This window comes from Echiichthys vipera (assembly GCF_963691815.1).
Source record: "Echiichthys vipera genome assembly, chromosome: 6".
Taxonomy (NCBI): Eukaryota; Metazoa; Chordata; class Actinopteri; order Perciformes; family Trachinidae; genus Echiichthys; species Echiichthys vipera.
Genome location: NC_139831.1, coordinates 7,198,698 through 7,270,786, shown reverse-complemented (window position 1 = coordinate 7,270,786; position 72,089 = coordinate 7,198,698). Strand labels below are relative to the sequence as shown.

General features: G+C 39.2%; 2 protein-coding genes across 3 annotated transcripts; one reads left to right on the top strand and one right to left on the bottom strand.

Annotated features, from left to right (window-relative positions):
• Window positions 1–42,135: 42,135 nt before the first annotated feature.
• aga (aspartylglucosaminidase) lies at window positions 42,136–54,204 on the top strand. 2 transcript variants are annotated; one of them, XM_083915140.1, is made up of 9 exons: window positions 42,136–42,432; window positions 45,324–45,477; window positions 46,732–46,844; window positions 48,053–48,165; window positions 49,371–49,479; window positions 50,415–50,490; window positions 50,935–51,042; window positions 52,292–52,425; window positions 53,980–54,204. In XM_083915140.1, exons 1-9 carry the CDS (start codon window positions 42,324–42,326, stop codon window positions 54,078–54,080), a joined length of 1,017 nt encoding a protein of 338 aa, XP_083771266.1. In that variant the 5' UTR covers window positions 42,136–42,323; the 3' UTR covers window positions 54,081–54,204. The 2 variants fall into 2 exon arrangements, with proteins under 2 accessions (XP_083771266.1, XP_083771267.1); XM_083915141.1 differs by lacking the exon at window positions 42,136–42,432 and adding an exon at window positions 43,188–43,226.
• A 120-nt stretch (window positions 54,205–54,324) lies between these two features.
• Window positions 54,325–64,101, bottom strand: neil3 (nei-like DNA glycosylase 3; the record flags this gene model as incomplete). Its single annotated transcript, XM_083915139.1, has 10 exons — window positions 54,325–54,623; window positions 54,807–54,978; window positions 55,288–55,702; window positions 57,230–57,393; window positions 59,425–59,591; window positions 59,887–59,961; window positions 60,870–61,083; window positions 61,459–61,593; window positions 63,764–63,873; window positions 63,997–64,101. 10 exons carry the CDS (start codon window positions 64,099–64,101, stop codon window positions 54,441–54,443), a joined length of 1,740 nt encoding a protein of 579 aa, XP_083771265.1. The 3' UTR covers window positions 54,325–54,440.
• Between the last annotated feature and the right edge of the window lie 7,988 nt (window positions 64,102–72,089).

Here is a 72,089-nt window from a genome sequence, read left to right as displayed (position 1 = left end):
ATGCAGTGATGAAGTTATCACTGAGGACAGCTTTTCTCCAAGCAAAATCAGCCCTGGCCTTCGATGCTTGATTCTTCTATTATACCCGGAGCACATCAAAAACTTGCCTCCATCAAATGGCATTATCTGCATGAAAGGCAACTGCCCAACAATCTATCTCCAACTCTGCCATTCAATCTTCAGTCAAGGGCATGCAAAAAGGAGAGGAAAGAAAGAAAGGACACAAAAAAGGAGAGGAATTCTCATAAGGGCTGCTGTAGCCAAAACCCCTCCCTCTTTCCTCTACTTCAGTCAAACTACTTTTTTCCTGTCTTCTATAATATTCTTGGGGGTTTTCAGAGAGACTGTACATGGAAGTTAGTTACTAAGCAACATATTCACACATTTCATCCACACGAAGGTTCTTTTAAGTATGGTAGCCTACACTACAGGGTTAATGATAGATTAACGGTCCTTCACTTTCTTGAACCACGAAAAATAGCTCATTCTGTTTTTTAAAAAAGCAATCTTGTTACAACTCTTCTTTAATATGCATCCTTAAACAGATTTTTTTTCCCGAGACCTTCAGCAAGGCTTCCGTTCCCCTCAGTCACACTCTCTCTCTGTGTGCCCATGCAGTCAACTGTGCCCTCTATTGGAGGCCAGCCACTTTCAACATCCAGATTCAAAGTCTATAGCATGGTGTGGTGGGTGTGCGTACAGTAAACAACTGTGTTTTACATGATGAAAAAAGCATTAAAGGAATTTCAAACTAGATCTTAAATGAGATGGAGATTTCTTTGTACCAAGCAAATAGCCCACAGACCAGTTAGATGGATCATAATTGCTAAACAGAATACACTTTCATCAGTATCAACATGAGGTGCTTGATTAATGCATCCTGTAGTGCCACTCATTTTTTAGACTTTTTAGATAAAAGCAAGTAACGGTTGCTAAAATAAATGAAGGAACATACTACATTGTTATTTGCTGCATTCGCTCCCTGGGCTACCTATGGCTTGCAGGTATATAGTGACTGAATATACTAAACATGAACCAGAAACTTCACCATTGAAGCCCAAGAGCATAGCATACATTAAAGAATAAAAGCCCCATATCTCTCTTCAGCTCCGTATGTTTTACACATGTTCAGTATCAGCAGAGAAAACAGATGGGCCACACCACGGGGACACGGAGACCTGTGGACATTATAAAAAAGGCAACATTGACAAATTATGCATACACTTCCTTACTCTTCATGTGTATGCAGGAATTTGTCCCCAAGGGGTCAGACAGCGAGTCTGTTGCATTCAAAACAGTGTCTTGTCTTGTTTGATGTCTGTTAAAAAAGCAACAGTAACAATAGATGCACGCTCTGTGTATGTGCAGAGCATTATATTCACACTGTAAAGGCTATTGCCTTTTGTTAGTCTAGTATTGTGTACGGAAAACTAAACGGACATGTATAAAGGGATTGGACAGAACTTCCCTTTTCATGTGGAAATGAATCCCTTCCAATGGGACAAAACAGCTTTCACCCTCGGTTATACAGGGAGGATTTTAGGGAAGCACCTTTTTTCCTTTGCATCTCAGGGAAAGGGAAAAGGGGGAAAAAAAGCAAACATTTAATAACCAAAAGGAAAGTTTATGTGAGGCAACATCAACTATTTATATAAAATAGGAATATTTCAAATGGAAAAGGAAGTTTTGGCTTTTGCAAAAGAGTCTCGGATTTATTCAGAGGGCCGAAGTCTTTCACAGTCGTCTACAGTAAAAAAGGACGGAGATGGATGCCTCTCTGCCAAGCTTTCAAATCTCAGAGGACACTTTGAAATGAGGTGGGAGGGCCATGGTTTTCTTCAGAGGCCATTCTCTGAACATTTCTATTGATTGTAGTGGGTCGCTATAGCACTACCAAGTCAAAAGAGGAAACTAGAAAACCATAGAAACCAAACAGCCTGAGAGAAATTTTCAGGACAATTAAAAGGTAATTAAAGATCTCCCACCAAGCGGATCAACATTTTAACCTGCCATTATCTCTATAATGTGGGATTACCTTGAACATTATGGACATTTCCTGCACACGTCAGCTCTTTTTTATACTTGATCACAACCTTGGACTTGTGGATTTGGTTTTGGAGTTTTTCTTGAAAGAAAAATAAATATGTCACAACGGTGATAATACAACCTGTGACTTCTCAATATGTGGCTAAAAAGCACTTACGGCTAAATGAAACACCTTTTGAAAAATCAAACTCAGCTGAGCATTGTTCAAAATGTTTCTGATGGATAGACAGCCTCAAAGGGAAGAAAGGTGGTAAATCAATGCTACTGGTGGGAAACCTCAATAACTGCATTGAGTTATAAGCAGTAAGTAAAGGAGGCAGTACCCAAAGATAAAATACACCTTTTTCTGACTATAAAAAGTATGAGTAGCAGAGTAGGCAGGGGCAGATGTATTTACTTGATAGAGTAATATGTCACTTCAAATCTATGAATCTATACGGTAGAGCTGGCAGGGTCAAAACACATTGGAAACTCTGCAGTAAGCACCATTTAACTTTGTTAACATGACATTTTTGCTATTTGAGAGATATTTGACAAATCCTCAGGGTCACATCACACGTTATGAGTTGGTGAAGAATCTCAAGAATAAAAAACTGTCATAATATTGTATCTACAGTGTAGGCTACCCTTACTCTAAAGGTTAGCTCGGTAAAAGTGATACATTTCTCTCTAAAGCAATCATTTATTTACAGAAAACAGGCAAATGATTTGATTTGTGTTTCTGCTTAATTGCACCAAATGTGCATGACATTCCTCAGATATGACTTATTTAATCATGTGTGGATGTAGACTGGCCCATTGCTTATTGTACACATAAGGAGGTTCAAAACTATTTTCGCAAAACCCACTCTCTTGGTGTCTTGAGCTATGTTTCCATGACCTGCGATCAATTTTCAACACTTAAAAGTATATAGCAAACGCAGAATCGTGTTGTAGCAAATAGCACCTTGGAAAAACACGAACAGAAAACCTTGAACTTTGATAAAGTAAGTGCTGTGCTTTGTAAAAGGAGTGCATACAACTGGTAGACAGTAAGGAAAGAAAACACCAGCATGTCATAAAATCAATAACTAACTTCCTACAAGTCACAAGTTCACGGGTTTGTGTTTAAAAGCTTGAGATGGATAGAGATGGTCAGTCAGTATGAGGACTGAAGTGTTTACCTGGTCAACTGCCACAGAGACACGTCAATGCGTAAACAACACAGACACTGATAAGGAGAAGACACTGAACAGCCACTGTCTGTCAAGGAAGTTATTGTTATTCTACGCCTTGACTACAATCAGTACCATTCAGTTAATCAAGTTGGCTTTCTGTTAGAGACCCTCTTGTCTGTGTCTGTCCAGGTAGAGTGGTTATGTCACTGCCCCCCTAAATATCCAATCCGTTTTTTTATTTATTTAAAAAAAAAAAAGGACTACAAACACGACAGACATGAAGACTGCACATGAACTGAAAATATATATTTGATATATTTGTTCTCCAATAAAGAATTACAGGAGAGACACAAATAGATTAAAAAAATCTATGGACTGGAGACCAAGTGGCCACAATGCTGAAATCAAGCCGATCATTGATATTGATATTTGGAATGAAGATAACACAGGCATACATTTTGTCCACAACTTACATGTTTGGTGTGTTAGTGAATTTACTGTTCAATCAGATGAATGCATGGTGAAAAACAAGCTGCTTTGTTAGCAATCTTACTAATTCTGTCATGCTCAAATGCTACGCCAGTTACAGAAAATGAGCCGAATAAAGTTGCTTTTCATCTGGCGAGAGAAGAGTGCATCTATGCTGTGACAAGAGTGGGTGGATACAGCCATACTTTTTACTCATTTAGCGGCTTGCTAATGGAGTCCAGAGCAGTGCTCAGCCCACAGTAAACACACTGGGCACTGGCATTACATTTAAGTACATCACGTCCAGCCAACTTAATAGAGAACAATGAGGGTAAAACAGCATCACCGATCGGTTTGGACGGAATAGTCTGAGGTCGAGCTCAGAGTCACAGAGTCCGTCAGCGCGTCAGTGTGTCGTTAACGAGCCGGTTTGTAACCTAGGATACCGACACTTGACCCTTTCAACTGACTCCAGCAGTTTAGATAATAGACACTCAACTGTCCTGCAGTTATTACAGACGCTTAAACTAACCACAGATAGTTGCTTCGTTCATGGAGTCGTGGAGGTGCATTGCTGCAGAATGTGTCTCTTGATGCACGTAATGAGCAGTAGACTGAACCATCACTATGTCCCACCAAACTGTACTTTTCCAGGGATTAAAATATTAAAGCAGTTTTACTATAACTACATCAGCCTGTAGCAATAATCATACACCACACCTTACACTGCATCTGCTTGCTACATGCATTTCTTGATTTCCTACACAAAACTCTCAAAGTTTTCAAACTTTCAAAACATAGTGTGGTCTCCCATCTCAGTGAACATCATGTTCTGCCTGTTCCTGTACCGCAAGTGAGATCCTTGCATGCGCTTAGTATATCTTCCACTCTCAATTGCTGAATTGTACCTTAGGCTGTGACAAACCCATCTTAGCTGAGTCCAAGTCAATTTCAAGACAAAAGACCAAAACCCGAGCCCTATTCAATGCTGATATAGGCAATACGCTGTGCACTTGTCTATCCGGTTGCAGCATAATGCTTGGAGTCACACTATAATGAAAAATTACATTTTGGCATTTCTACCTGCCATAGAGCCATTGGACATTTTTTGTCAAAAATGATAAGCATGTTTTTTCATGTGTTTGAACATCAAAATTAGACTTATTATCAATTGTCCTTAATCTTAATTGTAAACCAGGAGGAATACCTAAAAATACCATTACACACCAGTGCTCAATACTGCAAGAGTTTGTTTTACTAAGTTTGAGGTTGATCTTGGTTTTTTTAAAGCTCATGCATTTTTTTTTCTCATTGATTTAAATCACACATTTGTTCATCACAGCTCATTTTCAGACTGTTAAACAGTTTATGTATTTAGGGGGAAAAAATTAGAGTTGTTGCTTAATTTAATATTAGAAATGGCACCACAGTGTATTTTTTTTAGTATTGCATACCGATAATAAAGAGCACCATCTATCACCATCCCAGGTGTGTTCAACATCCTGCCTACTACTTACTATAATACTGACATTTGATTCTTTTAAAGCAATTATGACCTTTCTTGCATGTCTCACACATAGGTCTCACAGCGCTTCCCTCCAAAGTCTCACCCTCTTCCCCCTGCCTGATCTCCGACGCTCCCTCCTCCCCCGACACTGCAGTGTGAGAAAGAAATGCTGCGTTCCAGTGCCATGGGAAGACCGAAGTTTCGGGCCTCCAACGAGGCAAAGTGCACTGGAATGCTTGTCAAAGTGGAACCTCCTAATGTCGAATAGAAGGGACATGGACCCCAAATTCGCTAGTAGGAGGTTTTCCAGTGCACTTTTCCCAGTTTAAGGTCAGAAACTTCAGATTTCCAATGGCACAGGAACGCAGCATGAGCAGCGCAAGTGAAACTGAGCAACGATGAAAAGCAGGAAGATCGGCAAATCATTTTATTCAGACAGAATAAAATGATTGGTCAGACTTTTATCGGAAATATATGAGAATTGAATATTAATGAGTTTCAACACCTTTTGGATTTCTTTCACATTTTAGTGTGCAATTAAGATTACAAAAGTGAAAAGTGCAAAAATGCCAGAAAGTTAAAAATTGCTTTAAGTGTTGTTGCTTCTCTTCTGAGTCTGTGCCCTCCTACAACCAATTCAAAGGGTAGTAGACACACGCACCTGATTTCAGCAAGAACTATCTCACATTAAGGAGGCAAGATGCTCTAAAAATAATTGCATATAGCCACACCTCTGTCTCATAGAGATGTGCTGAAATTGTTCTCGGAAAATGTTGGATAACAAGGCCTTTTGGAACCAGAGGCTGTCTATTAAATTGGCTGAGTTTAAAAAAACGCACTCCCACAGAAAATACACCTCTGCTTTGTTTTCCATCTGGGTAGAAGCAACTTCCCTTTGTTTGGTTTGTTATATTGATGATAAATTGGGCGAAAAGCCAGAATTCATAGTGTGTTTTCAGGAGTAAAACTTCAATTTGCTGTATCTAACCTGACCAAAAGCTTATGATTATTACATATTATAGACTTCCCCCTCATGTTAGGGACTGTGTGAAAATGACTACACCACTATAATCACTTTTTTATACAAAAAAAAACCCTTTTTCTCTTTGAGGGAGAGAAAAGCTGAATCACCTTTCCCTTCTCAAACTAAAATTGGTGCAATTCCTTTTGTAATTATTGACCAAAAGTGTGCAGGGGATATAAGATGGCGTACTTATATTCAAACATTAATACGTTTATCAATAATTACTTTTTACACAGGCACCAAATTGCACATTTGGACACTGACAAATGACATGCTCATGAGAGATAAAGTTCGGTCACTAAAAAAGCTCCTCTACCCCCAAAATACTATAGAATACCCAGTAGAATACCCTCCTTTCTGAAAAATACCCCCGAAATACAGTAGAATATATGTATATAAATGTATAACCCTCTGCCTTTCCTGCCCCCCCCAACCCTCCACCCTATAATAATTGTACAGTCCCTTAGTCAGCTTAAGACAGACTTACCTATGCGGCTGAATCCAAATGTCCACCTTCAGAAATTGCCGACCAAGTCCTCGCGGACTTCACTCAGATGTACTCTGACGTGTTCACTGTCATCACGTCTGCAAGGGCGAGATACTGCCAAGCCGCAGATAGACTGACCTGAAATATGCTTCACTTGTTGCTGTGGAAACGTTTGAGCAACAACTACAATCATGTACTGTAAATGGTGATTGCTGCAGGATTTACCTGTTGTTTTTTTTATAAATTTGGCCTTATACCCCACAGATTTTACAGGGCAGGCTGCAATAATAAACTGCATCTTGATGACCTCTATTGGCCTTTTCTTCTACATATTTCTGTACCAGGATGTGGTTGAATATGATTTCTGGCCTGCATGACTCAAGTAATACAGTAATTGTTTTACATGTTCATGATAAGTGTGCTTTGTTTTTTGAACCAGCGATTTGAAAAAACTACACGTCGCGTCCGTATTGTAATGAATAGTTAAGTCTGGAGAAGTCTGTACCCCGAATGGACTCACTCTCACTGGAAATCTGCAGAAAGTCTTCTTGAGGTCCCCTGTGGACTGGATGAATTGTAAATGTAGACAGCCTTAAGCAATTGCAGACTTCCCGGTAACCCGCCTGCAAAGTTTGCGAGTCTGCAAGTACAGCAGAGTCTGAAAATTTGGATTCAGCGTGTGAGATTCTGTGGAACATGTTTTGCTGATGATACAACAAACAGTCGAGTACCATTACAACGCTACAACCTTGGGCAGTTGGTATTGGTTTAAAGTATGTCTGCTGGTATTTTTCTCTGTCTGTGACTTTGTGCTGTGGTTGTGGCGACTTCACATGAGATCATGGTTTTTGATATTTGAGATGTCTGGTGTGTACTGTACATTTTTAACATCCAACAAAACCCTTAGTGGATGAGTAAATCATTACATACAATCATACACAGAACAAAATCCTTCACATAGTTAGTATTGCAGGAAATTAAGGTGGGATTTGGACAGTACAAACAAGACCACCTTGTAATAAAACCTTGCTTTACCCTGCCAAATTCCTTAGGCTGTGCAAGTAAAAGTGATTCTGATCTAATGTTAGCTAAGTACACCATTATGCACTCCCTGGCTGGTTATTGCACTTAGTGCAATAAGCAATAACATTCACTCCAAGAGGACTTGGTTAAACGTAGGCAACTTTTGTGTGCTAAAAGTGCCAGGGTAAGAAAACAGCACTGTGTTTATCAAAGCCTGAGTGAACGCTACTGTACTCCAACACAGAGCTAATGAAGAGATATGTCCTCCATTACGGGGCCATATTCCTGCTGCAGCGATTAGAAAACTCTCCAGAGGGGCTCTATCACAGGCTTTCATTGAGTCTGGACCTTTGCAAATCTTCATATCCTGCACAATTTTCATAAATTGAAGTCTAATGAGCGCAGTTGACATAACCGTGATTTATTGTCTCAGAGGGTTACCAATTTCACCACTGCACTGCAAATTATGAATGTCAAGGGTTTAATCATATTCATATATATCCTCAACAAGGGGAATATGATGTGTCACGTGAGTAAATTGGCTTAAATGTCTCTCTTTTTTTATTGTAGGTGGGTTATGGTAATACTTGCAAACATGCAGAGTACTAACAAGCTCCCTGAGGTGGCCTGATATTGTCGAAGGCGAGCACAGAGCAATATCTTTCCAGGGATCTCTTTGGGACATACTTCAGTGTGTTGTGGCATGCTGCTATATTAAGATGGCTCCGTCTTCAAAGACATAATTACCATGACGACATTGTTAATGTTATGTGTGTAATTTGTAGTTTAGTACTGACGTAATTTGGTGATTTATTTTTTATTTATACTGTAGGTTGAACAGTTTATATTTTACTTTATAGTTTATACTTTACTTTACACTTTATAATTTTATTTTAACTTCGAAACAGGGAGATTAAATCACAAGTCCCACTTTTGCAGTAAAAAAAAGTAGTAAGCTGCTCGCGTCATACATTTTATCACATCACAAATGATTTCTATACATAATTCCATTGCCTCTGTGTACATTAGAGCTGTTGTAATTTCAAATTTGCAGCAGTGAGATTGGGAGAGTGATTTTAAGATTGAACACCTCTTTTACAAGCTGAAGTCAACATGGACCTCTTCATTGATAGCCTTACATCTTGCTCCCAGTCTATGACCACTCTACAACAGTGACCGGTCAATTTTTCAATTAGCTTCGCCTCTCACCTTAGGAACTATCAAGGGGGTCTGCTGTTGAGCTCTGGATTGCGATGGATGGCGTACAACAGACCTACAGTGCTCGGCCATTGTGCGAGCAAAGCAAGCATTGATAACAGCCTGTAGAACTATTGACATGATAACATTTCAGTCTGCTGGGCCACAGTGGCACTCAGCTGCAATAAATTGAGATGAATGATCAGTCGATGACAATTTCCATAATCGTTATACCTTCCGTAATTCATCAAGGTAATGATACCCGTGTCCCTAATGTCACATTTATTCCATTTTGTGCACAGCGGCAGGCAGAGCGACCCCCCCCCCCACACACACACACTGCTTTTCCAAAAGGATTGATTAAACACCAACTGCTTTTCGCTCCTGCTTGTGAGTGGAAGAGCAATGTGTTATTTGACCAAAAATAACAATGAAGGGGATAGGAAATGCAATCTAATTCCACTCATTCAACTTCCTCTCTCTCCTCCAGTGACAGGCAAACAGGAGGCCATTAGAGTTCAGCGCTGGCATCATATCCAAACCAGAGGGAGAAGAGAGATCTCTCTGGAACACATCAAGATTCATCATTTCTACATTTTTCGTCTCCTTTTTTCTCTACACTCATTAATGACATAGTTCCCCCTTGACAATTATTCGTCATTATTCGGCAGACGATAGACGTGTGAACGAGTGCTGTGATTCAATTACAGACGCAGTCATTTAAGATTAATTTCCTGGCCCTCTGTGTGTAGCATGTCGCAGCAGACATGCATTTGCACACCTTGACAAAGATAACAACTCCATTCACAAAGGCGGTACACAAAGGTCTGATCGTTTTTTCAAAATACAATTTCTTTTCTGTTCAAAACTCCACTGCAACACTCTCTACTTCTTTCCGCTTTGAGGCTCTCACTTAAGAATCCTGCACGCAAATATCATAACAGCATCGTTTAATATCCTCTGTGTTGTGCAGCGGAGCTACAGTACAGTATGTGAGTCTGCCAGTAACAGTGAAGGAGTTCAAATGGTTTTCCAAGACAGTAAGAGTCTGAGCGGCAATAATAAACTCTGCACCACTGTCGTTCAGTTTTCATTAAGCCTTTATAGACTACAGGCGTGTTTACATCATCAAGGCTGACACGATAAAAACATGATAGAATTATCTGTGATTAATTGAGCAACCAAGAGATGTAAACATCTTTCTTTATATACTTTGATTTTTCGGGACTTCACAATTGTATGGGCACATTTCTTCGACAAGACCAGACAGAGCTTTCAAGGAGAGCAGTTTGTACTGTGGGTGTTTCTTTTTTATGTTGGTTGGACCGACGTTTCTATGCAGGAAAAAGTGTTTTCATAGCAACAGGTCAACTCCATCGGACAGCATTAACAGGGATAATGTGTCATCATTTAATATAATTACATATCTTAAATGAATGATTATGAGCAAACTGTGATTAAAAACAAGATCAGTGGTTAATGCAACAGTTCATTGCCTTTAAATGTAAGTTTGCATACATTCCCATATTATGATAGTGATTAAAACCGGACCGATGCTGGATTTTTTAGGCCGATACTGATATGGATATTTAGGGGTTTAAAAATCTGGTTATGATGTATTGACCCCTCCTCACTTTTTTGAACATAGACGTATGAGAAACATTCTTAATACTTATTAAATTCTTGCTTATTAAAGACTTGTACTGAGCAGGACATTTTAGAGTAGGGCTGGAAGTAATGATTATTTTTGTTGCTGATTAATCTGACGATTGTTTTCTCGATTACTCGATCAGTTGTTTGGTCTATAAAATACCAGAAAATGGTGACAAATGTCAGTGTCTTGACATCCCCAATCCTTGTTTTGTCCACAACTCAAAGATATTCAGTTTACCGTCATCGAGTATGAAAGAAAACAGAAAATATTCACATTTAAGAAGCTGTTGTCAGAGAAATTTCACTTTTTTTCTTCGAAAATGATCTCAATACAATTAATTGATTACCAAACGATTTATCGCTGCCGCTCTATTTTAGAGTTGAAAAGTAAACTTTTTAGTGCTCTCTGGTGGACAAACTATCTAATGGCATCACTGTTTCCAAATTACTTAAAACTCGCTGTACTTTCATTTCTCCCCTTTGGCTATCGTATACTGATATATCTGCAGCCAGCTACGACTGCCTGATCCAAAATAGCAGAGCATATCCATCAGTCAGTGTTTATTATTTATATCAGAAATGTTTCATACAAACGTTGCGATATTAATTTAATCCATAAATCCCAGGAGCATGTCCTGCATTTCACTCAAATAATACCTCAAATACATTACTCAAATACTCAAATCATTAAGAATGACCGATGTCTGGATTATACTGTTTTTTTATACAGTATGTTTTGTAGATGTTGTGACTATGTAGCAGTTGTACAGCATTTTGTATGGATCACACAGACCATCTATGCCATTCATCACCTGAAAACGCAACTCCACATCAGAGCCCGCATACAGCATACAAAAATGGCTGGCTCTTCTGTAGGATTATAATGTTTCCTTTTTATTTTTAAGCCCAAGCAGACTGTTATTTTGCCCCGTCTGTACACAGTCTGTATATGTACAGTATAACACTGTGTTCCTCCATTACCTCAAGTGGCTCGCCTTCAAAAAGTATAAAAGCTCCTCCTAACGTCATAGCTATTTTTCTTGTGGTTTTCCTTCTTGATTTAAATATAATCCATAGATCTTCATTATCACCACTCCTGTACCACATGGATTTACACTCTAGATGTGTGAGTTCCCCACACACCTGAAAAATGCAAACATGTCACAGAGGTATTAAATTATTTCTAAACCATATAGGAGCCTTTTGACTTTACACATGCTATTTTCAGTGATGCAAGTGTGCGCATGAAATAACTCCCCCTGAGGCTCAAACCTTCACATGAACACTTGATTGACATGTTATTGATTTATCTCTCCAAATCCCAAGACAAACTGTCAATACTAATGTCTCGGGAATGGCAAGTCAGGGTCAGATTTGGTAGTGATGGACACATTTTGGAAAGTGAGGTACAGTGCAGGAGTCATTTCGGAGCAGCGGATGAATCATCATTCCCATTAAAAATAGCAGTGCACCAGGAACTGAAGTTGAATACTAAGAAAAATAATTATCTCAACATCTTTCAAAGATGAGAAGAACTTTCACAGCAGCTTGGTTGAGCACTACAGAGGGCACAAGCAGCGGGGAGTGGATATAATTGAGCTGAAATTGGTCTCCCATGGCAATGATACTTTGTTCAATCTAATGCTCTGCAGTGATTGGTCGATCAACTCTCTCATTCCTTCTCTTCAAAATAGGTTGAAAAGAGGCCCGTCTATTAGGTTGCCTACCATCAAATCTTTGATAGAAGACATAATTTTGCCTTAAGGGATAACAAGATGTTTTTATCGGCTAGACACAGACAAGACCATAATGCTTTGAATTTTATCTGATAGCAATGTCTACAACAACTTCTTTACTGATTTTACAGAGTGAACTCTTTAAATGTTGGTCTAACATTTAGTAAAGGACCCATGTAGGGGAAGACCTTCTGTATATACCCTAAAAATGACGGCTGCGTTTCTGTTCTGTGCTCTGTCTTATACTGAAGCAAGTCTAATGTTCTTATGTGAGGCAGAAAATCAAACTTGTTTACGTTCTGACCTGAACCAGTGTTTGAAAAGAGTAATCGATTTTTCATGCATCTCTTTTGGATCAATATTAACACGTGGGAGAGCAGAAAGTGAAGCTTGCAGGGGTTCCACCGGTGTCTTCACAGATACAGACATTAAAAAGAGAGATGAGCCTTCTAAATAAAGGTTTGGATTTCTTTGTTTTTTTTTGTATTAAAGTAATGGCGTAGGTTTGGCCAACAAATGTGATGGTTAAACCCTGAGATAAGCCCCTCAACAGCCTTTCAGTATCATGTGTCCTGGCGTGGAGTTTGACTGAGCATTCATCAACACTGAAAGCATTTTGACATAACTGTATCCAATGCAATTAAAACATGAGCCACAAGCTATTTCCAGCCATTGTAGTAAGGTTAAATGTAGCCTAAGTGACATATGCTGTCATGTTGAGGTAAAATAGTGCCATCATCACTATAATACATTTTATAATCTGGATTTGAAAGATTAATACCCCCCACAGTGTCCATTAGGACCAATGCATTCTGGGGGTTACTCTCTGATGTGTTCATGTATTACACAAGGTGTTCTGATATAGAAAAATAATAATGAAATGTGGTCTTTGATGCATCTTCCAGCATAATCAGTATGTCAAGCCACCGTGGAGTGTATTATTGCGTTTATGGAAACTCTAAAACGAAATAAAAGGTCATTTGTGTTGATATCATATTACATGTTAGTGATGAAATGCAAAAATTGTGGTAGATCTAATTTAATTTAATTTACATTTGAGTTAATATCTGCTAAAACTACATTAAAGGGATAGTTTGGCTTTTTTTTAAGTGGGGTTTGGAAAAGGATTATCATTATAAAGGTACGGTATATTTATAATTTCTTCACCGCTTTACCTTGCCGTCAGACAGCCCTTTCCTTTCCATTTCCAGCCCTTTCCATTGGCACTACATTGTCTCAACGTATTCCTATGCCAAAGTACAACTGTTCTGAGCCCTGTAGTTTGCCACAGACCAGCTGTTTGGGTCAGAATTACTGTGGTTTATGAAATAAACAAATACAAGAGAATAACAATGTTCACTGTGGAGACAAGAGGATATTTTTATGAGCCAGAGTATACTTATGAAGAACTGAAGACTGAAGAGAGAGAGTGGGGAAATATAGCGTACATTGAAACTGAAATATATTCGTTTTTTAGGTATTCCTCTCTAGGTAGCTAAAATATGTTTAGAGTGCAGCCCTCGTCCACAGCTGTACATTGTTTAGCTTCTGTGTTTGTAATACACGGACTATTGATAAGTACCTTATACAACCTTACCCCAAAAATGGTCTAACTATCCCTTTAAGCAAATGTATTTTTGCTATTGTTATCTGCAATTTAATACACCATGCCCACTTATTTAGACAGTGGTTAACCTGCTGACTATATATGTTTGGGGTGTTCTTTAATGCGATTTTATTGAACACCTGCCAGCCAATCAGAAAAAATATCAAGCCAATAATAACTCTTAAAAACCTTTGTTGAACCTAATTTCGCCGGTTCGAGTCCCTGTGCGGACCATGAATGGAGTGTGGACTGGTGGCTGGAGAGGTGCCAGTTCATCTCCTGGGCACCCCCAACTGCTCGGGGCGCCGATCCGTTGGCAGCCCCCCTCGCTCTAACATCTCTCCATTAATTGCATGCATATAGGTCCTGTTTGTGCATGTGTGTGTATTTCGGGCCTGTGTGTGTGTAACATGTATAATAACAGAGAGTAAAAAAATTGAATTTCCCCTTAAGGGATTAATAAAGTCATTATTCTTCTTCTTCTTCGTCAGTTGACCAGTCACAATCATTTGTTTCAGTCAGTAAATTTACCAGATGTACAGTGCAGGTATAAAGCCTAACCTCATGCATACCAGGCATTCTCCCCTTTAGCTATTGCAAGGGCTCCCTTGCTACTGTACATCCAGGGCTTTGCACAACTGAAGACAATTGTCATTTGTTAAAAGCAATACAAACTATACAGACCTCTGTGCTATAATGACAACTTGTGCAGCCAGACCATATTGCAGCACTGTCAGCGCTGTAGAGATGGTCTGGAAATGCAAGACTAGTAATGCCCTACGTCTTCTTTGGACATGTTGATTTTGATCAAAGTATCGGCATATACTGTAGATACGGATAGTTAACCAGCAAGTTCATGAATAAATGAATGAATAGTTGCTTCTGCACGCCCTCGGGTCAATTAAGGAAAATTGTGTATGTCAGCTATAAATAATAAGGACAAATGTCTCTATTCTTTTCTTCAAATAATGCGTCAATTTGAGTGTGAAAACTAGTCAGTGGTGTGATCTTCTTTCGGTATCTTTAATAAGTTTTATTAAAGGGTCAAAAAAGGAGGGGAGAAAGATGGTGAATAAGGTCACACTCACACTGTCCATCCGTACCGTGCCCAAACACACTTCACAGCTAAAGTCTAGTTCGTTTGACCAGTGTGAGTGCAACCGAGGTGGGCTTTTGTAAAGCACGTTTGCACATGTACGAGCAGGAGCACGCTGCAGCATCTGCTGTTTACTGCAGATTTGGTCGATGAAAATATTCAAAAACAGTCGGACAAGACACACAAAACACTCCACTTATGTAAACAAAGCGATGCATCGGGATGATGTCAATCAATGCGCGTGACATGCTACGGCGTGATGACGTATAGGCAGGCAAAAAGCATCCGCGCCGAGGCCCAGGCAGTAACAGGTAACAGGCCTGGGCCGCGGGGGGAGAGGGAGGGGGGTCAAGTACCCTAAAGCACGGGGCACGGTACGGATGGACAGCATGAGTGCGCCCTAATGTGCAACAAATGGCTCTGACCCGAGCTGAACCAGGAATGTTTCAGTTCATGGTTTGCACCTTAAAGGGTCCTCCATTTTACCCTCTTATAAACAATGGGTACCCACGTTCCTGCAACAGCACCTGTTAACACTGTGTGCAAATTAGTAAAAGCAAATACATAGCTACAGTACGCACAGAGACATTACCATACTGTAGTATATCATAATTTGACAGGAAGTTCAGAGGCAATCTCATAAAGTGAAATGACATTTTAGTCATATGCAGCTAATCCAGTACAGTACCGTGAGTGGTTGTATGTATTGCTGAATTTTATAGGATCCATTAAAAAAAAAATCTATAAAAAGAAACCAAACTTCTTCTCTTTGTCGTTACAAATGAGCACATTTCCGATTCAATCATCAAACTGCCATGAAAAAAAAATGTTACATAAAATGTAAACTTTTGCCTGCAGCTGTATGCTTTTAGTCTTTCAGCAACATTTAATTAAACAGCAAGGATAACCTTTTCATATTTGTGCTCTTCATGTCTGACACAATCGTTTTTTGTGCTGCGAGGACAAGGTAAAACATTCGGCGACAATACTGGCGAGTCTGTCGCTCGACTGACTGACATTTCTCATGATAAATTCATGGCAGTATCAAGGCTGAGTGAATCTCGGGGCGTAGGTTAATTTGTCAGGAGGCCTACTGAGCTATGAGCAGTGGCACAATGACAAAGCAGAATGCCACCATTTCGTTGTTGGAGAAAGAGAAATAGGCTGTGAAATGGCTGACTCTTTTGGAAAGGCATACATGATAACAGATATATGCCATCCTCACCAAGCCATGTCTTAAATAGTAGGGTTGATCTAAATCTATTTTTTCAGTTACACTTCTTGTAGACCCTAATCGATGAGTGGTCATCATCATCAGGGCAGGAAATGCTCTTTCACAAGGGCCGCTGTTTGCTAAGTCCTGCAGCTTTTACAGCCATGTTGACAATGAGGGAAAGTGGTTAGGTACATAAGTCAAGTACAGTATTTTTTTTCTCTTAAGATTCTTTTTTGGGCTCCTAGTACAGCTAAAGATACACAAGTCAGGAAAGAGGCGAGAGAGGGGACTACGCACAGGAAATGGACACAGGTCTGAGCTGAACAATGCCACTGTGGCAAGGACCCAGCCCCTGTACATGGGGCGCACACACCACCAGTTGAACTACCAGGCGCCCCTTTAAGTAGGATTCTGAGGGCACATGCACATGAGTTTTGTATTTCCATTTTCTGCAACTTTATACGTTTACTCCCCTACCCTTCAGAGGGACTAGCTGCTTTTTTTTATTACTATATAATTATTGCATTTGACACAATGTTATTGATTTAAGTACCATGTTGTATAATAAGTAGTTACACTCTGAGGGGCCATTTTGTCTATTTAGTTTGCTTACTTTTGACACAAAAGTACACTTTTCTACTACCAATTCTGTACTTTAACATGTATCAGAATATGAAGGCAGGATTTTTACTTTTAACACAGTGCTTTTGCATTGTGTTATTGCTACTCCCATTGAAGTAATCTTAATATTTCTTCCACCAATGCACTTGAGTACTTTTGATTAAGCTTATTAATTTCCATTTTATTTCTGTCAATGCCCTTGTCTTCGCCTGGGTGGTAATAAAAGAGCTGGGAGGATAAAACTCCTGGTGAGTAACATTAACCATGTGCATTCGGTTCTTCACTCTCTTCTTCAAGTAAGTACAAGCAAAGTAGACTTTATCTTGCCTATTTTTATTTTTAACACCCCCCACCCCCCTTAGTTGCTTGGCAACCACAAGTGCATAGCGTATACTACTACGTCATGCTCCTTGTATAGCTAATGAGCTGTCTCTATTATCAGACATCCTCATGCATGCACCTTGTATCTGAGCAGGAGTAAAATTGTCTCACAGCTTTAGCCCAGACTTAGCTCCATCAGGGCAGGTCAGGAGGCAGAAGCTTTGAGGAAAACAGCTACTAAATTGAACATCAAGACCCAAGTCACAATCCATAAAGCACAGGTCCAAAGTGTCATAATACCTCACTGAGATGGATGAGGGCTCAACCTACTCATCTTGGCCAGACAACAAGTTTGAAAATTGGAGTGGACAAGGTCTCCTGCGTGTTCTCAATTAGCCCTAGACACAGACGTCAGATTGCTGCCGTCTTGGAGAAGCAGCTGACCTATGCTGGCCCCATTCCCACCACCATATGTCAGGTGGTGCACCACTCGCCACACCAGACCAACATATCTCCGCTTCCACTCAAGAGCACACTTCTCTGACAAAGGCTTAATCCAAAATGCTGTCCAAATGGCGAAAAGCCTCCAGGAGGAATGTGCTGGACAGATAACAGACACTGGTCTTCAAGCCTTTAAGGGTAGATGAATAGAAAACATCCTGACCACACCGTTAACGGAGTTTAACTGTTGAACACCAGTGAACCATGTGATTGGTCAGCCAATGTATTTGTGCATTCCACTTGGCTTGGCTATTGATGGCAATCACAATCTATAATAACAAAAAACAGCTTCCCAAACATAGAGCTTATCATATAGAATGTTTGCATACTCTGCAACTTTAAAAACTGATAATTTTATTGGAGGAAATAGCTCAATATTTTCCTTGGAGTTACAGTATGTCGTGTAAAAGGACTTACCCAGTACCTCAAAATTGCACTTAAATACCAGACCTTTGGTTGTATAAGGGGGACTCCAAAAAGTACTGTTCTTCCATCTATTTGTCACATAGAGAGATGTTACATAACATAATTACAGATATATAATAATGGCAAAAAAATGAAGGGTTAATTAATTTGCTAAAACATTTCAGATTTGATTGATTTTCCTTATTTTTTTCCTTATATCCTTCCTTTCTGGGTAAAATTTGAGGAAATATCCATCAAACTGGTGTTGTTTCATTAATTTTAGCAATGTCATCTACCAGTTTTTGCAAATTTACTCTCCAAATACACTAAAGGGTTCACAAGGCATGTCTGCAGCTTGAAAGTTCACTAGCTCAAAACCACTATCAAAGCGTACTTCATCAAGGTGGCACTCCCTAAGTACTACAATTTCACAATGAGCGGCAGAGGTCTTGAATGTCGTGTTCAGAGACACACGATTGCACAGAATATCTGAATGAATAGGGGCTTAAAAAGACAAAAGTTGTAGTTTGTTAGAGATGAAATGAAGTGCGTAACCCATATCATTGTTACATTCTACTGATAAAGACTACAGTCAGAATAATAGAGGCACAGTCTCTTTCATAGTCAATGAAACTTGAGACTGAGGGTGTCTTGTTACTTCTCATCAAAAATAACTTGCGACAGATTGAATCCTACTATCCATCTACTATCATCCATACTACTCCATCTTCACAAGAGTCCAGATGAGTTGTACAGCTACATGCAGGTCAATGCGTGCTCAACAGGGAATAAGTGAGCAGAGTGAATGTGTTATGATTGGGATGTTAAGGAAACGGTTCAGGTATTTTAACAGCCTTCCCATCTGACTTTATAGTTCTTTTAGTGAAAAAATATAGGTTTCCTACATACCATGATTCCCTGACATCATTGTCAAGAAGAGATGTGTTTCATTTAATTACTCAACAAAGAAAGCCTAGAGGCTGAAACATGTTCATTAGTTCAGAATGAGAAAGGAATCAGAAGAACAATTAGGCATGATAAAATATTTTAGATTAGATTACATGAGGTTTCATGTTCCATTAATCATACTTGGGCCCCGAGGAACAATCGCCCTATTCCCTTAAGGATCCCAACCCTAAACTTCCCAACTACAGTGTTAAATGCTGCCCAGTGTGCTCTCAGTGGGTTGTTGTAACAGATGAGCCACCTGTGCAATTTGTCGCATCGATGCACGAAGTGAAGAGGAAATACTCGTCTCGCACTCAGTCGCATCCAAACAGCAGTTTTTCATATGTTTGTTAATCCAACTGCTGACATTTAGTTAGAAATCATTGGCCTTTTCATCATGTCAGCTGTCATCGGTGTTTGCATATTTGTTTCCTCACCTGCAACAATGATGTAAAATTAAGAAAAAACAAAAAACGCTAACACATCCATGTGTGTTAATAAGACACGGTGGCTAGGTTAACACAGCAGCTGTGTCCCTGAAGTATCAGGATGGTTCATGTATTCGATCAATTTTGTCAATTATCAATCAAGCGAGATGATTCCCTGCTGCTACACAGGTGAGGGGTTGTGTCAAGGTTATTAAATAGTTTTAATGAGCCAGATGAGGAGGAACAAGAAGAGGACAATTATGGAGACTCTCAGAAAGCTACGGAAGTGGAATCAACATGCTGCTGGTTTTGACAGTGAACCTGCAACCAAACAGCATGTTTATTTTTGAAGAAATATCACCATTTTTTTCTGAGCTGCTCTGAATACATAAAAGAGACGCTCTATTCCAAAAGCATTCACATTCTAAGGCACACCTTATGTACCCAGAGCTCACATCCACTCTTTCAAGCTTTTAATCGAGTTAGCACAGACATAATCACATTATCGTGTTCTCTTTTTAGGGAGGGAAATATACTTGTGAGGCTGTTGTTGCTTAGGTGTGTTACATAAACAGTATGCCACTATTGTTTCTTATTGAACTGTGTTAAAAGAGAAAAAAACATCAAACCTGTTTCAATCCATCCCCTATTATACTCCTCTCTACACATGCAAATACATTGATTATGATTAAATAGTGATTATGTATTCTGCATGCCAGCCACGCAGCAGAAGAGTCGAGGGGAGCATTAAGGGGCTTGGCGACTGTGGGACCCCCTGCTGAGATGAGAGGGGAGGTAAGAGCCAAGGAGAGGGGAGTATGGAGAAGGCTAACCAATCGGCTGTATGCTGGGAACGGGACCAATCATGGCTACTGCTCGGGGCTCTGTTGCTCCCTTTTTCTCTGTAATTTTTTCTTACATCTTCGTCTTATTTATGCTTCTCTTCTTAATCGCTCTTTTTCTCTCTCCAACTCTTAGCGCTCTTTATCACTGTTGCCTACCCCTTGAATCATGTGATCAGGCCTCACACACCTCCCTGAGTCTCATCAAAACCTCTATACTCCAGAGTACAACCCTCCAATTCCCCCTTCAACCCCACCTTGTGTTATCCCCTCCTCCACCACCACCACCACCACCACTTCTTTTTCACTGGCCAGCCACTGTGCTTTACACAGTCCACTCCCCTTCGTCAGATTATTATTCTGTCTGCAGTCACTAAGGAGATGCACACACCATCCATCACAATGTACAAATTCTCAGTGCGCGGATTCGTTCGGGCCCTAATTAAAAAGCCTTTCCACTCGTTTTCTTGAGAGATAATTAGACTTTCATCTCACCAGGATGCCACATCCATAGATCCATTCTCTTCTTCCAGGAAGCCTATAGGAGGCCAAATAAATTCAAGGGTCTTTAACCACTCTCCTTCAGGGCACCAGTCAATAATTAAAGATATCTCTGGTTATAAAAAGAAAAGTCTGCATTGAGTGGGGGAAAAAAAGAAAAGGACTAATATCTTCCATTTCAAGAGAAAATTAGTTAAATTGAATAGGGACTATGAGAAACTTTCTTTTAAATAAAGTCGATGTTATGCTGTGCAGTGATGAGGCTTCATATAGCAGAGTTTAAGACATTGATTTTTAAGTAACAACAGTGGTTCAAGGGTCCACTTATAGCTGGTCCACTGCAGCCCCCCGGTGTAACTCTGCTGTGAGCTTGGAGGCCGTGGAGCTTTGGGCCTGATATGAGACAGCTGGAAGGGTTGAATTATTGAAGAGCATGGACCAGCTCTGAAACACGGGCCATGTCCTCCCAGCTGCTGCGTGTGCTGAAGCCGACACTTCAGCAGTCGTCAGACGTGTGCAGTTAACAGCGTCCATCTGTTATTGAGGCGTAATGAACACAGTCAGAGCCGCGGAGAAATGAATCACTGCCACTTTATTAATGTACCACCATAATGATTGTGCCTTCCATACAGTCGCATGGAAATAATCATGATATCTCTGATTATAATGATGATTAGAATGCAGATGACGGCAGTGGTGATGATGATGATGATGATAATGAAGGTGATTCGTGTCTGCTATAATGATGACGGTGCACAAAAACACAGGTTGGAAAAAATCAACATGGTGACAGTTACATTTATGCTCATTATGCATGCATGAAGCAAAAATTATTTGCATATCTACAACGGACTAGAGGACCTGCAGGACCGGAGGAAAAAAACGACAAAACATTAATATCATCGTTGCTATAATTGTTGACAGTTTCATATAAACACCTGCCAAATTGAAAACTCATCATTCTAATGTAGAACAGACCAGCGATGAAAAGCATGCAGAGTGTAACCTCCAAAATCAATACTAGCCTGCCTTTCATTACATAAGTGAAATTTGTATTCATCTCAGAGATATATATTTATCCCACTTATACCCTTGGCTCAGGAGCAAATTCATTTAGTAATGATTACCTGACTCAGGTAAAACCAATTTCCATTCACTTGTTACCCCCAGTCGGCGACAAGGGCGCAGCCAGGGTCACTTTTCAGCAGTTTCTGGTTGCAGGCGCACCATCAGCACTTGATGTCTTTGCCTCTGTGTGTGTGTGGGGATGTGTGTTTGTATGTCCATGAGGGGACATCCATTTGCCATAAGACCGTCAAAGAAGGTATGTTGCAATGACACAAACTGTTAGTGCATCTTGGCTTCAGTGTTGTTGCTTAGTTTGAAGGCTGTCAGCGAGGCTGTGTGGGCGTTCAGCAGTCTCACTCCCCTCGAGAACTGCATTCTGATAAAAATACTCCACCACTCATAGATGCCGAAGGGGCTGCGGCGTATATACACTAAGGTTCGACATGAAACTCAGGTAACTGTAGAAATGTATCTTAAAGGTGAAATAGAGCTTGATTTAAGGGTACACATTACTGCGTCTGCTAAAGCCAGGAAAACCTAAAGTTATTCCTGCCAACATGAAATACTTTAGCCCAAAGGTAGACACCATTGCTTTATGTCATTTTAAAGGTACCCCCCTTCCTCCAGAATATCTGACTAGGATCCTCCCTATGTGAGAAACAATTTGAGGTACACTTCCTTCCTAGGCAAAGCGTTTTGCTCTGCCAAAATATGATCAAATGAAATAAGATTAGAATGATAAGAAAAGGTGATAAATATGTTGTGTGAATTAAAAATGCATACATTAAATAGGGTGGATACTGCACAGCTGTTTTATTTTACACCTTTTCAAATTAAATTATTCCTAATCATTTTTAACATGAGTTTGACTGATAATATTAGATGTATGTTTTGGCTTGGACTTCCATCACTATGCTGTTGGATAAGGATGACATAGTACCTTAAAAAATGACCATCTTGATATTTGAGTGTGTGTGAGAAGTCGATTAAGACTTTAGTCAAGATGTAATCATTAGCACCAACTCGTACATATGAATCTAGTCTTTGGCTGACTATAGTATTGATGGGAAATATAGCTTGTATAATTCATACATTAGCCTGTTTTGTATTCACACCAATCATGAGTTTTAATTTGTGGAAAAGTGTTTGAACCTTATTCATGGTCCTTTCTGCTAAATTATCTTTCAATATATCAAACTCAAAATACTACCCAGCCCTTGTGACTACAACTTTTCAGTTAAAGCATTTTAACTGAGTAACCACTGCCTGCTCATTCATGCTCGGTAATCTATAATCTATAGACGTATATGCTGTTCAGACTTCACCACACTTAATTAGGAATATATGTACAGTAACAAATGACCTCATTGGATATTCCTTCATTAGACAATGGACCGTATATATGTTTTTGTTTCCCTGAAACAATACAAATCTAAACCGAAGACAACTGCTGAAAACTGTTGCTGCCAGGCAGTGTCAACCCAAAGAAACTGGAGGCTTTTATTCTCATTTTATCCAAACATATTCTCAAGCCATCCAAACAGAACAGAAATGGGCCAAAGGGAAACACATTTTAATACAGATACTGGGGTGCTTTATATCAACTAAGGCACTGATTTTATGGTAGGGTAAAGTGTGGAAGGAGTAACTTTCAGCTGTATTCAGCTCGTGTACAAGTAAAAAGGCTTAATGAAGTTTATTTAACTCCTCAGGCTCATCCAGATAAAAAACAGTTACCAGCTGCACCCCACGAGGCTACATTTGGAATTTCACAGATCATAAGGTTTGCTCGCAGTTTCATTTGCACAGCTATTCAATTTGTTTCTCTCCATTACGAACCATGGAGATAATTGTAGCTGACGCCATCAGCAGTCATTTTGTCCATCGAGAGAATGTATCTTTGCATCATGAGATAGTATAACACAAGTTTGGGCTCAAGTTCATGCAATTACCTTCTGAATTAATGGTTCCTAAGCCTGCATTTAGCCCCTTCCACCATTAATAACAGTGAACTCCCTGCGGTGTCAAAATTAAACACTTTGCACTCTTGCAGTGAGGCCAGATGTATGCTCCTACATGACGTCTTGTTCCCATACAATTACTGGAGATCAAGTCCCTGATTGTGCACTTAGGAGAGTATTTACATGTGTAGATCAAACTTTCATCCTTTGCGATGTTGCTCCAACAAGTTCTCATTAGTGTTGACTTCTGGTGGAAGTAGCTCAGCATCAAATGCTTGATCTCTATCAATTTACTCTACCTTTGTGAGGAGCTCCCTAGCACTGACTTTGACTCGCATGTGTTTCTTTGGTTTGTATTTGTGGAAATTCTTTGAAGTACATATTGTTTACAAGTCTACTGAAAGGGGACACATTTTCCCCCTGCATTTAACTACCTATGGCAATGGTATTGGTTCTCTTGAATCTTAGACTCGCTCTAATTAGCTGCTGTGAGCATCTGACAAGAACAACAACATCTTTGTTGCTCTGCGGGGGGTAGCACAGGGTCAGGCGACATTGCTGGAAAAAAACACAACAGGAACACATTTCAGCTTAACAGCTAAATTTAGCTTCACCGCTAAATTCATGCAAATCTAGAGGACTGCAGTTGTATTGTGACATATATGTGTAATAATCAACAGTGAACATGCATCTCCCAGAAAGGGAAAATCAGAAGAACTGCCTGTTGCCATGTCAGACATGCACCTAACCTAACAAGGATTTGTTATGAATAATGAACAGTTTGAGACAATTTTGGATACGGAACACTGTGGTGTATAAAGCGCATTAGCCTTTGCTTTTGATTCCTGTGCTGCTTTAGGGGGGGATGTTCAAAGCTCTTCCATGGCAGTACGCCGACCGCTTTCAAAGACCCCCTGCTGCTTGTGTCAGAGTACCAGTTTTCTCTATACTCCATAAATTAAAGTTATCCAAAATGTCTTGTGGCATAAATGGAAGCTTCAATCCTCCGTACCCATTAATTAGGTGTGTATCACAACCGCGCTCAATCCTCATAAACAGCAAGTGGTTGTGTAACAACTTCAGCATCCTTTCCCCAAAAAATGTGTTTACTTTCGTTGATCGATATAACAATGTGGGGAATTAAAGCAGGTCTGCAGGTTATGAGCCAGTTCTTAGAGCTATTTTATTAGACATCACAAGTTATTGTATATCATCATCATTAGTTTGCGCGTGATTCACAGTAATCAGGTGAAATCTGAGTAAGGTGCCTAGAGCTTTTTCCCAAATCCTTTATAAAATTGCAAGTTTGTTGATCTACAGTTTAAATTGTTAAAAACTTTACAAAAAAGGCTATGTCCAATAGCATATTGATGAAAATAGTGTCCCATGGGAATACATATTATTGCATATTCCCACATCAGAAACCCCAGAGGTGAGAGGATTGATTACATTTTCCTGTCTACCATTGCCCTAATTAAAGATCTAAGGAATAGCCCCTCATGGGAGGACTAACTCAACCGTTTCATCTGTATGCCACATCATCCTGGTTCATACAACAATGGCCCACCTCTTCTTTTACCTTCCGATATATACAGTACTTAAGCTAATTAGTGCAACTGAGTTCATTGTGATTTCACCGGAGATAGTATTATTATATATATTCTATATTTGGCAGATTTCTGAGAGAGCACTCCCGCTGTATCTAAGTGAGAATAAAGCACACAGCGAGATTCAAACATCCATGTGGTTTTCTGCGCTCTCGCCAACGTGACATTATGTATTATTTCATCTATGCGGAGAACTGGAAATGACTACAAAATATGCACATTTAGGTTCCTGAAACTGTCAGAAAAAAATGACACAGGAAGGGAATTATCATAGCTTCTTCCCACTGAAAAACCCATACTGCATGACAATAAAACAGATGGCGATGTCAATTCCACTGATTTGGCGACAGGTGCCAATCAAAGTTCTGTCACTGACGACTTTGATGATGACAGAACGCAGAGTTAACATGCTTCATTATGCTTCCTCATTATCTAGAGTGACGCACGCCAGCGAGTTTCAACAAATGGACCTCTCGTCTTCACAACAACCTCAATTGAATCCAAATCAATAATACTCTCTCCAACCTGAAAGAAAACAACGAGCAAAACAGGGACTCTCAGCACTCCAGAGGACCTTTTCTTTAGCTTGGCAAGAAATTGGTCTGAAATTGAATTTGGAAACAAGCATGGCAAAAAAAATCATTACTAAGCAAATGAGCGTACATTGTCTTTTGGTATCTAACGTCAGCAGGGAGAGGAGAGGTGTCCAACCCTGATTGGAAGCTCTATTGCCAACAACACAATTCAATTGCACTGCACAGATTGGTTATTTGTCTCAATCGTCTAAATAATTCCTCCTACATTCATTCTAATTAACTTCAATTGAACCGCTTGTGTTCTAGGAAACAGTTGTAACAATGGTCAGCGCTTAGAGGATACTGAAGCTGATTTGACTACTCAATTTTCCGTCCCAAGTGTTTTAAAACACTCCGTCGAGTGAAAATTTAGTTTGAAACACAACATTTGAGCCATTAAATTATCAAATTATCCGTGAAGATAAGACAGTAATCAAGGCTGCTTTCAAGAGGCATGTGCTAAATACAGCAAAGCAAAGCAAAGCATTGGTCATTGACAGATGACATTTAATTGACACCGACAAACAACTACCTCCAGTAAATGAAGCATTCACACCCCCGATGGTGATAGCTCCCTAAAGGAAATTCCCAAACTGTATTAGACAATGAGCAAACGAATCATTATTTCATTTAAATGAGGGCACTGCTAATCCAGTTCATACAGCGATGGCTTTACTCAATTGATCCAACCAAATCTATTGTTTACCATGCATACAGTAGATAGTTTGCTATAGAAAACCATAGCATTAGGGAAATGTGAGAAAGTAGTCAGCATGATTTGCTCCAACAATATGGAAACCCATCTTTTTTAAATATTGAAAACTGAGCAGACCACTATATGTGCATTATTCTGATAGCCAGTTCTAAACTAACACGTCATATGTTCCAAAAGCATGGCGTTTATCGAAAGTGACAGTGTAAAGCACCACCAAGAGACAAAGCATATCTTTTAAACAAATGTATCCACAGTACTCTTAAGTGAGGGCACATAAAATAACCAAACAGAGCCCAGTATGACATATCTACCTAATTCCTCACACATTCATTTTCAGCTCAGCAACATGCAAGCAAATGTTCAGTGACGATTGCATTTTGGGGCAACATGGAAACAAGAAGTTGTTATTTTAGTTATTGTAGAGAAAGCATTTTGTTTTACATACAAATTCAATGTGTTTGTATGAAAAGCATCGCACTTCGAAAATAGATATGGAAATGTTTCCTGTTTTTTCATCTGATAAACGTAGGTGTGGGCTAGAGGACGCAAGTTAGACATTGTGAGGCTTGGTGGGAGGAAATTTAAGTAACTTTGAATTTTATTGGACCACCACTAATTGAAAGCAATCATTTTCTGAAAAGGGGGTGATGACATTTTGGGAAATACACGTATTTGCTTCTTTGGTGAGAGAAAGAGAGAGAGAGAGAGACTCAGGAACCAATAGCTTTCTGGAGCTTCTATTAGTTGCGGGGCAAGAAATAATTTGGCACACAGCATAAACCACCGTAAAATGGCCAGTTTTACATTTTTCGATTTTTGTTTGAGTTAAATTAGTGAGCCACACAGGTGGATTTTGTTATCTTGGAACAGGGTCAGGCTACTTTCCCCCTTTCCAGTCCTTGTGCTGCGGCAAGTTAACCAGCAACATGCTGTAGCTTCATATTTCATATTTACCTCACAGACAGCAGAGCTGTAATGATCTTCTCATCAAAATCTTTGCAAGAAAGCAAATAAGAGCATTTCCCATTTTACACATTCCCTTTAAATCGTTGGTTTTGTCTGACTAACTGTCCAAAAAAACAAAATGTCCAATTGATGGTTGAACTCAATGTTAAATAAAAGAATATTGGTATGAGGCAGGGAAAAACAGCAAGTCTTGACACTTGAGAAGCTGGAACCAGCGAAGGATCTGAATCGATTGCCTTATACATCACTTAAACTATTTAATTGAGCATCAAAATCATTGTAGCTTAAGTCTTTGTTAATCAAATAATTGATTCATTGGAGGAATTATTTGAGCACAAGTATATACGTATACTTATATCTGCCATACGAGCGATTTCTCTCCCAAAAGAGAAATTTTACAACATGTCCATCACTCATGCATTTAATTCACAGTATCAGTCCTCCAGGACGGGTCAGAAATTCATTCAGTCTCAACTTCACATCTTGACTCATTGCTGCCTGTCTACTTTACAAAGCTTGGACTGACACTTACATTCCACTATCTGAGGATTTCTAGTCTAAATTGTCAGGAGTCTTGACAAATTGCCTCATAACCAGCCAGTCAAAAAGCAGCTGTTGTCATAGCTGTTAGGCATCAGCATGAATAACAGCAAAAGAGCATTTTATCCTGTTCAAAACTGTCCACGGACACACTGTAGCTTGCCAACGGCCTTCCTGTTGAATTATCGTCACTACCTATAAACTGTCAAATGTTTGTGGCTTTTAGAGTATACAAACATTCCTGTGTATACAGTATGTGCATGTATAATGCTTGGACACAGTTCAATATGATACCAGGGTTTAAAAAAACCAAAACAGGTGTTACATTCCAACTAACCAAAATGACCAACCATTTCAGGAGACAGGGGCTTTCAAAGTTGACCATTATTGGTCAGATCTTCTAAAAATAAACAGAACTGCAAGGTTTTCCGATTATCCGAAAGATTACAAAAGAGGTCATCTGCAGTTACTAATAAGTTAGTAATTTCGACAAAGGATTCTCTTGGTTAACCAATGGTTGTCATTTAGAGCGATTAGTCGATGTATAAATACCCCCCCCCCCCCATATAGCTACAGCGACTGAATAACATAATTGAACATAATTGATAACCATTATTTTATAAGTATGCACAGCTGCTCGCTATAAGTCTGCCGCCTGTCAATTATTTCAGATTCTAATTCTGAATGTGTCAGAAAAAATCAGCAGGAGACTGTCGTTAGCTAAACTAACGTTACTTAAATGTTTAACGTGGTAGGTCATTATTCTTCTTGGGGTCATCCTTGTTCTTTTCAAAGTGATCCCAATTTTAGACCTCTTTTCCGACATGATTGACTATTAATTATTAACTGTTGAACCGAGATGCCAGTCACATAGACTTTTACTTAATTTTGAGAAGACATGGCTCCAAATGTTTTTTGTTTTTTTTCTGTGACCAGTGACATTTTGGTCGGCTAATGATTTTTCGGTCGACCAGTGCGTGGTTGACTATTTGGGGGCAGCTCATTTTAAATGTACTGATGTCAACTAATGATGAACACATGGGAAATCAAATCATGTGCAAACTACAATAAAAATGACTAAATATGGTTTTATTTAGGGTGGAAAGCTTTCTCTTCAGTTTGAGATATGTTGCCCATTTATAAAACCTCAAATGATCTAATTAATATTTCATACATTTCAAAAGATTCCTCAACTTAGAGATGGTTTTCCTTTTTCTCATATTTCAAACATATTACATCCAAAAGGAAAAAAAAAGGTGAGCAGATGCTGTAACGCTCTCTGGTAATGCATGAAACAAACTGCAAGCCTGTTTTTGTTTTCTCTTTCCATTTAATATTGGACACTTTTATCTAAAGGAATTGCAGCATGAACATAAGCATATAGACATTCTGGCATCAGTGGTCAGGCATAAAGAGTAGAGAAAGGATTCCCTAACCCTTATAATGTAAGAGAATGGACCTTGACGTGTACTGTATGAGACAAGCATTAAGCATTAAGGGACAAGTATTAGATGCTTTAACACCGCCAGTGCAAGCATTGTTCTTGCTAATTAGCACATTTTCCAGCATAATGTCCTCTAAGTAGGTTATTTACAAACCCATTGACGGTCATTACTTTACCAGCTAAATGAAGTGCAGATTTTATAAGGTGAGATGGTGATTTAAACAGAACACATTTAAACTGGAACTTCCAGGCTTTTTACACATATTCTATTTAGAGAAAGGAGGTCACATAATCCAAGCTGTAGCGTAGAAATAGTCAAATCAGTAAATTAGGCATTTAGCTACTCTGCCCAAGGTCCATGTTCTAGATTATATATATCTCGTCTGGCTTGTGAACGCTTTGGGATCCCCAGAAAGAGCTGGAAAGCATGGGGAGAGGGATGGCTGGAATACTCTGCTTAGCCTGCTGCCACAACAGTCCTGCCCTGGATAAGCAGATGATGAGGATGCAAGGATGTCCAATACAATATGCATAATGTTTGTTAAATCCTCTTCTATATTCAATAAAGTGAAAAAAATCAGGCTAAAATAATAAACATTTAAGCTTTAACAGTACAATATCCCACACTACTTCTTCCCTGTTTATTGACACCCAAATGACCCCAGATTGCCAATATTCTTACACCTACATAATATAAATAAATTACATCATGATTAACTGTAGAAAAACACAGTTAAATGCTGACACATCACATCAGTAGTGTAACAACGATATCAACTTCATAAAAAAACCCTAATTGATTTGTAATACATCAATCACAAGTCTACTATAGACTGAGAAAGACAAGTTATTGATTTGCAGTGGAAAGAGGGATGGTTATTACGCGTGTAGCAAAGAGCCACTAAAGGCCTTAGAGAGTTGCTCAAAGTTGAGTCAACATGTAAAATGAGAGGAGTCACTAGAACTATCTGTTCTTCTATGCTGCCCCTGATAGTTTGACCCTGGAGACTGATAAGGTATCTATTTATCCCTGTGACTTTCTGTACTTTCTGCACGGTCATTATTATTTGTATAAATATAATTAAATGAATGAATTAATTCATCTTCAACCGCTCATCCCTGTCGGGGTTGCGGGGGGGCTGGAGCCGATCCCAGCTGACATCGGACATGAGGCTGGGTACAGCCTGGACAGGACGCCAGTCTATCGCAGTTCGTTTTCACTAAAATTGATGAACCACTGGGTTCAGTGGTGTGCAAGTTTGAAAGTGAAAACAAAGTAATGTAAAAGGAATGACCATGAACAACGTTGAAAGGAAGCCAAATGTCAAATTTATCAGTTTGTACTAGTTGTACAAAGATACTTAAATTGGATGTACTTTTCTAATTATTTGATAACAATCCCTTGTCAAAAACTATTTTGACAATTATGAAAATCCTAAAGGAATCAAATCAGAATTTATCTTATTTTGGAACCAATCCTCCAAGATTTATAGCCCAAAGAAGGATCTTTGGGCCAAATTCCCTTCTGCTCCAAATTCACTTTGGCACTCCAAGGGTTCAAGAGTAATTTTAAGATAACTTCCCATATTAATAAAAGACATGATGACATAAGACCTAAGAAGCAATTATTTACTCATTAAATGGGTTAGCAGGTTGGCCTAAAGCTGCAAAGGCTAATTAATAAGGTAGTTGGCTCAATCCCTAATGGGAGGCTGTATTCCCTCTGTGAGCCGGTGACTGTGGGCTTCCAAGAGTTCCTTCTTTAGTATAGAAAAAACACGGATACAAAGTCATCCACAAAGGCCCTTGACCCCAAATTCATTAGGACATAATGTCTTAAAATGCAAACAGTGAATAGTGTGCTCTGATTATATTTCTTGAGCACAAAAGGATTACATGGAGGTCTACAAATAGGTAAAGGTTCATGGCAGAATACTGGAAGTAATACTACATATGAGGGTGGTCCATGAACATATACATTTTCCATTCTCCTCTTATATGTTGTCATCTTCAGCGAAAAAGTTCCTACTCAATGGTTTAATACTGAGAAGGCACAAACAGCAAAGTGGTGCAGTTCACAGTGCTTCAATACAAGTCCATCAAAAATCCACCACACCATGTTTTACCCCCCCAAATATTTGGTAGTAGTTGATGATGCCGATGTCTGGAAGGATGGTCTTTCAGATAAAGCCCGCTTCTGTGAGACAGTGGTAGAGTGGAGGCAGCGCATCAGACTTGTAATTCTGTGTGCAGGGTTTCGTCTGCCATGTAATGTGCATTTATGATGATGTTAGTTCTTATTCTTATGTCACATGGAAAACTTATTCATTAAAGGTTATAGAATTATGGCCAGTACTCCATAATACTCCACCTTTGCATCCCCTGAAATTTGGAAAAAAGCAGGTTGGATGTTGCTTTTGCATTTTTAAATCATCATCTCTCTATTGGGATAAACAGCAAACATTTGGCATACTTATTTTTAGACAATATGAAGGATATTTTCACTAATGGATCTACACGGTTGGCTATTTTTTGCCAGCACGCCTCTCTAGCCTTATTATGTTCAACTGTGTTGCCCATTGCAGTTATTATACTCTTGAACTGCCCAGAATTCATTGTAATGACCTCTTGAGTGAAATATGCGGCCCTTGATATGTTCAAAGGGTGAGTAAAATGACGCGATACACCCCCTTTTTGTGGGAACGTGCATTTAAACTAAAGCGGAAAACCTGGCTTGACAAATTGACTTGTAATTGAGCTTTGCGGTACCATTTAACTCTGATTGCTAGTTTCATATTTGTCGATTCCAGGTTATCCAAAGAAACTCTGGGTATGTTCAGCGCGCTTCGTAGTACACCCGACCGGCGTGGCCGCAATGTTGGTATTATTTACACATTGTGAGTCTGTGTGTGTGTGTGTCATAATAGCAAAATGTGGTCCTGGGGATGACAACTGTAGCAAGAACTACCTCAGTATTTTTGAGAATGGTGTTTCAAGTCCCGGACAGACCAGGTTCAGAGTGTGGACAGGTAGCTGCAGAGGTGTCAGTTCACCCCCTGGGCACTGCCTTTGAACATGGCACCGAACCCCTAACTGCTCAGGGAAAGCTGTGCTGCAGTGACCCATCATTCTGACATCTCTCCACATCTGATGTGCATGTGTATAAATCAACAAAAATAACAACAGCATGTTTTTTTTAAAAAGTCCTACAAAAACTAAAACTACAAAAAATATTTTGGCCTCCTTTTAAAAATGATTACATATATTTGGGGGTGAAAACAAAAATTAAACAACATTTAATTCATTCAATTAAAATAACATTTAAGGCCTCTTGTTGGAGCTTATGGCAGTCACAATGGTTAGAACCATTTATTAAGGGCCCTTTGACTTAAAGTCTTGAGAAGAAAAACTGTGATATTTAAGGGTTTTTAATGTTGTTTGTATTCTGGATTGCAATTTTCACATAGGTTCAAAAGTAACTAATTTGCATAGATTTTCTGCAACAGGAAAACATATATAGCTCTGCCACTACAGCCTTAAGAATGGTCCTAGCTGTGCTTGAGAGCAAATTACATCTCTGCCAGTAATACAACGACGGTAATAAATTAATCCCTACCATCATTCAAAGTGGCTTGGCAGAAAAACTGGAATGGCACCGCCACCGCCATCACAACTTCAAACGCCAGTGTTCCAAAGCAACACCAGGGAGTAAAAAATAAAAACAGTTAATCAGTCACTCCATCAAACAATTTGAATCCCACCTCAGCATGCTGAGGTTACTCCTCCCCAGATACTTGTGTCTTATCAGGCCTTGTCAGGCAGCAGGGAATAGAGAGCGAAAAAAGAAAAGACAGACGTGCCCATGCCAATTCTAGAAAAAGTGCCTCTTCTTGCTCTCTAATGCATAAAGAGGAATTGAAATATCCAGAGTAAAACCTGAGGTTTGGTGATACATTTACTAAGACGTGTTCTCCTCTAAAGACAACTCAACCCCCCCCCCCCCCCCCCCCCCCCACACACACACACACACACACACACACACACACACAAAGACATCTTCTGAAGATGTTTAGGGATCCCTTTCTTGCAGTAGTTGGATCCAGTGCACTGGAAGAATCCTAGAGTTTTCTAGCAACACTGTATTTTCAGAAGAATGGGCCATCATCAATCTCATTTCCTTTTCAAAATGTTGCTGTTATGGTAGCTTAACCATTATTCAAACAATTCAGACATATCAGTAGCTGTCGACAAGACCTTAGCCATGCAAATCTGATTGAAAGTATCCGGTGCTGTCTTGATTTGAGCCGCAATTCAATTTACATCATGCGAGTGAAAGACTGCAGCTTTATCATTAGACACAACAGAATAGCAGAACAGCACAGTGTGCTTAATGCTTCAGCCCCATCCTCTGGATCAGGGGTACAATTACATTGTGATTGACTTGGCTGGATCACTAAAGCTACTGATGAGCACTGCTCTGTCACTTCCCTTTGTCTAAACAGAGCATCCCCCTCCCAGCAGAGTGACTTTAATAGACCTGCAGAATGTGGAGTGCATCTAAATCACTTACTGGGGTGTTTAAATTTATCATTTGTGACAACAAAAAGAGCAGTGAAGAGTGATTTCGATAAATGGAAAGAGCAGCACAGAAGCATATGTAATAGAATTAAGGAGCCTTGTCCCCGATGCAACTTTGCAAGGGTCTTTTAATGTATTTCTTAAGTTCTTTCCCAAGTCCAATTATTTTTTCCATTTATGTGTGCGAGGGCCTTCTTTGTTCAACTTTATTCAAATTGATTCCTGAGAGATGAATCTCCTTTAAGTGAAATGAAAAATAAATAGGAGTAATACTTAAATTGCCTCTTGCCATTTTTCATAAATTCAGCAAACAAGCTGCAACTTATTGCACCATTTATCATAAAGCTGCAGCATACAAAAGAGAGTACATTATACCTCAGTTCATATACTAGTGGAGAGTGTACAGTGACAGTGTACACTCTGACTAGGCTGAGGTTATGCATTTTCTGTCTTGTCTTCAGACTGATGTTGCTTATATTATGGAAAATAAATTGGCAACAACCCCCACACACGCACGCGCGCGCGCACACACACACACACACACACACACACACACACACACACACACACACACACACACACACACACACACACACACACACACACACACACACACACACACACACACACACACACACACACACACACACACACACACACACACACACACACACACACACACACACACACACACACACACACACACACACACACACACACACACACACACACGCACACACGCACACACGCACACACGCACACGCTCTCTATCTGAGTTTTTGTAAAATAAAACGTAATGAACAGTTGGTTGTGAGTTTTTCCCAAGAATTCATCCATCTACAAACAGGATTGGTTCATGACAACTGGTCCACACTATACAGTATACGCTGCTAAACTTGCTTATTTTTCCCCTGGAGCTGAAGCAGAGTGTACATGACTTCTAACTGGGCACCGTGTTCTGTTAGTTAGAAATCTGACTGTTAGTTAGAAGTGCATGCATGGATTTATCTTTAATCCAGCATGTCTGACAGTCTGTTCAGCAAGCTTCAACTAATGAAAAAGCAAACACTGGATGGCCTCATCCTAGTTCAGAGGAGACGCACATTCAATCACAAATAATACGGCTGTATCTAAGCTCCTGGAGCCTCTGTAGATGGCTGGCTGACTGACTATGCAGATTTGCTAACATGATCTCAAGAGCTGACATGACATGAAAAATCGAATGGTTTATACAATGGATTGGCTCAAATGAGGTTTTGTTATTGAATGACATTGACAATTTTAACATATGCGCATAGTATGTAAAACTCTGTATAGGGCAGTGTATTGACAAGGGTGATTTTACATATAGTGAAATGCAACGTAGGCTTATTTCAAAGCGGCCTGAAAACATGAGCATAATGAAAAGCCAGCCCCTGCTGTGCGGTAAAGAGCCGGGGTACACTGTCTTTTCTTCCCGCCAAATTTTGAGACAGAAGATCTTTGCGATTCAAAATAATTTTGAGAATCTGAAAAATTAAATAAATCACCCCCTTTTTAGCTAACTATAAGATTTATCCACTGTAAATTGTTGTGTGAAAGTGCAAACATATTCCTATTTGAAAAAGCATGGTACATGTAGTATCAACTATGTGTTTTGTTTTTATCAAGACAAAAAAAAACATGATAAGTTGTTTACAATGTTGAATATTTGCTGCTGCAATACGATTAATTAGACCTGGAATGACTTATGTAAACAAGAAGGTCTCATAGCAAACTTTCTTATGCTGTCACTCCAACAGTTGTTTAATGCATGAATAGGTAGATGCACAGTTGGTAAGTGAATGTGAGTGTGTATAAAGTAGCAATTAGCTAGGCAACTGGGATTTCTTGGCTATGCTTTAAAAGGTAAACAATGGATAATTCCTCCAGTATTTTTGTGACTTCATGAAAACAACTATTCTGGTAAGAGTAGCTTGTAAACTGATGTTTGAAAGATTTAGGTTATCTTCTCTCTGAGGACATATTGGTTTCCGTGAATACGTCCAGTGCCAGCCATCAACTGAAATCGTGGCTGACAGCTGGTGTCGCAGCTTACCTAGCTGGCATTTTACCCCACTTATTGCCTTTGAAAGACGACCCATCTTTCAACAGACCTGTCAATGCTATCATCAGAACTTCTCCGTTTGCAACTGTGTTACAAAGGCAGGTCTCTGGACAAACCTTCGTACCATCTGTTTTGGACACCATGGAGAAAGTGTACGGAAATAGCTAATTGACTTTGCTGGCATTCAAGATAATTAGAAAAACTCTTGGGGTTTCAGTGGATTTGTTTTTGTTCTGACTTCATTTTCTGTGTTCAGAGGATGAACTTAAAATGCTGACTTGGTAATTTATGTAAAAAGTCTCACTGAGATGGTATTCCCTCAGGTAAACAGTCATTAACTGTTAACTCTAAACAACTGCAACATCAACAGCCCCCTGAAGTAGTTCAAGTTCAATATAAAAGTGTATTACAATGTTTTGCTATACATTTGAACAGGAATAAAGTCATAACATCATGGCCAGATGCTTGTGCTGACACTGTGCCCATCTTGTTGGCAATTATGTTTTTACATCATTTATATTAGGGAACCTTCAGACTTGAACACCATTTGATTTGAGAAATTAAACAATCTACTGTGTCCATGACTTATACAACTATGCTTTCTATAAGGTATTGTTGACTTCTCCTTGCTACATCAGATGCATATAGTTAACCAAAGTTGTTTCTATTGGATAATTCTGCAAAAAACTCACAACTGATTAAGAATTACTATTGATGCAATATCCGTGTATGGCACATACAGTATGATTAAGGCAATCTTGCAACTAGAAAGACAAGGTTAGGTCTGAGCATGTTATACAACCGTTTACCGACCTTCAAAAACACATTTTGGTTTTTGTTTTTTTCAAACCACATAACACATTTTAGGAATTTTATTAATAGGATTTGGTTCTAGAGCAAATATAAAATCTTTTGAGTCATCGGATGAACATCACTCTTCTTAAATAGCTTTATCTGAGTTGCTAGCTATAGGTTTATGATAGGTTTCTTGGTAACATTCCAGTGACAACAATATCTTTTGCTAGTACAAACTGTTAGCAGCTTCACTTCTGCGCAGTGTTGCCTATTACATGTTCGATAATATTTAGGTTACATAAAACTTATCCTGCAAATCAGATACACTGATACAGTTTGTCCATGAGAGAGCACTGGTAGGTTTATTTTTCAAATACAAAATATCCTGCTCAGTACATATTGTGGTTACAATTATTTAAAACAAAAAAGTTTGTTTATGTAAATAAGACTACTATCAGCTGAATTTTTAAAAAAAGGAGTTCTACTTAAAATGCTGAAAAAAAAGTGGGTTGGAATTGCTTCCCCACAGCTCTCACTCCAATACAATAATGAAATACAGACGTTTTCTTCCACGGTCTTGCAGTCAGACCATCTATCACAACAAGCAGAGGGGCTTGGGTTACAAATAACACACAGAGGGAGGGACTTTATTCTCTAAAAGTTGATTCTGATTCTGCTCAGGACGACATTACTCCACTGTAGCTTTACATAGCAAATAATTGTTTGCTGCTATATTATTGTTCTGAAAAATGAGTACAGTGCCTTTTAAAATCACTAATATACTGTCCAGAAATCCAGTATTACTCTAGCTATAATTTGAATCACCTACTGTGTAATGCAAAAAACATTTCTTCAGCTGCTGCTGATCAGTAAGCAGACATTGCCCACGAGGTATTATATACACACACACAGCAGTCTGGTTTAGATATCCACACATGCATTTCTCAGGATGCCATTGCTCTCACCCATACTGACATTGTGTATGCCCTCAGACTCCTATGAAGGACATTATAAAAAAAACTACTTGAAAAGGACATTGGGGACTGATAAAGTTATCATTAAAAAGCTATTCTTGTAGCGGCTGTTCTTTAATTTCGATCAATAGCATAGGTGAAAGTAATAATACTCTCCTTTTCTCTCATCCATTTTCCCTCCGTCAGATACCCCTGTCAAAATCACACTAGGACTTCTCATTGTTTAAGGAAAAACCAATGAATAAAATATAAGTGAAAATTGTATTTTTCATATGAATAATGCAAAAGAGAGCACGCTGTTGGCGTCCACGTCTCAAGGTTAGACTATATTGTTAGTTTCCCCCGCCTGGCCCACACTTTGTTCTTGTTTGGTAAGAAATGAGAGGATCTAATTCTATCAAGATTTTTTGTTCTGAGGGACACTTTGCCTCTTCTGTCGGGATACAGTATGTTATTCTAGGAACTAGAAAGAAAAAGTCCAGACGCAGCATGAGGTATGTAGTATCAAGGCAGTGCCATATGGTATCACTTGGAGAGTATGCCGAAACTTTTCACCACTGCCTGTTCTCTTCACTCAGAATCACCTGCTTTATACCAGGAGGTAAATTGAAGTAGATGAGGAAAGGACTGATGGAACATTGATTTATATGCTGAAATGATTAAAGATGGTACTTAACTGATGACTCTATGCTAAACCTGCTCTCCATGGGAATTTTAGTTTGATGTGTGACTGTAATCAAAAACCAACTCATTAAATCTAAAAGTTTACATCCATCATTTGTTCACTCTTTAAAAGGGACAATAATGTCTACATTGAGCAGCAGGTATGGGTAAACCATGTAAGACGGCCGTGCAATTTATTTTTAATGCACCCAGCAGGGAAAACCTACCGGGAGTGGAGAACAGTTTTGCACAGGACTACAACTTAACTGCCACTGTATTATACACTGTGGAAAAATAAAATCTGTGAGCCTGTGAGACCTTTCTGGGCTTCTGTATTGATCGTCTGCTCCCTATTTATAGCATACAGACAAATAAAGTAATCAATCATGATACATGTGGGCTGCAGTATTCCATTACAGAGAGGTCAACCTGCATTCCTTTCTAGGAAATAAAACCATTCCTGCCTCTTCCGGAGCTGACATCTCTATGTTTTGCTGATTTATATCTGTCTGAGGCTAATTTAAAAAACTTTAACTGAGTTACTTTTTGGACTTTTGACAGTGGGAATGATGTTATTTTCTCCAGTTAGATATTTGTCATTGTATGTGCTCTTACAAGCATGTTTTAATCTCACTGACTTGATCTTTTTTCTAAATCATTATTATCCTAATGAACCACTCCTACACTTAAATTTATTTCCCGCTGTCTGAATGAACAATTAGTTTTGGTCTCTGGCTATACCATCTCATTTTGGGAAGAGGTGCAGGCTCAGACGAGACTTTAGATCAAGGGGACCAACCTCTGTGGAGCACATCCTTTGGGGGATCTAGCCTCTGAATATGGATACATCTATCTGGACTTTCATTAGTATCAGATGTACTTTGTTAATGTCAGATCAGTCAGACACATCAAGTGATGCCTGGTTGTGGTTGTAAAGTTATGCTCTACTCTTTATAGAAACTTCACACAATCCAAGCAGCAAAGTCCTTCTCTTTTGAGATGTAAAACTTAACTTTTAAATTTCACTGATCAATGGTCACAAACTGTTTCCACAGCATAGTAAAAGTTGACTTTATAACATCGTAAGGAGCAGCGGGGGTTGAAACGCACCCAGGGGTTCACTGTCTCGCTCAAGGACTTTGATATACGGACAGGAAAAGCAGATGATCGAACCACCAACCTTGTGATTGAAGGACGGCCGCTCTACCTTCTGAGCCACAGCCGCCCAAAAATGTCCCCTTCTAGAGGACATATCGGATATTAAACTGCTAAGAACAGACTCTACATTTGATGTAGAGCCAAAGGGCAGAGAAGCTCAGTCAGCATGCTGAGCCCTCTCGAATGAGCTGAGCGCTCTCAAATGAGCAAGACACTAATAGTATGAGTAAGAGATATATGCTGTCACTGAATGCAATTGCATGCAATGCATGTTGCTCTTCAAGGCAATCAAGGTGCTCTCACCTCCCTGAAAACTAACTAAAATAGCAATCAGCTCTTTATATTTCACGACGACCAGCAAAACTTTGTGAATCTATCTACTTATATTGTTTATTTTGTTTTTCATGGAGTCAGTAACATACAGAAATAATGCAAGACAGTTTTTTACATCCCTACACCAAAGCTCCACCTGGTTTACAGTGAGACAATAAAAACAAGAGTGGATGACCAAAATACTAAGTACTAAAATTACTATAAATATTCAAATATGAATATTTATATTTGACTGCTGTCATTGATAGCATGGAAATATAGTACCAACAGTAAGCAATAAAATAGTTTGAATGCTACACAATATATTCAATCAATACCTGTAGACCTACCTACCTGCATGGGTACCTGTAGATGCAGTAGCTTGATAGAGAAGTAGACATAAGGTGAATCGACCTCCACTACTACAGGCACATCTACAGGATGGCCATAAATACCCTGCAACAACATCATACATCATACAAACTGAATCTTTGTAAAAACTCACAGCACAAAAGCTGAAACTGGACGGAGAATCAGTCAGCAACAAGGGCACCTTTGTCAGCTTGCTGCCATTTGCCATCACAAACACAAACACACTGTCCTGTGCCAAGAACACCTCGACTAAAAGCCCAAGCAGTAACATCTACTAAAAGCACAAGCAGCAAATACTTACCTTGGTTTCCCGGCATCTCTGCAGTGAATTAACCCCTTGAGAAAAGGCACCACAATCCCAAGCTGCCAACAGCTCAGTCAGGTTTCAGCTGAAGTGGTCAAGTCTCAGCACTCTGGTGTGAATGAGGGCACTCAGTGAACACTGCCAGGTTACAATCCTGAGACCTGTATGAATTATTGGATGTTACTACAGTAGTTCAATAAGTGCTGTCCAGTCGATCCATTTTAGGTACAAGGCTCATTTATTTATTTAATAATGGAAGAATGTTGAAAATACAAACTCACTGGAGGGAAAGTGGACTTCTCAACAATCTAAAAAGGAGTGAAAAATAAAGTGCATGTCAGTCACATAAAGCAAAATGTATCCTAATAAGGTAAAGGTTATTTCCATTTAAGTCCTTTCTGACAGAAGACATTTTGACTCACTGGTGAAATGCATTTTGTTACTGATGTTCCTTCAAGCCATACCAGTCAGCCAGCATTTACAATAGCAGGGCCATGAAACATGTTCAGATGACTAGAATGAAATAATGGATGATATTAATTAAACATGCTATTCCTGCTGTTACACGTCAAAATGGCTGCTGCATCCAAGATGGTGCATATTTCATTCTTGCTCGTTTCCTGCTCCTGCTTCCTTGCCAATGTTGGCTGACGGCCATAATGCAACTCTCTTCAGTTAGCATAATAGCTATCATGTTGACACACTGACATTTATTAAGCATGTAACATTTAGCATGTTAGCTAGCACTAGCCTGTCTACATAGCTAAAAGTGTTTAGTGAGTATTGCTAAAACCACAAAGTTACTAATGAATGAAAAACACTATCCTATAGCATCTACTCTTGTTTAGAAACAAGTGGAACATGCCCCAATAATGTGTCTCTTTATACAATTTCCATTTTACATTAATTAGCTAGTGTTAATTAGCTAACATTAGCTAATTAACATAGACAGTAGATTTTATATTTCATGTCGCTGCCACCTCAAAATATAATTTCTAATAATTGAATAGCCATAGAGAAAAATTGACGACCTTCAAAATAATTCAGAATGAATTCCCTAGTAGCTATACAAACTTATTTCCCCATAATTATTATTTGTTCATGAGCCACCTACCACAGGTGCATGATAACCTAGTATCGGGCAATTTTCCCTCTGCTACAATTATTTGTACTGTCCCTTTAACGAAGAACTAAGCACGTGACATAACAAGGAAGTGCATACATCCCTGCACTCGTTACATTTGATAAAAGTGTGGCAAATTCTCTCTTTTTAAAAAACATATTACGTGTAACAACCTGCTCTGTTCGGCAGTCTGTAAGTTACTGACGGTGGCGTGAAAAACAGCAATGAGTAGTCAGTAACGTCAGCAGTCCTCTGTGTTGTGTTGTTGTACTGTGCACGCAGCGTTTTGGCGGAGCAACATGTTTGTATCGCTCCTGATTTGGACTTTAACAGCACTGTTGCCTCTGGGATACACCTCGCTGCCTCTCGTTATCAACACGTGGCCATTCAAGAACGCTACGGCTGCAGGTAGGGCCACGCGGTACTCACAGTGTGTTTACATGTACAAGTTGTTTCAAAAGTGTCATGAAGTCTAGCTCTAATGCAGTCACGTGACATCTGGGCCAAAATCTCAATGACGAACAAATGCAATGCCGCCCCAGAACATGCATACATTTGTTAACGTTTATGTGTATTTATGCAGCGTTTTGAATTGAACACCACCCTATTGTTTATGTATGTGTCTGGTCGTTAATCACTGGACAGATCCAATAGCATACAGCTGCAGACCCGGAGCACAAGCCCCTCACTTGACACAAGTCCCTCACTTGTCACAAGCCCCTTGCTTGACGGAAGTGACGCAAAAGTTGTTTTTTTTAACATGCAACTTGACAGATCAGTTACAGGAGTTTTTGCAATATTACCTATTTAGTACAGCAGCTAATATTGGCTAATATACTGTAACCTATTATATGCTTTACTCTCCCTTTCAGTTTTAAGAGGAAACCAGTAGTTTGGTCACCAGTAGTCTACCTGTGTGGGTATCAAAATTCTCCCCCATCCCTTGCTGATTATTGAGCCTCACAAGATATTAACAAATACATTGTTCAAGACACTTTTTATGGTGATGTGAATGCAATGATTTAACTTCGCAGAGGAAGCTTAACACGGTGAGCCATGCCATTTGAAAGAGAAGCAGAGGTTGGGTATCATCTGCCTCCACGGAGCTGGGTCTGTCCGTGGTTCCTGTCTGTTATAGGGAAGGTTTTCGTTGCCAACGTACTCTATGGAGGAATTGTTGGGTCTATGTAAATCCCAAATATGTGAGTGTGATCTATAACTAGTCTGTAAAGTGACCTGAGATAACTTTTGTTATGATTTGGCACTATAAATAAAATTGAATTGCCCACCTGCTGACAGTCTGATAGGACTGGGCATCCTCTGATTTGTGGGTTGTGAGATGCATCCACTTCAAATCCTTAAAAAACACATCGCATGTCTAACAGTGTTAGTGGAAGAGCAGTAGCGGTAATTTCATACATGAATTAAGCAGCATTTAGTCATAGCTGTTCACACTGTGTAATTTCGCTCGTGTTAAGATGGCTTATCATGCCCCAAACTACATAACACATCTTTTATAATTCATTAAGCTTAATTGGCAATAATGTGTTTTTTTTGTCTTCTTTTTTCCCTTTTTGGAAGTATTTATGATTATTATATCCTCTAATTATTCGATCAACAGAACATAAACATATCTGCCATTGTCTGTTTCCACTGTGTCAGATGTGCTTGTCTCTATCACATGTGATAATTGAACATCTCTTCAGGATTTGAACTTTTGGTCTTTAGGAATTTAGTAAATTGTGAAGGGTTTTTTCACTATTTTCTGTCATCTCACAGGACTACTATATTCATTATATATTAAAAGAAGTAAATGCCTGATTAACTGCTGATAATAATACAATTTATGTGTATAAGATGGCAACCTATGATGAATTTTCCATCACTAAAAGGACACAGAGAATGAGTGTATGTGTGTGCTTGTTGTTTGTATGGTGGAGTGTTATCTCTTCGCGGGCTTCATAACCAGTATTTTCAGACATTTTATTAAAAAAAAAATGTTTCGCAGTGTACTTGTGCCTCCACTACGGCTTTACCGTACAAGTAAGACCATCAGTTGAAGATGGGGAAATGAAATGATCAAAAGCAGCTGAGGATTCATAACTACCATTGCCAGGTTTGCCCTAACTCCATTTGATTTCCGTCAGGATGATACATCGGACATGTTCAAATTGAAACTGAAAATATTTCCACATTGCTTGTGACTTATCTGTCAAGTGTATATCCTCAAGGTGCACAGCTCATTTATATATATATATATATACATAGTGTACAAAATAACTTCAGCAACATATCACAAGCTGCAGGTGATTAAAGTTAATTTAAATCTCACAATTTGATGGATGCATAGCCTTTTAATTAATCATATGTACTGTACACCACCTCTATTCCCAGAGGTGGGTTTGAATATGAAAAATGTACCCAGCTTTTTGTTTTGTGTGTAGATATGTAAGTGAAGTCTGCGAGCACCTACTATTGATCCGCCCATGCAGATCTCTTTTCCTTAAAGGGCTTATAGAGGCAGCTGACAATAGCAAGCTAATCTCCTCTTCCATTCTGCTGCATTTTCTAAATGAAGGATTGTAATGCTGGGTTTTATATATATATATATATATATATATATATATATATAAAAGAATCATACACTGAGAAAAGAGCACACATCAAAGATAGTATATGGACAGAATTTATAGACGGATGAATCATAAATGATAAGAGGGAATTTGTGGTAGTGTGCTGCTGAACACAGTGTGACGCTGAGTAGCAAGCTGGGGGACAGTGCTACCAGTTGGTATTTTGATCCCCCATGGGCACTTGGGGGATCAGTGACCAAATGCTTGTGAGCTCACGTTCCCTGTTTATTAGGAATCCATTGTGCTGGTCATCTCATACATCATCTGAACCTTTTAGCTTTACTCCAGATATTTGTAGAACACAAGGGAAACACGTTGTTTAGTATTTAAAGAAGAAAATATGACATTTTTAAACCCAGATTCAACCCAGATTTATTTTATACAACATGTTTATAAAATAAATCTATCTAATTGGCCTAATGTGTATTAGCTGTCAAAATAGCTAATATACAATGTATCACAGTAAAGTTTTGCGAGAACAGGGCACAAACTTTCTTTCTCTGCAGTGACCTTACCTTACCTAACCGTTTGATGAATACAAAAGCACAGCCACAATTCACTGTAATATCATGTACTGTAACTGGTAGGGCGTGTTTACTTCCTGTCCTGAAGTATCTCGTGGTACAAATCGCTCACTGAATGTTTCACTGTGTTTCGTTACTGTAGCATGGGGTACCTTGCAGTCTGGTGGCTCGGTGCTGGATGCAGTGGAGAAGGGCTGTGCCCGCTGTGAAACGGAGCAGTGTGATGGCAGTGTGGGCTATGGTGGGAGCCCAGATGAGTCTGGAGAGACCACACTGGATGCCATGATCATGAATGGGTAAACCATGGACATAAACTGTGCTATTAATCTAAAGTAAAGCACATTAAAGTATAATTTTACTTTACTTAAATATTTATAAGCTGTTGATTAAGCAGAAGATTGGCAACGTGGAACATGTGCATAGGCCATTGATCTCTAACAGCTGTTATGTTTCCGTCGAGCTGCCTTTAGGGCAGCGTAAAAGCAGCTGTGTAAGACAATCCAAGCCCAGATTTATCTTTGCAAATCTTCTTTCAGCTCTTTGGATGAAAGTTTGAATCTCCAGCTTGCTGTCATTCTGAATTTACAAAAACATAAACAATATAAGGAATACATGAGCTATACATGGAAATGAATTGACCAATATTTAATTAAAAACGACCACACTCATTAGGCACCGGCATCTGTCAGCATATTGTGTTACTGTCAGAGCTTCTGCTGGTGCCGTCTATGCGTCTTTAACATTTACAGCTATAACTGGCTGACCTTTCTTTAATAAAGCACCAATTAAGAATCTCATTAAGATCCGAGAGCTTGCCAATTATCAAGTTCATAACTACAAACATTTACACACTCAGAAGTTGTTATGGCAAGCAAATGTCAGCTCATGATGACGGACTAAAAGATGTTTTAAATTAGTATTCTATGGTATTTACTTTTTTTGTTTTATAATGATGAATACATCGTGGGAAAAGGATAGTCTGTCACACACTATCCAATATAGCTGCATAAAAATACAGTGGCTATCACCAGCAGACATCTTGTATGTTTTGACTGAGCACAGTAATCGAAACACCTGCAGATTAATGCAATCCAATAGAACATCCCTGCAACAAATACTAAATGTGTAATGTTACATTTCTGATTTTGTGTCTTGGAGAATTTCACTCAACTCTACAGCAACATGGATACTTTAGTTTGTTGTGGCGGATAAACATGTTTTTTTAAACTCTCTATGATGCAATTCATTACAGAACCACAACAGACTACAGCCTCTAAAAGTAGATGCAACTTCAATCTGACAGTCTCAAATGTCTCAAAGGTTTAACAGATGTATTATTTATTACAGGGCTCATCTAGTAACTTACATCACACTGTAAAGGAGATTTATTTCTGTATAATGATCCAATAAAATAAATATCAGACATTGGGTATGGTGATGTAAGTCTGAGTAGCTTTTTATTAGTTCATCTGGACCATAAATGTAAATTACTTGAGGTAAGAAAAACAAAACTCCACAGGTTCCTTTTGCTGTGTATTCTCTGTGAGCAGGGATACAATGGAGGTGGGAGCAGTTGCAGACCTGAGAAGAATCAAGAATGCCATTGGAGTAGCAAGAGCTGTGATGGAGCACACTGGCCACACGCTGCTAGTGGGAGAGTCAGGTACGTGTGGATTAATGTTCACTAAAGTATCAGAAAAAATAAATCATGGTTTATGATGGAAGGGAAAAACCCAGTCACTTATTTGAAAAACACACTGTTTGTAAAATTCAATATTCTGACCAACAGAGGACACCTCTCTGTGGAATTCGTATGAGTACTTGTCACATTAGGACCTAAACATTTTAGGCACTATATATATATATATATATATATATATATATATATATATATATATATATGTGTATATATATGTGTGTATGTATATATATATATATATATATGTGTGTGTGTATATATATATATATATATATATATATATATGTGTGTGTGTATATATATATATATATATATATATATATATATGTGTGTGTGTATATATATATATGTATATATATATATGTGTGTGTATATATATATATATGTGTATATATATATGTGTATATATATATACACACACACACATGTATATATATATATACATATATATATACATACATACATATACACACATGTATATACATATATATACATATGTTTATATATACATATATGTGTGTATATATACACGTATATATGTGTATATATATGTATATATTCATATATGTATATATATAAGCTATAAAAGATCTATAATCAGACTTTTTCATTTTGCGGTGGTATTGAAAGAGGTAGCAAGTATTGTATTTTAAATCTAGTATTGTATTGATGTTTAAAACTCTGATATCGAGACAATCTCACTTTGTTCCCTAGATCTCCGACATCAGCAGTTTGTGTTGAATGCAGGATGCATAATATATAATGGTCTGAACAAAGATAGAATGATTGCACATAAGTGCTCCTTCAGTGTTTTCACAAGAAGGAGCACAAACTTAAAGACAATGTTAAAAGTTTGTATCACCCTGTGATAAGTGACTCGTAAACCAAGTAATATGGCTCATATGTCAAGAAATGCTGAAACTGATTAGATTGTCCTCCCCAGTGAGATTCAATTTAAGAGATCAAATATTTATCTTAATTGAAACATCATTCTTATTCGTAAGGTCAGTGCTTGGCCACGGTAGCGACGCAAGACCTGTCCTCCCTCACAAGCCGAAGGTACTAGCCCAAATGAGATGAGATTGCCTCCAGCCCCCTTTTGTGTTCTTATAAGGTCAGTGTTGGACCACATTGTGTAACTTGACCTGAAAGTATTACTTCTCTCTATATAGCTTCTGTGTTTGCTGAAAACATGGGCTTCATCGCAGAAGACCTGACTACCAACAAATCTGTGAATATTTTCTCACAGTGGCTGAAGGGCAACTGCCAACCTAATTATTGGAAGGTGTGTGTGTGTGTGTATTAGAGTGTGTGTTCTCCTCACTTGTGCTGGCTACAGGCGCACTGCTTCTAAAAGATTGATAATAAGTGGAAAAACTGTCAGGCATACAAAAGAACTTCATGAAAAAAAAGTCTGCTTTTGTGGTAGAGGTGATGCCTTACAGCACCAGGTTGCTATTCTTTAAAACCAACTTGTTCTCCTTAACTTAGGAGTTAAGTGTTTTTGTTCAAGGTCATCTCAACAGCGGTTGAGGAAGAGACAGTTTACTGTATCTCTTCTGCCACCCATGGTTTGCCCAACTGTTCATGCCAACAATCATTTTATTTCCGTACATTTAAGTACAATTATTTCACCATATGTTATATACAGTATTTGGGTATTTTGGCATTCAATACTTCCACAATTTGTTGAACCCATCTGGCATCCTTTTTGTTAAATTATAGATTGTTGCCGAGGTCACATGAGCACAACCATACCTACATTTTTAACAAGTAAAAGAAAAAAAAAATGTTTTCAAAGGTTTTATTTTTACCGTTTTGAATGCTGCATAGGGACTTTCATAAAAGAGACTTTCATAGTTGATTCCAAATCCAAACCAATGCTGATACAAATACGCGCTCTATATAAAAAAGACCTTTGTTTTAACATTGAAGTTTACTTTCCCTGACCCGCGTTTTGAGTGCTCACTTGAACTCGGAATTTTACATTTTGGAGCAGAATTCCCCTTTCATGTAACATCAAAGGAGCAGAATGAACTTTTCTCACCTCGCCACGGGTCAAGCTGTTACACTTACAGTTGCTTATAAGAGCAGAGACGGTACCTTGAGGTAGAGAGACAGGGAAACCTTTTCTCAAACTACACTACCCTCAGGTACACTAGCTTGTCATTCTCGATAAAACATGGGATTTGACTGCTGAATAGCACATTTTGGCTGCTGCAGGAATTTAAACCGGGATGTTTTGTTCATTTAATGGTTCAGTCACTAGAAATGAGATCCTAGAGAGTCCAATCAGGATAGGACTCCCTACTGTTTATTATTAGGTGCCAAATTCCACCTGTGATAATAGTTTCATTTCATTACATGACATGACAGCAAATCAAAGCAAATGGCTGCAATTTACCACATATTTTGTGCTATTACGTTGATTTAGTCCAACGATTTATGAAATGATCCAAACAGTGATGTTGTTTTCTTTCCTGTCAAAAGAATGTATTTCCAGATCCTTCCAAGTCTTGCGGACCCTACAAGCCCAGGGCGACAGCGAAACAGAACATGAGAGCAAGACATGCTAATGCCCGTTCCCATGACACCATAGGTAGGTTTTATATGTTAACAGAATGAGAAGTCAGCCTTCCTCAGGCATTTTTATGCAGTTCAGTAGTGTCTCAAACTGATCCAGTAAAGGCCCGCTGTGGCTGCAGGTTTTCATTCCAACCCAGCAAGAACACACCTGTTCCAACAAATCCAACTGTGTGAAGGCGATTCAGTTGGTTGAATGAGTCAAGTCAGGTGTGTTCTTGCTTGGTTGGAATAAAAACCTGCAGCCACAGCGGCCCTTTACTGGATCAGTTTGAGACACCTTAAGCACTTCATCGCACTAGGCATGGATGAGAAAGTCTAGCAGCAAAGGTGGCAAAAAAAACAAACACGCACAGACCTACTGAATTAGAGGTTAGCTACAATGAATTGTCACATCACAAATCATCAAAAAGAAGAGAGGTGATTAATTATACACAAATTGCATTTTTACCTGCCCCAATTTTAATGTTGTGTGAGCTAGACCAGGGTACTGTTCAGAGCGCCCGGCGTCGCTAGGAATTTTAAGTGGGAGCTCTGATATTTTGAAGTGGAGTTGTATGAGGTACTTATCTATAGTCAGTGTATTATCGACAGTAGATGGTGGTCGGGGAAGCATGCAGGACAGGCACAGAAGCCAAGCAATGTACTTCTGTGGAAAGGAAAAAGAAATATCAATATCAGTTTATGTTTGGTTCATTTTTAATGTTTCACCGCTTTACCTTGCTGTCAGAAAGACTTCTCTGACAGGGAGCTGAAGCCCTTTTATCCATCTGTGCTCTATTCAAAGCCACAAGACTCATCAGTCATTTTACCTCACACATCATGGGAGTTGCTGTCTACCGCTGCCTTGATTGATTAGTTTGTGTTATAGTGTGACTTTGGTAAAGCCGGACTAACCCTTAGAAAACACCAAAAGCTTACATTTCAACACTAGTTTTGTTTGTGCACCAGGGATGGTTGCTCTTGATCAACATGGCCACGTGGCTGCGGGTACATCGACCAATGGACTAACTCACAAAGTTCGAGGGTAAGTAGATTAGTATCATAATCTATATCATATGTGAGTATGGTTTTTTTTCCAGGTGTATTACTTTTCTTTAATAACTGTGTATATGGGGGTTTTGAAAAGAGCTACTTAATAGAATAATTAAGTGCCATTGTGGTAATTTATCACCATTCAATGGAATAGTGTTGTAAAGGACATTGTTTATCCAGATGATGTCATATAATCTGACAGTAACAAGCACACACTAGCTCAAATTTCTAAAAAAAATAATCAGTAATTTGGTTTTCACATCACACTGTGTGCATGCATGTAAACAGTGTTTAACTGCACTTGCACTAAAGTTCTTCATCAAATGAGAAAATACTCAGTACTCATTTTTTCCAACTATTTCATAGATGATGTTAGTTTGTCTGTACATGCGGTATTGGTCTCTGTTTAAACGGCAATCATGATCTTGTCCTGTAGTCGTGTCGGGGACTCTCCTATCGTTGGAGCAGGGGCTTATGCAGATAGCTCAGCCGGCGGTGCTGCCGCTACTGGAGACGGAGACCTCATGATGCGCTTTCTGCCAAGGTACCTATTGTTTGTATTTAAAATCCCATAAGACACGGATCATAACTCCTCTGTGCACACTTGCCAGGTTTTATGGATACTATTTTGAATAATGGGACTTTTTCCTTGACAGAAGAATTGTGTTTCAGAGAATACTGACATCTGTGAGACATGTCGGTTTTTTTAACAGCCAATTTCTGGTGTGAACACTGTTCTAAGTGCAAAAATAGTATTATAAAGAGTGGAGGTGGGGCCACGTTGCCCCAAAACTGTCATGTGTACATTCCACAGAAGAGGCAAGGTTTTCTTTTTTAGAGACTAAAGCTGCTGTTTGTTTCCAGGCTGTGAGAATATACCAGTCTCAGAAGGGTTTCTTTTTGTAGAATTTATTTAACCAGGATAGTTTGGGGGGAGTACACATGCTGGGTTTTTATTTATTTTTTTAAAGTTGCACTCAGCTTTACATTCATGGTCACACACCACCACACGAGTGCCGCCTTTTTCAATCACAGTTTTCCGAGTCACTTCCTGGAATGTTTGGGGGTTGCGTTTTTTAAGAAGACCTTGCTACTCGTGGACTGAAGTGTGTTTCAAATCAGTCGTCCTCTATGCCACACACGTTTTTGTAAGCATGGTTACAAGCCCTGTCAAAATGTAGCAGTGACACATCATCGCCAGCAATAGACCATTTTAAAAATACATGTGGTTAATGTTGTTTCTATATCTGCTGGCCCAAAACTCCTGAATCTTCCCTTTAAGAAGTGCGGAGATACACTCAAATGTAAACTATATGGTACATCTCCTGTCAGAAGTAGGATGGAGAATAAGGTTACGACACATTTCCCACTTTAGAATAACCCAAACTTTCACAGAAGTCAACTTACAGAAGGAAATTGCAATGTGTCACTCATTGTTTTATACATTTGACCCCAGGCTAAAGCAGTTAATGGCGCCAATAGTGTCTGTGTAGAAGTAATTTGCATATTTGGTGATGGTAAATTACAACAATTTCTCCCTATTTACTGATTTTACACACTTGTGAACTCCTAGAAAGTAGTGTGACGACTCGCTTGCGCACCATGATGGAATGAGGCTAGAAGTATTACTTTTTAAATCATATTTAATCACCGTTTTAATGACATAAGATTTGTTTGCATCAGATTTATCCTACACCATAATTGCTGGCACATTCCCATCATCATCCTAGTTGGTGGCCTTGACAGCACTTGTTAGTTTGCCTCATGTGTACTGCATGTAATCCTGCCAACAGTTACTTGGCTGTGGAGCTGATGAGGGCCGGGGCAGATCCCTCGGCAGCCTGCAAGACGGCCATTTCCAGAATCAAGAGGCATTACTCAGAGTTCTTTGGAGCAATCATCTGTGCTAACACAACAGGCCATTATGGTGAGTGTTCACAAATACAGACTGTTCTGCCACTGTTTAACATACTGAAGACACGTACCTGATAGACGGACTCACTACTACGGTAATGCAGACAAGCAGATGTATACACATAGACAAATTGATAAGGGCAGTCTGTAAGCGTGTTAAACTTCCATAATAAAGTTCTGAAAAAATCTCATCTCATCTTCATCCGCTTATCCGGGGTCGGGTCGCGGGGGCAGCAGCTTTAGCACAAAACAATTACAAAACGATAGTCTAAATTAGTCCTGAACCGATCAAATATACGTATGAAAATTAGTTTACACATATGAAATATCTGCTGTTTTAGGCTTTGAAGCAGGTTTAATCAAAATGGTTAACCAAAAGTAACCAAATAATTTAGGATGTGATTTTTATACAATTAATTAATGTATCACAAAGGCTTTCTGTAGTAACAAAAACAAAATATTTAACATAGGAACAATATTTAACAATAAAATAGGCAGTTGAGGTGGTTTGGGCATCTAGTAAGGATGCCCCCTGGGCACCTCCCTAGGGAGGTGTTCCAGGCACGTCCAGCTGGGAGGAGGCCTGGGGGAAGACCCAGGACCAGGTGGAGAGATTAGATCTCCACACTGGCCTGGGAACGCCTCGGGATCCCCCAGTTAGAGCTGGTTAATGTGGCCCGGGAAAGGGAACTTTGGGGTCCCCTGCTAGAGCTGCTGCCCCCGTGACCTGACCCCGGATAAGCGGTTGAAGATGAGTGAGTGAGAGAGTGAAAAATAGGCCCTTTAACGTTGACGCTGATGACTGCCACATTTTAAGAAACCACCCTTTATTTACTTTAAGTATATTCAGTACTTTCAGTGTAGAAAATATACTAGTTTTTCATTTGAGTGCACACATGCATAGATACATAAACATGCCTGCATGAACACACCTATCCACTGTATATTAGGGAAGAAAAACAAACAAACAACCAAAACAAGCAGCAACACAGTTCTGAGTAGCAATAACATAATATATCTCTATATTATGCCGTACATGCGTATATCCATAATGGCTCAAGGACAGATAGCATATGATTAATCACCTCTGGAAAGGTTTTCTAAGCAAGAGAATATTCTTTCCAAAGTAAAAAATGTGGATATTTGGTCCAAAAACAGCTAAAATGTTGGAGGAGATCGTTTGATTGAAACAGGAGCATACATATGTATTTTTTCTCCAACTGAAAATCTGGCCTATCATGTAATAAACAGATACAAGGATTTAAACCAAAGTCTATTTCCCAAACTGATTTAGTGAAGGAATTGATCGAATTCCAGGAACCTTTCAGCAGATCACATTTGGCATTAAAACGACAAATGCTCAAACTTAATTTTTTTTTATCTATGAATTTGATTTCACAGATTTTTTTTGAGGTCTGTGCCATAAAGGGGGTGTGATCAGACTTCTAAGTGTTCACAAGGCAGATCTATATACAGAGCACATTTTAATACCAGTATTTAATTGGGAAAGGAGTAAAAATGTTGTTTCACCTGTAGCGTTTGATTTGTCTCCCTTTGATCTCCGAAGGTGCGGCCTGTAACAAAGTCCCCGGCTTCTCCCAGTTCCACTTCATGGTGTCAAACTCCGAATCAGACACACCACTCCTGAAATCTGTGGACTGCTTTTAAATGGTGCATGAATGTGTGCTCTCTTTTTGTGCTCACTGAAATGAATTGAATGAACACTCTCCATACTGTATTTTTATGCTGACGATTCCGGTTTTTAATTCATAAATAAAAAATTGAAATTTTACACTGATGGGACAAGATACAAATGCAAATACACATTTCATTAGGTACACACAAGTTTGGGCATTATCTGACGGTCATACAGTTGATAGTCTCCATAAAATGTATACGGTATCAGTACAAATCTGCAGATTTCACTAAGTTAATGATGAGTTATCGGGTCCTTTTCTATATCCGTTCATTTCTATGAACATATAGGCATCAGGGTTTCATGTGGAAGTGATGCATTGCTAAAACACATTAACAACCAGGGAGGATGGACACCCCTGGTCCATTTTCTGCCCATTGGAAAAAGTCACACTGTTTACCCTTTTGATAGCTGCAGGTGTAGAAATTCCGGCCGTTGTTGGGTCCCAGTTTCAGAACTGTCCTCATTAGACAGCGTTTCCCATGGTGACAAAAAGGGAAGCGCAAGTCAGCCCACTGCAACAGAGAAAGTAAAAAAAAGTTTTATTAACTTTGTTGATAACTTTTATTTCAGCCATTTAAATTTGATGCAAACGTATTACAATCTTTGTGGCCAGGCTGAAACCAAATAGACAATTTAAAGTTGTTTATTTTCCAGGCTACACAATGCCATAGAGATGAGTTGCTTTCCATTTCCACCTCAAAGAAGTTACACTTCGTCTCTCTGGGAAAAGAGCAGGCGTAGAACTGTCGTCCCTTATTCTCTCCCTCCTTGTGGACCACTCTGAGGACAGCTGGGCGACGATGGGAAGCACAACAAGGGGCACTGGGACTGGAAGATTTGTGGCTTGTCGCTTCTATTTTGCGCGTACTGACAGAAACGCAAAAACAGTCTTATTAGTTTGAAATAAATTGAAAATAAAAACACAACTGTACCTGTCACATCAACCCTCATTAACGGGCAAACAACCTCTCTTCAACTGTGAGTGTGATTTGTGTTTGTGATATTTGCAATATCCTACTATGGCTATTCATCAATCAGATTTTTTTTTTTTTTAACAATGCTGCATTAAAACTCCACAGACTGATGCTTTTTCATCCCACTTATCTCCCTGAGGCTGCAAAAAACTTCTCTTATTATAAACTTATTCATGAATAGCCAAGCGAGAGATTCACTCACCCTGGGTTGGGGGATCCATTTTGAGCATTGTTACTGGGAAAGGGACTGTGATCAATTCTCATTTTCTTGGATGGGTGACTGTAGGAGGCCAGTGATTCCCCATTGGAGAGCTCGGCACTTTGCCTCTGCCAGCCACCAGAGGCATAATTGGGGCTTGTTGTCCCTTGGCAGACGCTGTATTTATATAAATCTCGCTCTGTCGCCAAGGAATTCAAATGACTGCCGGTTGGGGAGAGTGGGGAGTTTACAGGCTTTGGCTTCTTGCTCAAGTCAGAGAAAACAAGTGTAGAAGTCCCGAATGCACACCTCCAGTTGACTTTGAGCTCCTCTTGCGGCTTCTTGAAGGCAGTGCAGGGGTATTTAATCAAATCATTGGTGAAGGGTGATGCCTCAGTGTTAATGTCATCTTTGTGGACTGTGGAGATGGAGATGGAGCCAGAGTGAGAAACTCATTTCATGTTCAGCAGCTGCAGCTACACTGGCTGCTCTCATAAAATGCAGGTTGTTGTTGGCTTTAAGTGGTTATCTTGTCATAAAATGTACCAGTGAGCAGCAGTATGCCGCGCCTTGCCGTCAAATAAAATACCACGCAATCTGTTGTGCTGAAGATGCCCTAATGCAAAATTCTGTGAAATGAGCTCCATATAATAAAACTCTGAAAATAAGTGCATATTTTCAGTAATTTGAACCATGATGCCTGACCGAGTCAATAATAGAACTGCGAAAAAATATTACTCTCCCCTTCCTCAACAAAACTTAATGCGCCCTTGAGCAAGGGACTGGGGCAGCAGTAGCTCAGTAGTTCAGTCCATAGGTGACTTGGCTGGGAACCGGAGGGTCGCGGTTCGAGTCCCTGTGTGGACCATGAATGGAGCTTGGACTGGTGGCTGGAGAGGTGCCAGTTCATCTCCTGGGCACTGCTGATGTGCTGTTGAGCAAGGTACCAAACCCCCAACTGCTCTGGGCCCTAGTTACTGGCAGCCCCCTCGCTCTAACATCTAACCATTAATTGCATGTATATAGGTCCTGTTTGTGCTTGTGTGTGTAACATGAATAACAATAATAGAGTGAAAAATAGGATTTCCCCGTTGCAGGACTAATAAACTGTTTTAGTGAAGCTGATCAGTGGTCAAACGTAAGAGGTGTCGAGAAATACAAAAATCAGGAATCAGTGCATTTAGAGTGGACTCCCTTTATTCCTATTTTGGATAGTTAAGGACAAATCAGTCAAAACTGAAGTGATCACAAGAACAGTAAAACATTCACTACCCTTCTAAGATTTCATGTTCAATCGAAGAGAGTTTAAATGATCCTTTTATGTGAAATGAAAAAAGGTCTCTACAAAGTCATCTAAATTAATTTCAAATTTAACGTACGCAATGTCTTTTATGGGCACTGTAAATGCAATCTGTCCAAATTGTGATTTGTTTGGATTAAAAACAAACCAACCAACAGGAGTTGATGCCAAAATGACGTGAAAGTGTGCAATTAAACCATAACTAGCATAATCAAATGAACCATGGGCAAACTAGTCTTGAGTGAGCCTGAAAATAAGAAATGTTGCTGTATGATCCTAAAAGATAAAAACCATAAAATACAAGAAATACAAAGTAAAGCATTTGTCTGTAGTTTGGTGATAGCAACATAGGGACGGCAAGACATTTCCTTCTAACAGTTCACTGCTGCCATAATGTTTTTTAAGATCAGAGAAAAAAGACCAACTGACAGACATGCTCATTACTTCTGCAGCAATGTACTACACACACACACACACACTTGCGCAGAAGTCCTTACTGTAAGCGTCAACGGCAAACAGTATCATTTGGGGATCATTCAGCAAAACTGCAAAACTACAGCTACCATTATTTTTATCTCTTCCTAACAAGGACCTTCTGTCACCCCATTAAACTCAGTGGCTGTAACAGGAGAACATTTCACTCACCCTCAGGTCTTGGTGTGAGGCAGGCATCACAGGCTTTTGCTGTTGGCTGGTTGATGAGCGTGCAGAGTTGACAGGCCCAGTCCTCTTCCTCCCTCTTAGCCACGTTATCATTGGTTATCTCATTGTAGGCCCAGCCAATCAAACTGTTTCGGACTGGGAGCTTACTGGATAAAGGACATACAAGAGGGACAAGAGTAATCCTAACAAACCTTTGTTGCTGAAACAGGCGTATTAATGAGTAAAACGTGTGCACTGAGGCAGAAATAATGGTCTGTGTAAAAACAGAACTCCGGTCCATTTAGTGTCTACACACACACAAACACACACACACCTAGTGCACTATTATAAAAACTTGACACGTACCTGTACTCATCAGTGAGGGTAGACAAAATGTTTGCAATACATTTTCTAATGTTTTGTCCACCCCATTTCTATCAATGCTGATAGACTAAATATTACAAACACCCCTCAGTATAACAATCAGCACATAGAGTTCAATCAACAACTTTCCTGAACAGTTTCAACAAAAACGGAACATGATAAACATCATGATGTGAGAGTTTCTGGAGGGCTTTTGTGTTACACTACATGTGTTTTAACTAGGGGTGAAAGAAAATATTGATCATCAAGTATCCTCAAATTATGTTTTGAGACTGTATGGATTTTCCAAAACAATGCATATATTTTTAATTAACCCCTGATCCACTGGGGTGCTGGCAATCCTGGCCAACGTCACCATCTTTAAGAGGCCGTTGGGCTCCATTTTATAGATTGAGTGAATATATTGGTATCATATGAAACTAAACACCATAAGGAATCCATTGGCCTTATCGTTAGCATGTTGAGAAGTTTGTGGAATAAAGCTCAAAATGAGGCTAAATTTTGGCATTGGAAAAACTGGCATGGCCATTAATAGGGGTCCCTTGATCTCTGAGCTAAATGGGTTCTACGGGTACCCAACGAGTCTCCCGTCTTCACAGATATGCCCACTTTATGCTTATCCCATGCAGTAAAATGGTGGTGTGTTGTAACAATTTCCCTAAAATTAGATTAAAAACATCCCAATGTATCGCCTACCTTAGAGGATTGCAATATATCATAATATATTGAATCGTAACCCTTGTATCATGAAACTGTACAAATTGTATCACCAGATTCTTGCCATCACACAACCCTAGTTTTAACTAGGTATCCCTAATAAACTGTCAACCGATTGCATTTCCATACGTCTCATACAGGCAAATGTGACATAAATAACCATTTAATTTTATTACTTTACAGTCTCCCAGTTTACGTGTAATTGTGTGCATATGTAAACATTCCCGTGATTACTTATGTCAAATGCAATTAGTCCTCAGAAATAGCAACCGCAAAATGAGCAATAAATATAAAATATTCAACAGCTTTTATTGTAACTCGATTATACAAAATACAGGCAAAGAGAAGAGGATGAAGATATGTACAAGGAAACGTGTTTCATGTAATTGCTTCAAGCATACACGTTAACGCTCCGACATGAAGCTCGACTATGTTTGACAAGAAGGCAAATCGGCAATGCCAACAGTCATGAAGGAGGAAAGTCGCAGTGGCTTTCAGGAAACTTTCCTCACAGATTGCTTTATCAGCTGTGTAATGCGTTGTAAGGGCTTTGGGCTCTAACCCCTCGCAAAGCTTTGCTCAAACACAACCCAGGAGGTGTTGAGCCTGTGCCCTGTCTGGCAAACACAGCCTTATATGCGCATTCATTTCTCCCCCATAACACTTCCCACTCCCTGCCAAGCCCATCTGCCTGCAAAGATGGCCTCCCTAAATTTGAACGCATTATCTAAAAAGGCTTTAGAACTTTCTGCAAAGACTTAATTTGGAAAAATGTCAGCTTTACCGTGTCACTTTTTGATATTAAACTAAAATCTTTAAAATGTATGATAATGATAATAGGAATCAAAAGCCTTCAAACGGTTTTATCCTACATTGAAACATTTTAATGCCAAGAATTAATTGAGCATCGTCTAGTTAATTCTTAAAAAGTAAATACACTAAAAACAATAATTATCCATATAGAATTGTGATAAACAATATGAATTCCCTTTGCTGGAAAAAAATGGCATGGTACTTGATCTTACTTCAGGTAATGGAAACATTCTTTTTGAGCAACACCCAAGAATGCAAGACAATAGGTCTATGAGGATATCTACCTGATGTCAACTCCACTGGGATCTCCCTTCTGACAGCTCTCGCAGAAGTAAGTCATCCTGCCGTTGTCTCCAAGACGACAGACTGTGATGACATGAAAGCACTGGCCGCACTGGGGACGCTTGTAGACTTTGTAATGTTTGTAGAGCGCGGAGCCAGATTTGCGACACTGATAGAGATGAGGAGGGCAAATAAAAAGAGTGAATAAAAAGAAGAGGATAAAGAGACCAGGAAAAAAAATATTCACCTATCCTTACTCTTCTATTATGCATGGGTAGGAATATTTGTTTTATCCATACTCCAGGCAGTGGGGCTTTTTACTCTCCTCCTTCAGCAATACAGGATTTTAAGTTAATCCGTTATTGCAAGTCTGTCTGAATGAGGTGTCAGCTCAATACCAACAAGTAAATGTGTGTGCACATAGAGATACATGTTTTTGCTACTGATATGAACAAACGCCCAACCTTGTAAAACAGAAGAGTGAAATCACGCGTCATCTTCACCAAGTGGTGGATCTGCTCGTCTGTCAGCTGTTGAACCTAAGAGGGACGCGGTGCTGTTAGTTTCAGTTCACAGCCAGAGTCAATAAACCTTATTTGTATAGCTCTTCATTTCAAAACAGAGACGAAAGGCACTTCGCAGTCAGCAAATCAATAATACAAGCACATAAACAATAAAAACACCAGACATGAATGAAAAACTGGATTTGAAATGATGCAACAGAGAAAAATTACGTCGTAAGTATTTCCAAGCCTTGAAGCCAAAGGCAGCAAGAGTCTGACTCTGGCTCCCACAGTGTAGAAAAAAAGAAGATCTAAAGCACACAAACACAGACACTTGTAGCTCTTTCAGGACACCTAGGGGCTTGATAATGGAGGAGAAGCTCTTAAAGATGCCCCAGACGAAGGGGCCAAAAAGCACTAGATTAATGTTTTGGTCCAAAGTGCTGTATTCTTAAACCTCGTCCAATACTTTCTAAAGAGGAGCAGAGCAAAACCTCTGCCTAAAAGAAAAGTAAAAGCAATATTCGTAGTTCAAAGTGTCTCTTACTGGCTGTGGATAGGTCTCTTAAAAAAAGCAATAAATCACACTTCCTTCTATAGTTTGCTTATTGAAAATACCATAGTTCCTCAGAGCGATGTGAATATTTGGATCTTTCACGTGATATGATTTCCAGATCATGAATAATATGGGTGATGTTTCTTTATGAACATACCATATATACATTCATGTAAATAAATGAAAAACATTCCCAATTCCAGAAAGTGCTGAGAGAGAGGCACATCTGTGTTTCACAATGTGTTTGTTTCTCCTTGTCCCTGCTTCATCCTCATTTCAATACATCACTCAATAACACAAGGCCTTAAACTTTTGTGTTTTCATGTGAGAGTTGCATTCTTATTCTCTTCCCCCCCCTGCTGAACACAATCCATCATCTCTTCCATACCTTCACGGCTGGATGGAGGCCCGAGTCAAACAGGGCTTCGTTTTTAATGATGTTGCCGACTCCTGGCATGACGGCTTGGTCTAGGAGAACGTCACAGAGCGTCCTGCCACTTTGGCTCCTCACTGCCTTCTCAGAGCGGGAGAAGCTGAACTTGGAGGAGCACACATCCAGACTCTCCATGGCCTTCACCCTTTGCTCACAGTCCTCCGTCAACCTGCGAGAAACACAGTTTTACAGTACAGGGGGAATTTAGAAAACATATGGCTGCTGTTACTGACAGTGTGCCAGGAGGTCATCTGGTGCATTCTTAAGGTTATACATGTCAAAACGGTTTCTTTCATATGTTCTGTGAGATAGGACAGCGTAGGTTAAATTTCATGACAGCAGAAATAAATGTCTGTCTACTGAACAGAACGCCAGGACCTTACAGTCAATGAATGGGACAAATGTTGAGGCTGTGTCTTTCATGCAACGATAGCCACCGTCTTCCGACATCCTAATGTAGGATGTACTCAGTGAATGAGACTCATACCTCAAGGTGAACCTCTGTCACCTCAATCTATCCAGGCTATGCCGGTGCACCTGTTACCTTATTTCCACAGTGCTGTCAAAGAAGCACACAATGTCGTTAGTCAGGTGTATTTCCAGCGCTGGTATGGAGCCAGTCCTCTCCTTCCTCTCAGCAGGGTTTATACGAATTGATCCATTCATACCAAAGTGGACTCTAAAGGATGTGAGCACGAAAGAAAGAAAAGACAAAATTCCACTTACTTCTCGATTTATATGACTTGGCAACAAAAGGATAGAAAGGTGGCCCAGGGGTTGGAGACTCCATTGTGTGATAGAAATGTCACAGGCTCCAACTTCGCAGTCGCTTGTGGGTCTATCAACAGCCACACGGACTGTTGTAGTGCACTCAGGTAAGGAACGTCTACCGGCTTGCTCAAACTAACACAGCTGAATATCCTATACTTTACTGTAGACAACGGACTTATTTTATTTGGTGATTAAAATAATTATAACTTTATCAATTATTGAATTCAGGGTTGGATTAGGCCTATATGAAAAAATGTATACTGAGAGACAATAGAAGCGTCTCAACTATTAAAAATTATAGGATATTATTTATATGGTTGAAGTGACGACAGCAGACTAAATAAACCAAAAGCCAGGGGCGTTGTAGGGGTGAAGCTGGACTCCCTGCAGGCAGTGTCAGGTAGGAGGATGCAAATTACATGTCATCGTGGAAATGTCTTCCACCCACTCCACCACACGCTGGTCAAATGCAAGAGCACAGTCAGTACAACCTCATCCCACCAAAATGCACCACTGAAGGGCCATCAAACTGTTCTACTCCTCCCTTAACGTGTCAGGCACTCAGAGTCGACAAACCTGCCCCATGGACTTATTTCACCCAGTCAGCTTCTTTAACCAATGATTATTTATCATAATTTATACCTCCAACTGTTTAATATTATTGTGTGCAATACTGCAATGATAATAATAATAATAATAATAATAATAATGCAACTGTGAATTACCCCAGTTTACCTAAATTAGTATACTAACTTACACTATGTTGTACTGTCCAATAGTTTTCATTAAAGCACTATCACTAATGAACTGTTGTATGTAGTACTATACATATTTCACATATTTCCTATCTCTACCTTACACATATACACATATAGTAATTATTGTAATATCATGCACATATTTTATTTCAATTTACAATACCCAATTATTGCTTCTATTTATATCTATATACACACAAGTGGATATTTACTGCAGAAGAATACACATATGTATTTGTTCTTATACTTATATCTGTTATTCATTATTTATAAGGTTTTTTTTAAATAGATTTTGTTTCTATTCAAGAACATACATATGCAACTAATAAATCCTCTAATGTACTACTGTGATGCTACTACTAATAATAATAATAACGACCTTATTTAAACAGCACTCGACAAAACAGAAGTACAAAGTTGCACATGGTTAATCAAGGTTTAAAACATTTCAGGGCTGCAATGAGGCAAATAAAACTCATAATAACACAAGAATAACACTAATGTCATCATGTCACACACTTACACACACAAGTGCATTGAAATTACAATGAAAATGCTTGACCCTATGTATGATGGAGGCACTGTGTAGACAAATAACCTACTGGTCTTAACCTACTCTGTAAAGTGTCCTGAGATAACCTTTGTTTTGAATTTGCACTATAAATAAAATTGAATTGAACTTAATTGAAATTGAATTGTTCAACCAAAGCATACATTTCCGTGTGTAGGCCTATATACCTGCTATCTTTCTATCTCCATTACTTTATGATGTCACATGTATTGTAACAGGCCATGACTTATGAAGTATAAATGAATGAGGGAATGATTGAGGGGGAAGAAGTGGATAGGCTACATAGCTACACAGCCTTCTGAGATAGGCTAATACAATAAGCTTATTTGTTAGTTAGACACGTTGTGCAACAGTAGCTTACTAGTTGCTTCATTTATTTATTGTAATGTATCCACCAGTTTGATTTATGTTTATGCTGTGCAAATAAAAATACCACTTACATCATCACGTGACTCGTTGTGATTTTAGATATTATCATTTGACAGTAAGATAAATAGGTAAATGCCATGAATACATGGATGTATTATGCACGGCTACACTTTACCGTACTTTACTGTAACTTAGTTCAGTTAGAAATGCTGCTACACTTTTAACACTGTTATCACTTATCGCTCCTTATCACTTAGTTAGTTTGTACTTGTTTTATTTCCATATGCTGCTTAACTGCACGCTGCGTATTGTTGTATACTGTAAGAAAGCAACTGGACTTGACTGAAATGGCTTTGGGGATAACGGGGACATGAACTCACCTCAACGCTCTTGGACCAAAGTACATGAAGAGTTCTTTGCCCAGAGTTTGAACTCCAGTGTACGGACCACCATGAAACCTGTGGAAGGCATTTTCCCCGCTGTTATTTCTCTGTAAAGAGACACCACATGGTTAGTATGCAGCAGCAGCAAAACGCAGCTGAATGACCCTGATATCTAACGTTAGCTATGATGCTAATAACCCCAGACGTGACATAACGTAACATTAACTTACGGTGGAAGTCGTCAAACTGCCTCTTATCTCCTTCAATTTCTGTCCCTTTTGGACTTTAGAGCGGATTTTCTCTCCGTTTAATGTGCAGCCCGGACCTTCAACCATTTTGGAGTTCAGGTATTAAATAAAAAATAACAGTAAAACTGTCTTGCGGTCAGTTGTTGAATGAATCATAAAAGTTTGTTGTTGTCTTCATTCCCCGCCACCGGATTCAATCTTGCGCATGCGTAGTACGGGGTGTACCCGGAACTAGGCGATGCCTGATAAAGGTGCATTACCCACATTAAGATTCAAGATCCAAGATTCAAGAAGCTTTATTTATCCCGAGAGAAATGATTGTGCAACAGTTTCAATACAAAGATGGTAAAGGATCATAGTAACAATAAGCATAAACATAAATCAAATAAAAATAAAGCTAACGTAAAATAAATCAAACAATAAATAATGTGACACAGTGCAAAGGACATTGTGGTTAAACGTAGGTATTTACAGTATACAACAATACGCACCGTGCAGTTTAGCAGCATATTGAAATAAAATAAGTGATAAGATAAGGAGATAGAAAGATAGCAGGTATATAGGCCTACACACTGAAATTGATGCTTTGGTTGAAAAATCCAATTTCAATTCAATTTTATTTATAGTGCCAAATCATAACAAAGTTATCTCAGGACACTTTACAGAGTAGGTATAGACCACACTCTATGACTTATTTATGGTTTACATAGACCCAACAATTTCTCCGTAGAGTACGGTGGCAACGAAAACCTTCCCTATAACAAGCAGGAACGTCAGACAGACCCAGCTCTGTGGAGCACAGACATCTGTCTGCACCGATTGGGGAGGAAGAAAAGGGGAGAGAAAGAGAGAAAAGATGGACGGATGGACAGAAAGAGACAAGGACAGACACGAAGACAGAGAGACAGACACACTCGCAGAGATGCAAGCAACCAAAGAGTAACAGCAACTATAATAATATCTATAGTAATGTGAATATGACTCATATGTTATGAGTAGTGGCAATAGCAGCTAGGATACAGCGAGACATACCACTGATGGTGTTTTTATGGCTACAAATTACATAGTTTATTAGACTAGTGATAGTATATATGACAAACACCCACAAACACCCACCTACACATGATGAAAAAGACTTTCCCTTATCTCCAGATGTTTTGATGTTGTTGTTTTGAATTTTTACATTATTATACAACTCAATTTGAAATCTAAAATAACATGAAAAACAAATGTTTGGATACCACCTGGTCCCAAACCTTTGTGATCTCAATTAAGTAGTAAACTCAAGCTATGGTGTCTTGTAACGACCCAGCACTCTGAATGAGTCTAATTTTTCTTACAGCCTTATTGTAAATCTTACCCCAAAGTATTGTATTTTGGATAAAGGTCAACAGATTTACAATAGTCTTAAAATATAAGGATTTATTTCAGTCCAAAATCTTGTGATAAAGTCTTACATAAACTCTTACACATTTTGTTTGTGTGCCAAAGTGCCAATTATCTGTGAGGGTGAGTAGTTTTATAGACTGTCCACTTGAGGGCACTGGTGTATTATTCTTAGAAAGGCTGTCTACACAAAGTCCTCTGTGATCCAACTAACCATGGATGTAATCTGAAAGATGGATGGATGGATAGATAGATTAATTGATTGATAGATAGATAGATGGATGGATTACATACAATATTGAAGGAATACATTCATTTATATGCACAACAGCAATTCACTGTCAGAGCAAAGGATAGAGTGAGGGACATATGTACAAGAGATTAGACGGTTAGAGCATTAATTAGCTATCAAGCAGTCCTCAGAAGACCTGCTAAACATTGCGTTGTGTATATAAACTCAATAGATCAGATTATTATAATTGTTATTATTATTATTATTATTGTATGTATGTATATACTGTATATGTACATATCTATATATATTGTATATATACATATATATATATATATATATATATATATATATATATATATATATATATATGTGTGTGTGTATATGTATATAGTCTGAATTACAAATACTAAGTGCAGTTGATTCACACACAGTGTCATTGCTCTCTATGTGAAATATAAGGAGCAAGTAAGTAACCTTTATTTAACACTACATGGTGTGTTCAAGTTCCTGAAAATGTCCTTGATGTGTCTCACTAACTCTATCCGTTAAACCATCATCCCAGGTTGAATTTAGCTACCAGATGTCCGCCTTATGGCCAAGTCATATATCCTCCCATACCTCTTGCATGTTCATTTAAGGTTTCCCATCTGGCTAAATAAAAAATCATAGGGTTTATAATTTGCATTATTGTCAGAAGATTTTCTGCATGGCTTGCTTTTGTAATTGCAACAACTTGTTTGCTATGCAGTTCTGCCATCCAGAAGCTCGTCTGTGGGCCCAGATAAAAATAGATAGACTCCATGTTTTCCAGCCAAGTGTACAGTCATGCCCTCCTTCAAAAAAGGCAGCACTCAGCAGTAATGTGTATTAACATCTGAAGCTACTCTCTCACACTGGCTAAAAGGGGAGTGGCATGCTTGAAGCTCAGTCTCACCTATGGAAATATAATGAAAAACAGTCCTCTCTCCTACCTCAGGACCTACGCTATCCCAGGAATAAAAGCAATAATCTTCCTCTGAGTTCTGTTCCCTTCTCAGAATGAGACACATCAAAGATTAAAAGGAAAGTATCATGCCATATCATCTGATAAAAAATGGACCACAGTGGTTGAAAAGATGAAGGACAAAGCTATTGTTACACATATTACATGTGCATGCAACTTTTCTTATTATTCTGTGAAGTTCTCCACTGAGCTTGTATCCCAGGGTAGAACAGTAGGTGGTCAAAGGTTAAAACTGAAAAAAAAACATCTAGATAGGCATCCAATGCCCTAGTTTCGTGATGTAGGACTCAAAGCTGATTTCTTTGTATTGAAGTTGTATCAGGTGCTTGTAATGTTTATAATCCACCTTAATCTGATCTATTTAGTTTATCTAAACATTGTCTGAGGGTAAGTAGTGCTCTATAGTGAATTCATTCATTCATTCATTCATATTCAACCGCTTATCCCGGGGTCTGGAGCCGATCCCAGCTGACATCGGGCGTGAGGCGGGGTACAGCCTGGACAGGACGCCAGTCTATCACAGGGCACATAGAGACGAACAGAGACAGACAACCATTCACACCTAAGGGCAATTCTTAGAGTAATCAATTAACCTAACACGTGCATGTCTTTGGATGGTGGGAGGAAACCGGAGAACCCGGAGAAAACCCATGCAGACACAAGGAGAACATGCAAACTCCACACAGAAGGGCCCAGGCCGGGATGCGAACCTGGAACCTTCTCGCTGTGAGGCGACAGTGCTAACCCCTACATCAATTCATACTTTGATATTTTCACCCAACAGTCTAACATATTGTTTGTCCCTCACTCTCCCAGTGCTCTCATAGTGCATTGCTGTTTGCCCCACTTCGCTTTGTGCACCTGTTTAAACTGCAAAACTTTTAGTTGCAGATGTGCCCACACAACCCTCACCAACAACATCCCTTGTTCATTTTGTTTTTCTGCAAGATCAAGACAGCTTTGACTAAGTACAAGAAAGGGCATGCTCTTAAACATCTTTAAAGAGATTTTTTTTTTCTCAGTGAAACCTCTGAGACTAAACTCAACCAAAGACTCGATGGAGCGAGCAACACAGGGCCTTGCAGTTTGTCAGCTAAAATAAAAAAAGTGCAGCTACAGAAGTCCAGTATTCCAGGCCCAGATAATCATCCAGGCGTAGCCGGCAAACTGATGAGCACTGGGGGGGAAAGTGTCAGGGTGTGTCAAGATAAATGCCCCATGCTCTCAGGTGTGACACACAGGAGGAAGCCAAGGTGGATCCTCAGAATGTGGATTTGGACAACTTTACCTGTTGCATGGACAAACAGAGGTGTGTATGGAAATGTGTGCATTTTTGTTCGTCTGTGCATGTGCATGTGCTGACTGCTGAGTGGTGCAGTGTGGAATATATACTCTCGCTCTCATCTCTTCCGAAACAAGAAATTTAACTTGTTTGGCCACAGCCTATGAGTTACCATGAATATATGAATAATATATACTAGCCTACAGTAAATGGGAATCAATAATCATGCACAGCTACCAGCAGTAAATGTCCACTGACAACATACTTTCACAATTTGCATGTTATCGTGGCATAAATTTTGATTTCACTCACATATATGCCTGGGTCAATTTGAGTTGAATTGTTTTGGTTACAGTCGGATATAAGAATTTTTTTGGTTTATGGTTTGAGTCCACTGTTGTGATTGGTTCTGGACAGTCTCTCCCTCTCCTTTTTAAACGTTGTTTTTGTCTCCCTCTGTCCATGTTTTTCTGTATGTGCTTTCTTTCTGTTTTCTGGTTTGAGTTTGTTTTCCTGGCAGGTGATTCTTGTTGGCACTAATCACCTGCCACTCTGTATATCAATGAGCCTCACTCAGTGCCGGATCATACCCTCTTCATACCCTGATGTCTCCCTGTGTACCTGTCCTCTTGTGTCCATTCATCGTTTCAGTTTGTATCAGTTCTCTTCATGTTTTTCCTTTGTGTTAGTGCACCTTTTGTAAATTAGTTTTATTAAATTTGTTAATACCGTCTCCTGAGTTCCGTGTCTGCATTTGGGTCCCCTCCTCCGTGTATTCTCCGTCATCACACATGACATCCACAGTGTTTACCGTGTTTAATCAACCCCACATTTGACCGTGTGCTTACTGTATGTACAAAATTAAAGTACTTACCAATATCACATCTGGCAATCATTCAATGTGCCGAGTACAACAACTCTGCTACTGCTGGCAAATGAGCGCTCATGTTTTAAAATGCTCTGGCAGAAGCAAAAGATGTATATGTCCAAAAGATACAAAGTTGATCACAGCACTGTGGGGAATGCTCTGTCAATGCAAGAATAAAAGTTGATTTACCTGCTGGGAGCTCAGTGCCTTTCTTTAGGATGCTTGTAAAAAACTGTAACCAATAACTCTAAAATTTGCACTTCTGTAAAAAGCTGAATTAAGAAAGATGGTCAAGGCTGAACAATATTTTGATACAGCTGTCGATCAATAGCTCAAAGTCTCAGTGCTTAGTTCACTTTAAGACCTTTACTCCGTGTTGTGCGCGTGTCAGAGGAGTAATAATGCACAGCAATGTACATTAAATTAAGTTACAAGTTTGAACAGAACCAATATGAGACTCCTAATGGATGAAGTAAACTGTCTTGAGACTCCTCTTATTTCCCGAATGGTCTACAATTGTGAAATAACAGGATTGCTGCTGTTCCTTCTTTATATACATTTATGCATCTGAGTGTGTTTGTGCACCTATGCGGACTCATACTTAAATATGCACTTGTGTGTGTGTGTGCATTGCAGATATTAAAAAACAAAGTTAATAAACTGCAATTCTGACTGTGAAGATGGGTGTTTGATGAATCCTTCACGGGGTCTGAATTATAATGGGATTTCATTCACTAAACGAGAATCAAGAGCCTATTCAATAATTGGAATGTAGAACATAAAGCAATGAGATGGATATTGACTTGCAGTGCATAATTAATTAAACTCTATAAGTAATTTTAAATCAACTAGGCTACGGTATGTGACTCTTTTTTTAAGTAACAGGGTCTTTGTTTAGAGAAACATTCATTTTAAATATTACTTTGACAGATTTGTAATGGACTGCACACAATCGGTGGTTGTTAATTACTTTTAGTGGTGGTTAGCACTGTCGCCTCACAGCAAGAGGGTTTGTGGTTCAAATCCCAGCTGGGGCCCTGGTTCCAATCCAAGCTGGGGCCTTTCTGTGTAGAGTTTGCATGTTCTCTCCCATGTCTGGGCTGGTTTTCTCCAGTTTCTCCTCCCTCAGTCCAAACATGTGCACGTGTTAGGTTAATTGGTGACTTTAAATTGCCTGTAGGTGTGATTGTAGGTGTGAATGGTTGTCTGTCTCTGTTTGTCCCTATATGCCCTGTGATAGACTGATGGTCCTGGTCCTGTCCAGGGTGTACCCCTGAGTGAATGAATAATTAGCTACATTATAAAGATGCGTGAAAATGGCACCGCTTTTCTAGGAGTGTAAAAAAAGGCCCAAATTCTTCAAACTGAATGGTGTATGTTCTTCTCTGGAAAAGTTTTATTGTATAAAACTGCCTGTAAAGCACAAATGACAGTTATTCCTTTGGTGGAGAGAAGCTTAACTGCAGATGGAAATGCGTTGCTATGCAACTGGGATTTCAAAAGAACTTGCAGCACCAGGGTCACATTTCAATGTCTGTCTCTACCAGCTTGGCAGGAAGTGATGACTGCTAATAATGCTATTTTTAAAAGTTTCTCATCTGTAAATCTCCATATGTGATTCTATAGGATATGATGTGGTAAGATTATTCAGGAAATGTCTGTTAACCCCTGCCTTTTTCCCTGAAACCTTGCAGCCGTACAAGATGAAGTGGCACTGTTGGCAATTTGTGAATTTAAGATTAATCAAATGTTGATTCTGTCAGTAGCAAAGGATAACAGTTCAAATAAATACCTCAATTAAAATGTAGAATACAGTATAGAAAAGCTTGAACATCCTGTAACACCTTTCAGTTTCTGAACTACATACTATTGACTTATCCTGTTATCTTAAAAAACAAATTCCACCCTCAACAACCCCCAATACTAAAAAGTGCAGTCCAGTTTCCCCTTAGACCCTCACACCCTAGCTCCTACTCTCTAATCTAAAGGGTGTATTAAATGCACATCATACTGTATATAATATGTTCATTCAGTCATCTTGCCCGGAAGATTTTTATTATTGTTCCATCATTGGTCAAGGGAGGTGAATACTGTAGTAGCACACATTGGGTAAGGAAAAAAAAACACTCCATCCCCGCCACTCCATCCTGAGCACATGCACAGAGGTATACAGACCCTTAATACCTTCATAAGAAAGCCCCCCTTGTATGACCCTCCCAGCTGGAAACATCCTGAAGAGTGTTATTTCATTTATGTAAATGACAGGTCATGCTACTCACGCTACGCGGAAAGTTAAAAATGACTTGTTAAGATGGACACGGAGAGCTGCCTCCTCAGGCGTCCAGATCCCTGTTCACCACATCAAACCACAGCCCAGCACTCAACTCACACGGCACCTTTCAGCTGAGAGGCCCTCTGGGTGATAGAGAGGTCAGCTGGGCAGGGCGGGTGAAGTCTATGAAGTCGTGTACTGAGTCCACCATGGAATGACCTGGAAAACAGGAAAAACCTAACCCTGTTCCTTTTAATGGGAAGTCAGTCACTGCAACAAAACAACACCCACATCACAGACACACCCATACACACATGGCAGAGGCAGTCAGAGTTGTTGTCGCAAAAGGCTAAAACAGCAGACACACACGCACCCTGCAGCTCTGTCAATAGCACATACAACACAAAACACAAACAGCCAAATTAGTAGCTTTTGACATAAAAGTGATGAATTCATTCAGAACAAAATGGCTGCAGGGAAAAGATACAGTTCAGCAGTTCTTCTCTAGGTGGCAGTGTTCCCTTCATCATCAGTGATGCTCTCTTCTGTAAGGAATTGGACAAAACCACTCACTTCTTCCCCGTTGCTCACACCACAGGCTGCACTTGTCACTGGGAGAACTGGTACGACATGATACATCAAAATAGCTGCATTAGTTTAAATCCAGACATCCAGCTCTTTGAGCTCAACCAAACACTGCTGTCAGGAGGAGAAGTTCATCGTCAGTTTACAGCAGTATTGTAATCTCTATTACCCCCACAGTTCATGTAGCTTACTGTTATACTCATTTGATAATGGCACATTTAATTAGATGTAAATCATGGCACTTGCGGTAATGGATATGAAGCTATAGCTCAGTGAGACAATCTCAGTATAATGTGGTCAGACCAGATCACGGCTCCAGCCCAGAGTTACCCTGTGGGCTTACAGCAGTTGATTGAAACCTTTATTAAAGGAAGGGCCAGTGAGACCAAAGATGCCATGATTACAGCACATTAAAAAAAATATAAGCACACAAAGGTTCCAGTA

What these genes read in the sequence shown, in the direction of transcription:
- aga (XM_083915140.1), top strand. Translation starts at nt 42,324, where the DNA reads ATGTTTGTATCGCTCCTGATTTGGACTTTAACAGCACTGTTGCCTCTG. An exon ending in GATGCCATGATCATGAATGG is followed by an intron (nt 45,478 to 46,731) that starts GTAAACCATGGA and finishes CTCTGTGAGCAG; the next exon opens with GGATACAATGGAGGTGGGAG. An exon ending in TAACACAACAGGCCATTATG is followed by an intron (nt 52,426 to 53,979) that starts GTGAGTGTTCAC and finishes TGATCTCCGAAG; the next exon opens with GTGCGGCCTGTAACAAAGTC.